The following is a 71570-nucleotide window of genomic DNA, read 5'->3' as shown; positions in this document are numbered from 1 at the left end:
TTTTATTTTCCTTGTCTTGACTTTACTCCTTTTATTTTATTTATGAAGCCCATGCATTCACTATATGCGCCTTTATTCATGCAGGAACCTTGAGCCTTTTAAGCTTAAAAATCTGCCGACGTGTCTGTCGACACGGCTGCCGACGCGTCTGCTAACGACAGTATGAGGCATTAAAGGCTTTCGCCTTAATATCCCAGCTGCCTTAGGATATACCTACCCGTCTTCGTGGTCGTTAATCGATTAAACTGCGCAGTGAGCGCAGCTTCTATAAGCTCGTCTATGGTATTTGATACTCCTAAGGCCTGCAGTTTTTTTTGTCGGAGCTCATTGCTGAAGTCCCAGAGCTACCTTGACACTTTTTCTTATGATTAACTCTAAGCCCTTACGGTCGGAGACGGTGAGTTTTAGATAGGGCACAGAAAACACAATCCTGCTTATTACAAAGGCTTGTAGTAGCCTAAGCAGATTTGGTGGGAAGACAGCGCAAAAAACAACCACAGGGGAGGACAAGACACAAAAGAACGCTACTATCAACTGATTTATTTGTCAAGTCACATATATATAACCGGACAGTCACATCACATGTCACATTTTGCGGTGCTTGGGATATGCCTTCTCTGTCGATGTTGAGGATTTATTTTATTCCATTCCCCAAACTGAACTCCTAGCTGCCGTGAAAGAATCAGTCGAAGTTTCGGGAGAGCTTTCGTTTCGGTCTTCAACAGGTCTATCTCTCGACAACTTTTAGAGCGCAGCTCTTTGGCGTCCGTTCCTGGGTTTCGCGTCGGCGTCGGCGTCGGCCTCGTAACCAGCTCCGGCCCCAATGTCACGCTTTTCAATTGGTCGAAATGCTCGTGACGTCACAGTGCGCGAATTTCAAATGGGGCCAATTGTACTTTGGCTAGTAACCATGCAACCAATCAAAGGGATCGTATAGTGATGCTGCAACTAAGTTAGACTGAGTTCAGTTAATTGCTTAATTAATCAATTAGCCTAATTAGTATAGAGGAGAATGAAGAGGTCAGAAGAAAAGAAAAGAAAGACGCGCGCCGCAGCGACAACAGCGTCCGCGGAAGGAGACGCTGCTGAAAAAAACAGATAAGTACGAAGCTTTCCCTCCACCACCACGCACTTCCCCACTCAGTAAGACGTTGCTCGTTTCATATACGTTGTGTCGAACATCCTAGACAGTTCCAACAATTGACAGGTTAATGACAGAACACGATGGATAGAAATACAATAATATAAATATGAAATAGCCTAATTAACCTTTCTAGTTAGACGGCATAAATCAATAAAACCGAGAACGAAATTGGTCGAGTTGGGGAATCGAACCAGGGTCTCCGGAGTGCGATACGAGCACGCTAGCCACTCCGTAATGCCAGCTGAATGGTTTGGAATGAACAAAGGCGCGTCTAGCTAATACGGCGTCTTCGTTCACTCCAATCTTCCCCCTTTCCCTTACGGCGAGGTGCAGGTGTCCACCCAGATATGTGAGAGAGATACATTTCCTTTCCTCAAAAAATAAATTTACCGTCCAGCAAGGCGTACAGCAGAATTGGCGATGGCGTTCTGTGGACTCCTGGCAGCGTTGCAAGACGCTGTCGCGTTCCACTCTTACAGGCGAAGCTTAATATGTTAACCACACATCAGTAACACACGCAGACAGCCGATGGACGCGTCATTCGCTGGCAGCACTTGATTCATCATTCACAACCACATTCTTAACGTACGCTACCTTGCCGCACATGCCAAGGACGTACACCACGATCACATTCTGCGCCATTCCTCTGTACTTTGCTTTGCTGAAACCTGGATGGATCCCGAAGAGCCTCTCGAAATCATAGATTTCCTATACTGCTGTGGTGCTCGCAGAGACCACAACAGAGCGGCGGGAGTCGCTATCTACTTGCGCACAGGTCTCTCTGCAATACCAGTCGAAATGTCTGGCACGTCACATGAAGTTGGCGAACTGTGCGCCGCAAAGTTGCCCAACGGCTTGCTGGTAGTAGCTGCCTACTTCGCCCCTACCGCACTCACGAAAGACGTCGTGCACTTCCTGCAACTCGCATTAACCGTCCATCGATCCACACCGATGTTAGTAGTGGGGGACTTTAATGTTGACATAAAGACAAACAGCAATTTCCTAACACTTATGCGGGAGAACATCCCGTTCCTCTCGCTCGTAACGCGTCCCACGGCTGTGACAACCTCGCGAGGCACTTGTATAGATCTCGTCTTTGAGAATCAAGCATTGGTGTACCAAGTCGAACATATATCAGTCTATTTCTCCGACCACAAAGCTTCCTTCATGACTAGCCGCCGCGGTGGCTCAGTGGCTATGGTGCTCGGCTGCTGACCCGAAAGACGCGGGTTCGATCCCGGCCGCGGCGGTTGAATTTCTTTGGAGGAGAAAGTTTAGAGGCCCGTGTGCTGTGCGATGTCAGTGCACGTTAAAGAACCCCAGGTGGTCGAAATTTCCGGAGTCCTCCACTACGGCGTCTCTCATAGCCTTAGTCGCTTTGGGACGTTAAACCCCATAAACCAAACCAAACCAAACCAAAGCTTCCTTCATGACTGTCAAGAACTGTTAGTGGAGTCTTTGTTAAAGGAATACGTGTGAAAAATAAAAAAAAAAATCTGTGATAGCGCATACATGTGTTGCTCGATTTCTTTGCCTCAATCTATCGAAAAGGTGAAACAGCTTATTTGCTGCGCTCAAATTTCGCATTAGGAAGTAACGTAATCGTCGGTATTTTTTTTTTCAACGGCCAAAGGTCGGATACTTTTCTAACAGACCTCGTACATTGTAATCTGTTAAGAAGGGACGCAGGGCTGCCTCTGGATCCAGTTCACTTTATATCTTACTCTGTTGAACAGCGACAATGTCTAGCGGACTGCCGAAAGCAATCGTCGCAACTGTAGTACTTCTTTCTGCCTTGACCACAGCCCACAGATGTTCAGTGTTGCGACGATCAACTGCTGGACGTTCGCCATGGTGACCAACTAGCAGTTTATTCAAGCATACGCGACGACAGGCGCCAATTCGGAAGGAATCGTTTCGTTTTTATTTAAAACTGGGCGAACAAAAACGAGGATCGAGCAAGAACACAGTAACACACACAAGCGCAGTTACTTCCAACTTTTATTTCGAAAAGATTGCCGCAGTCTTTTTATACCCTCTGTGGATACCATCAACACACCCCAAGCCATCCGCAAAATTTAAAACACGTGCGCTTATCTCCTCTGAATGTCCCAAACAATCCACGATAATGGCCAGGCGGCTTAGCAGCACAGAAGTGACTCAGAAACACGCGCAAATTTTTAAAGCTTTTAGAATTTTATTTGGGCGTGACTTTTATCCTTTTTGACAAGCAGCCTTTTCTGCAGCGTAATGGCATATGTATAGGTTCTTGTATGGCGCCCATTTTATGCGATATATTTTTAGCTCACGTTCATCGTCTTTTGGATCAATCTTTTATTGTAGATCCGGTTTTAAAGGTTTTTATGTACGTCGACGATTTTTTGATCTTTTTAAAGGATGGCAGTGAAGTTTCTTTTGAAAATACTGTCCAGCAGGTTTTATCCAAGTTTAATGAGCATGGTAAAGGCCTCTCCTTCACTTACGAACTCCCACAGAATGATGCGTTGCGCTTTTTAGACTTGAGGCTGAGGGTCTCTAAGGGACACACTTGTTGGTCGTATTTCCCACGTGCAAAAAAAGAACTGTTGCCCTTTGACTCGTCGCATTCCAAGACTGTAAAAAGAGCTGTTGCTTCACTCTGTTTGGAGTCGGCGCTTCTGAAGTCGTGTCCGCATGAAATGGGCGATAGCTTTGACTATCAGGTACGCAGGCTTTTATCTGCTGGTTTCCCTTGCTCGGTCTTAACGGCTGTGGCTGAAACACTCCTCAAGAAACAAGGTACCCGACAAAGGGCGGCTGCTTCTGAACGCGCGAAAGCCAAACCAGAGGTGACGCCTTACATTCATAAGGTGTCTCACAACCTGAAGAATGTTTCCAGCAGGCACAATGTTCCGCTTGTTTTCTCTGCGCCAAACAAGTTGGCTAAACTGTGCCCCCGCATATGCGCTGAGGGCGAGCGCGGTTGCAAAAAGCAACATGATGAAGCATTTGTTAGATGTGCCATAGGAGTTGTTTACTTGATCCCCTTGTCCTGCGGAAAATGCTATATCGGGCAGACAGGGCGTTGTCTTAACGACCGCTTAAGGGAGCATTCTCTAAATATAATAAGACAAGATAAGCTCGTCAACTTAGTGAAGCATGTTTTGGCATGCAAATGCGTACCCGACTTCAAAGGGGCGAAGGTTCTGGGCCGGAGTTTATCCACAAAAGCAAGACTTCTGCTTGAAGCGTTTCATATTGACAAGAAGGCGGTACACTGCGTTAGCGATCCGTCTATAGGCCTGTACACAGCGGAGCGCGGTTTTTTGGAAGAATTCTTGTAACAATCTTTGTAGCAATCTTTCCTTACTTGCCTGGTCTTTTGTCATGCGTGGTTCTTTCATTTTCTTTTTTTGCAATCTGTATCTAACTATAGCTACTTTTACTGCTGAAGAGGTGATAGCACCTTTGATATCTGTTAGTCCAAGATAGCTGGCACCGCAAAATGTGACATGTGATGTGACTGTCCGGTTATATATGTATATGTGACTTGACGACAAATAAATCAGTTGATAGTAGCGTTCTTTTTTGTCTTGTCCTCCCCTGTGGTTGTCGTTTTTTGCGCTATCTTCCCACCAAGTAAGAATTACCAACTCGCCCAGCACCATGTTTTACTTAAGCAGATTTGCCTCCTTCACGCCTGCCTGCTTGTTGGTGACTCGTCGAATAAGCCTACTGGTGTGCTGTGCGCTACGTTGGATTCTTTCCAGTGCTTGGGAGTTACATCTTGTGGACTGCACGTGTAGCCCCAGTATGCGCATGCAGTCCACCCGTGGGATTGCCTGTCCACCTACCTTAACAGTGATGTTCGGATTTTCCTTCTTTTTCCGGGCTTGTGCCGTCATCACAAGGATTTCTGATTTTTCAGCGGAGCACCGAAGTCCCTCACTTTCCAAGTAGTCTTCTATCGCACGCACCGCCGTCTGCAAAGCTTCCTCTATAAAGCCATCGCTTCCATGGTTCATCCAGAGCGTGATATCGACGGCATAGATACTATGATGGAGTCCCTCTATCTCTACTAGCTTGCTTGGTAAGCCAATCATAGCTATGTTAAATAAGATGGGTGAGAGCACAGATCCCTGTGCTGTCCTACGGGCTCCAAGTCGAATCCCTTTCCGTCTACAATTGCCAATGCTGATGTCAGCTGTTCTGTTCGTTAGAAAATCTTTAATATAACTGTAGGTTCGGCTTCCGACCCCTAGCGAAGTGAGGTTGTCTAGGATAGCGTCGTGGCGGACGTTATCAAAGGCCTTCGCCACATCAAGGCCTACCACTATTCTCGTGTCTTTTGTTTGTGCCTCTATTATCTGATGTTTCAGCTGTAGCATGACATCGGTTACAGGTAGCCCCGCTCGAAATCCTATCATCGTGTCAGAATACAGCTCGTTCTCTTCTAGAAATCTGTTAAGGCGAGTTTGCACCACGTGCTCCATGAGCTTGCCCACGCATGACGTAAGCGAAATGGGCCTTAAATTTTCTAACCTCAATTTCTTCCTGGGTTTGGGTATAAAGACTACATTAGCTAACTTCCATTCATGTGGGATTGTGCCCTTTTCCCAACAGTCCTGCATGTATGCTGCCAGGTTACTTATCGACCTATCATCTAAATTTCGAAGCATTTTGTTGCTGACCCGATCTGGGTCCGCTGCAGACTTCATTTTTAACCTATTAATTTCGGCCCTGACTTCAGCTACGGTAATCGGGGCATCTAGTGTCTCATTTACCCGTCCACGGTATTCCGGGAGCTGGGTTGCATGTGTCGAGGCAATATACCTAGCCTGAACCTCGTCCAGTAGTTGGTCGTCCGTTCCCGAGTAGTTGTGTATCGCTTTGTGAAGCTGTTGTTTTGCCGCCGCTTTTCTGTTGTCTGGGTCTATCAAGTGGCGAAACAACTGCCATGTTCGGGCAGTACCCGTTTTGCGGTCTAAGTTATCGCACACGCTGTGCCAGTTCTGGCGTGTGAGCTCGAGCGCATATTGTTCGATCTCCATACTGAGTCTAGCTATCTGCTTCCGCAGACGTCTATCCCATTTCCTAGTTGCGAGATGGTCCTCCAAGTTTTTAAGGCGAAAGCCTTTAATGCATCATACTGTCGTTAGCAGACGCCTCGGCAGGAGTGTCGACAGACGCGTCGGCAGCCGTGTCGACATACGCGTCGGCAGATTCGTCCGCCTTTCGGCGTCACTGCTTAAAAGGCTCAAGGTTCCAGCATGAATAAAGGCGCGTCTAGTGAATGCATAGGCTTCACAAAATAAAATAAAAGGTGTATAGTCAAGAAAAGGAAAATAAAAAATAAAAATAAGAAAATGTAGAAAAACAATATAAAAGTAAGATGTGAAAATAAAAATAAAAACAATACAATTATAAAAGGAGCAAAAAATAAATAAAAAATAAAATATTAAAAATAAAAAAGTCAATAAAAACAAACAGTGGCCAGGAAACCCTTTCGCCTTGCAGCACTTTAGAGAGCCAAAGTGCCCCCCGAATATTTCTTTTTGCGTCACATGTTTGCCAGCCGACGGTCTACCGCGCATGTGTTTTTGCTCAGCCTCAATCTCATCGGTAGCCGCCTCCACGTCCCGTATTATTTCGCGGCCCCAAGCACTTATATCCTCTTTTCCATCCCCGGGGTCTCGGCATTCCCGGAATCTGTCCCATTTTATGAACTTGACCTTGCTTTTTTTCCATGTGGTTGGTCCTCCATTAACAACAATTTCTATGATGTTGTGATCGCTTCCTAGTTTTTCCTGAGTGTTGCACCACGTAGCATTGGTACCCTCGGTGACCATCGTAAGGTCTGGTGTTGTGTCGTCTGATATACTGTTACCGTGTCTTGTTGGAAGGTATACCTCTAAATTTTCCTTCCTCCAAGGGCGTTAGACACGGCGGGCGGTGAACCTCTCGCTTCTCCCACTAGAGGCGCTGCAGTAGGAGTGACGTCACACCATCTGTGGAAGAGAAGGGCCCCAACTCGTGCCGTCGGCGGAGAGCGGCGGTAGACGCGACGGGCGGTGAGCTTCTCCCGCTAGGAGCGCTGCGGTCGGAGTGACGTCATACCAGTTGTATAAACAGAGCTCCAGCTCGTGCCGTCGGCGCAGGGTGGAGAGGTGGTGGAGTGTTCGCGGCTTCGGCCGCTTATCTGTTTTTTTTTTCAGCAGCGTCCGCTTCGGCGGACGCGGTTGTTGCTGCGGCGCGCGTCTTTTCTTTTCCTCTTTCCTCCGATCTTTTAACTCTCCTCTATCTGCACGCGGCAGCGGTGGTGGCTCGGCTCGAGCCAGTAGGCAGGCCCGTGCAATTTCCTTGTCATACTTCTCCCAGTCACAACAACAACGACAGCCGTCGGCGCAGGAGGAGGTGGAGCGATCGCGGCTTCGTGCTGCTTATCTGTTTTTATGCGAAGCATATTACTAGAGGTAAACTACAGCCCTTCGCCGTGGTTACACGCCGTGCACACCACGTGGTACAGTGACGTCACATCACGTGACATACCACGTGACACATGACGTCACGACAGAGGAAGACGGGGGTCCACCTCGCGCCGTCGCTGTGGTTGCACGCCGTGCAGACCACGTGGTACAGTGACGCCACACCACGTGACACATGACGTCACGACAGACGCCGTCACGCGCTGGGAGAGGGAGAACGATGCCATCGCACAGACGCCGGAATGTCCTCGAGCGGCATTCCCGCGCATTTCGAACAAGCGTTCACACTCGGTGTAGGTGAAACGCTCGCTCCACCGGGCAGGCAGACGCGGCTTCCGTGGCAATCCAGGTGCTCACCCAACGCGCGTCTCGGGGTTAGTCGGCGTTCCGCTGTAGCCATGCCGTTGTCTTCCCCCACGACGAAGGCTTCTAGTGGTTGTATTAAAATGACCAAGTATTCAACCAAGGAAAGCCATGTATTACCAAGCCTAGCCACCAATATGCTTCGCATCTGACTAGGCTTAACCTTAGCTAAGCCTCAGCCATTTTTTTCAGCCAGCGTCCGCTTCGGCGGACGCGGTTGTTGCTGCGACGCTCCCCTCTATCTGCACATGGCAGCGGTGGTGGCTCGGCGCGTGCCAGTTGGCAGGCCCGTGCAATTTCCTTTTCATCCTTCTCTGAGTCCCAACAACGACAGCCGTCGGCGCAGGAGGAGGTGCAGCGAGCGCGGCTTCGTGCTGCTTATCTGTTTTTTCAGCCAGCGTCCGCTTCGGCGGACGCGGTTGTTGCTGCGACGCGCGTCTTTTCTTTTCTTTCACTTTTTCCTCTTATAACTCCCCTCTATCTGAACATGGCAGCGGTGGTGGCTCGGCGCGAGCCAGTTGGCAGGCCCGTGCAATTTCCTTTTCATCCTTCTCTGAGTCACAAAGACAGCCGTCGGCGCAGGAGGAGGTGCAGCGAGCGCGGCTTCGGGCCGTTTATCTGTTTTTTCAGCCAGCGTCCCCTTCGGCGGATGCGGTTGTTGCTGCGACGCGCGTCTTTTCTTTTCTTTGACTCTTTCCTCTTATAACTCCCCTCTATCTGCACGTGGCAGCGGTGGTGGCTCGGCGCGAGCCAGTTGGCAGGCCCGTGCAATTTCCTTTTCATCCTTCTCTGAGTCACAAAGACAGCCGTCGGCGCAGGAGGAGGTTCAGCGAGCGCGGCTTCGGGCCGTTTATCTGTTTTTTCAGCCAGCGTCCCCTTCGGCGGATGCGGTTGTTGCTGCGACGCGCGTCTTTTCTTTTCTTTGACTCTTTCCTCTTATAACTCCCCTCTATCTGCACGTGGCAGCGGTGGTGGCTCGGCGCGAGCCAGTTGGCAGGCCCGTGCAATTTCCTTTTCATCCTTCTCTGAGTCACAAAGACAGCCGTCGGCGCAGGAGGAGGTGCAGCGAGCGCGGCTTCGGGCCGTTTATCTGTTTTTTCAGCCAGCGTCCCCGTCGGTGGATGCGGTTGTTGCTGCGACGCGCGTCTTTTCTTTTCTTTGACTCTTTCCTCTTATAACTCCCCTCTATCTGCACGTGGCAGCGGTGGTGGCTCGGCGCGAGCCAGTTGGCAGGCCCGTGCAATTTCCTTTTCATCCTTCTCTGAGTCACAAAGACAGCCGTCGGCGCAGGAGGAGGTGCAGCGAGCGCGGCTTCGGGCCGTTTATCTGTTTTTTCAGCCAGCGTCCCCTTCGGCGGACGCGGTTGTTGCTGCGACGCGCGTCTTTTCTTTTCTTTGACTCTTTCCTCTTATAACTCCCCTCTATCTGCACGTGGCAGCGGTGGTGGCTCGGCGCGAGCCAGTTGGCAGGCCCGTGCTGAGCCTCTGCCAATTTTTTTAGTATGTGGACGAAAGTGGTGTTGGTTGGTTTGGTTGGTTTATGGGGTTTAACGTCCCAAAGCGACTAAGGCTATGAGAGACGCCGTAGTGGGGGGCTCCGGAAATTTCGACCACCTGGTAACTTCAACAATTCGAAGAATGCGGCAATCGCCTGAAGCTCTCCTGGAATGCCGTACTACACCGACTTCCGGTGAAGGAAGGCTTAGTGTGGTTGCCTACGGAGGTAAGTACAGTACCACGGCCGCTAGATACAAAGCGCAAAGCCTTGCGCTTTGCATCAAGCGGCCGTGACAGTACACTGCTTGGGAATTACTTTTATGCCGGCGGAGCAGGATATATAACATTCTCTCGCGGGAGAGTTGGAGTTATGGTATGACTATTGTGGTGTGGTTAACAGGTGGGTTGAAGCTTGCGCTACGTCTCTCGCCTCTTTGTACTGTTGTGGGCTTCACCAACATGAATACCATTAACAAAGTTGCCAAGCATTCGTGAGGGTATCATGGTCTGTTGAAATATGGCGTAGGCACAATCATTTTGTCAGCAGTCCTGACACTTGTTTTTGCTTGAGTCTAGGGAAAGGAGGGACGAACTTTACTGAAATTCGATACTGCGTGTAACAAGTGGGTTGTACGGCGGGTACCATCGTGAGAAATGCTCAATTTCCTAGCTCTTGGCCTCTTGCAAGCATAGAATACCTTCTAGTGTCAAGGGTGATGACTATGTTAGTGTGTTTCTCACCTAGCTCTCTGTTATTTTGGGCTTCATTAACGTGAATACCAAAAACCGCGTTGGCAAGCATTTTTGAATTTATCATGGTCTACTGAGATTTGGCGTAGGCTCGAGGACTAACCTTTTCTTTTTATTTGCAGAAAACTGTTCGCTTCTGCTTCATCATGGAAGTGGGAAGATGGGTGTGCGCTCGAAGTTTTACGCCATATTGAGGGGTTAGACACTTCACAGTAACTCACTCCTGTGCCGATGTACAACCACATCAGCACAGGACTGCGCCGCAGCCGCGTTGCCGGCGCCTCCTGGCGCATGCAACGGCAGCACCTGCGAGCGAAAGAAGCGCGTCGCCGCCGAGGCCGTGTCCAACGAGGTACAACGCCGTAGGAGCACGCATTGCAACCTGAACGACGACTACGACTTTGTTTGGACGCGCACCCCGCTCACCACTACGACGACACGCCGGTCGCTTCAGTACCGCGCTCGTAATGGCACCGCCTTTCCGTACCCTTTTCGCGATTCCCCCGAGCCGGCCCCCAACGTCTGCCGCGGTGGCCGAAGAACTACCGCTGTCAGAAAAGGAAGCAGCTTGGAACGCAAACCGGCCACCTTCCACGAAGCAGCGGAGGCCAAGCCGGGAGGCGGCAGAAATAATGTCCGCAAGATGGCTACGACGGAGTCGACGACGTACCTCGAAATCATCTTAGGCTTGGCCAGCCTGGAAGCTTCGCGCCAGCGTGAACGTGACGACGTCTAACGACGGCAGGGCCCTTAAAAGTAAACCGGCCCCCAAGTCGGTCCCGCAGGAGGGCACGGTGAGGCCGATCAGGAAACGAGTCGGCCTTCAGGCAAGAGAGCGGCGGTCGGATACGGGGACGCCGAACGAGACGCCTTGTCGCCGGTGAACATTGACCTCTTCAAGTCCAGTTTTAATATGAAGGCGGTGGTCGATAAGACGCATAGTTCGGAGTGCAAAGATGCACGTTGTGCTGCAAATAGCGGGAAGAACTCTTTGTTGGAGCAAATTGTGGTCCATCACGTCAACCCGCCAACTGCAAGCGACGAGTACGAGCACCGAGCAACCAGCGATATCCATCGGCCGGCAGTTCGCCGTCCGTTTCGGATATTCCGGCCGGCCGACGGATGTCCGCGAACAGCCGGTGAACGTCCGTCGGCCGTCCTATAGGCGTTCAAAGAGACATGTTTGTCTGATCAACGGACATCGATTTCGGACGTCCATTCCCGGATCTGTCTCGGATGTTCGCATGTGTGGAACATGCATGATTTTTTCGTGCCCGCGAGGTAATAAAATGGAAAAGCAATTTAAAGTACAGCGAGCATATTTTATTGTGGTTGTACATCAGCTCAAAAGTTAGTTACTGTGAAGTGTCTAACCCCTCAATATGACGTAAAACTTCGAGCGCACACCCATCTTCACACTTCCATGATGAAGCAGAAGCAAACAGTTTTCTGCAAAAAAAAAGAAAAAAATGTTAGTCCTCGAGCTTACGCCAAATCTCAGTAGAGCATGATAAATTCAAAAATCCTTGCCAACTTTGTTGTTGGTATCCACGTTAATGAAGCCCAAAATAACACAGAGGTGAGAAACACACTAACATAGTCATCACCCTTGACACGATAAGGTATTCTATGCTTGTAAGAGGCCAAGAGCTTGGAAACTGAACATTTTTCATGATGGTACCCGCCCTACAACCCACTTGTTACAGGGAGTCTCGAATTTCAGTGAATTTCTGCCCTCCTTTCCCAAGACTCAAGCAAAAACAAGTGTCGGGACTGCTGACAAAAATATTATGCCTACGCCAGATTTCAACAGACCATGATATCTTCATGAATGCTAGGAAACTTTGTCAATGGTATTCATGTTGATGAAGCCCACAACAGCACAAAGAGGCAAGAGACGTAGCGCACGCTTCAACCCCCCACACCACAATATAGTCGTACCATAACTCCAACTCTCCCGCGAGAGAATGTTATATATCCTGCTCCGCTGGCATAAAAGTAATTCCCAAGCAGTGTACTGTACTTACCTCCGTAGGCAATCACACTAAGCCTTCCTTCACCGGAAGTCGGTGTAGTACAGCATTCCAGGAGAGCTTCAGGCGATTGCCGCATTCTTCGAATTGTTGAAGTTACACACCACTTTCGTCCACAGACTAAAAAAAGCCACACACTTTAGTAACAGAGCTCAAAAAGGTCACAGCGCTTTGCACCGAATTGACAACGGCGCCGCACTGGGTGACTGATGGATTGGATTGGTCTGATTACAAGCTGCAGTTATGATGATGAAGATAGCGGTATTCGGCGGGAGTTTTGAATTTACGATTGGTTGCAATCGCGTTTGACCACGGTGGACGCGATGTCGCTACTGATTTTTTAGAAGTTTTCTAGATGCAAATAAGTAATTGATTTACTGTAAAATTGGGCAGCACTCGCTCCTACCCTTAAATAAATTTTGTTCAGCGGTGGCCCTTGCACTGCAAGTATCCCCGTAGCTGATGGAAATAATTTCTCCAAAGCAGATATGCAGATATGAACGCAATTTCAGGCACACTAGCCAATAAAACTGACAGAATTTCTTACGGGAATAAGTCTTTCTCGGTTAAAAAAATCGAAATACACAGTGTACATACTCGAACGGCACAAATTTTCTTTGTGAAAAAATAGAAAAACTCTATACTCATATCCTGGGGATATACTCACCCGTACATCCTTCGGACGCACACCTTGTCTCTCAAGCGGATATGCCAAAGCGGGTACTGTTCGTACGTCCGGCGGATGTACGAATACGGATATCCGAAATCGGATTGTGTTCGTACGTTGGACGGACGCCCGACCTTTTGTATCTAGCAAAGGACTTTTGTATCTAGCTTGTACGTCCGACGGATACGACGAGCCGCCGAGTAAAGGAACACGATGCCGCCTGCGCAGAATGAGAGGCCGAATAAGAAAACGCAAAGTAGGCTACGAAAGTAACCGTTTCGGCGGTCGCACTCATCTACTCCGGGCTTTTCGCGCTGTACGTACATACCCAACATTTCTGCACAAAGGCATTTTTGAACGGGAAAGAGCATATGAACGCATTTTTTATATTGTAAGATTTCACTGTAACAGTCGATATATCCGCAGATTCCCCGTACGCAGACGTGCAGATTTTTTTTTTGGCTATTGACGTTTTTGCCATCGTCAAAAGCGTTCCCCCGTTAGTTTTCTATGGCAGTCTCAACTGTTTGATGCGAGCGGTCCAAAAAAATTAAAACAAAGATATGGCTACTAAGTGTTTCTCGTGGGATATTATAGTTTTCAAAAATAGGCTTTTGAGTCAGAAGAGCAGTCTTTTTCGGCTTACCACTACGAGATGGTGCAGCCCATCCGAATACAGCGATGACATGCTAACACTAGTAGGCTGCTTAACTATTATTGCATAGTTAACTTCTTTACTACTGTTCGACAGCCATGTAGCCCACCGTACGTAATAAAAATTTCAGTTTATAGAATTTCGAAAACCCAGTTACCCTCGGCTGAACAAATTGTGGCCTTCCTGATGTAGGTAAAATATAATCAACCGCTAGTCATTCGCACGACAGCCCTCTTCTAAAACCGTGTTGTGTTATCATTATATATAATTAAATCGATTAATCATGCGTGATGAGACCAGTGCAAGAACAATGATTGAAATCGGTGTATTTTGACGGCGTAGGGTCAAGGGAAGCTCCCCGATGTTCATATCAGTTTTCGCTCGCTGTCGCTGTACTTTCTAGTTTTTGTGGCATGCAAAAAGCTTTGAGTACTCAGAGACATAATATTTGGATCCTGCGCTGTCCTGACTGGTGTAGCTTTGAAGCACGAACGTCACGCCACGCACATGACTCATCGTAGCAAGACGACGAGCAAGAAGGGTGCGGCACACTTCAGTCCAGACAGTGGATCGTCCCTTTCCGACTGGGACGTGCACAAAGCCGCGGAAAGACCCGGCTGCAACAGATTTCTGGAAATTCCAATTTAGGCGAGAATGCTCTGCTGCCAGCTCTCCAGAGACGGGGCCGTGGATTCTTTGGTGGCGACACCAGGGGCACGAAGGACTGCCCTTGAGTCTAGAGTTACTGTATATGCTACACCTTTGGTAGCATATACAGTAACTCTACTTGAGTCAGATGGACATTGTTACTCTGGGTAACCAGATTAGTCAGCGGTCCTTCAATGCCAGGCTTGACCAACATTAGCTTGACTATCTGGCGGGTATTTCTGGGACCGGCGAAGATGTCACCCCCCAGAAGTCTTGTCTATCGAGGAGCGGATTCGTGCTTGAGCTTTGTGAGATAAATAAGTGCAATAGACAGATGTAGAACTAAAGTCCCTATATCAGCTTTAGTAGAACGGCTGTGGTGTCTTGCACCTAACGATTGGACTTCCTCGTCTCTTGCTGGTCTCCAGGGATGACTTGACCCAGTTCGGCGACGGGGGCTATATATTTTTATTTATTCATTCATTCACCCCCAGGGCCTTTACAAGCATTGGAAGGAAAGTGAGTAACACCAAACAAATAAATAATAGAAGTGAACAACACCAAAATATTATAGGAACAGAACATTAATTGTTCCTACTTTTACAAAGAAAAACGTACGAGGGTCGAAGAGGGTAGGCCCAGCCTGCCAGCCGACGTCCGCTAGCGGACGTATTTTGTGCCTTCTTTCTGCTGTGGATCAGTACTTATACAATCTTAAGTTTTGAGGAAATGTAGCGTGCACACAAAGAGTAAATATTAGTACTGCACTTACGGTATACAGTCCTGGGGTTTAGGAAGAAACGACCCCGGAAAAAAGTCCCCGGAACATACATCCCCGGAAAAAAGGTCCTTGTGGAAGCACCGTCTAGGAAAAAATGTCTCCAAGTGAAGAAAAGTGCTTCCTGAATCCACTTAAAGGGACCATGAAAAGAATTAAAAGCCGCTTGTAAATGTTAGAAGTGATGCTCAGAAGCATTGACACCAAGTATGAATCTTCGGAACTGAGCCGGCAATTTATTATGAATTTTTAAAAATCGTGTTTTTTAAAATTCGCGGGCCGCTTGGTGTCTTCGTAGGGAGCAATTCTGAAACCAAAATCGGGAAAACAGACGTCACTAGTCCCATGACGTCGGCAGGCCACCACACGCTGTCATTCGCTAGAGCCGCGGCAGCTTCGACGTCACGGGCACACTTCCGGTAGCGGTGAACATCGTCTGCTCGAGCGGCCGCGCGACCCCCTCGGGCAAGCGCGAGCGAGGGCATTGCCTTCGCGCATATGGTTTTAATTTACCTCTGCCGCCTCTTTATGTCGCGAGTTCGGGAGCCAAGAAAGCGCAGAGACCGGAGAGACGCTGCCGACACACGCTGCTCCTCGGGAGTGGGACAACCGGAAGTCGTAAACCGAGCGTCAGCGAATGACGTGTTCATGGGCGGAGCCCAGTCCCGGAGCTGTTTTCTTTATTTTTTTATGGTACCTCGCGCGTACGAGTTGAGGGGGGAGAGGAGGAGCGTGATTTTTAATCGCCTATAACTTCGTTGTTATTGATGCTAGCTCAAAAATTCTTGCGCTGGAGTGACGAGTGATGGATTGCCTATCTTTACGTAATCTCAATAAATTTGTTTCATAGTCCCTTTAACAGAAAATTGTCCTCTTTATTAGAATCTCCTTTGGATTTGAGAATAGATGTAAATATGAAGTATTTTGTAGTGTCAGACCACGCCATGGTCATGCAAAGGAAAAGGACTTCTGCAGGTGACTTCACACAAGCGCCGAACGATCCAAAGACTGCCTCTGGACCACTTCCCTTTCACCGCCATCATTTTTCGTCATGGACGCCCGTATCTGTTGTTGCTTAGTCGGGCCAAAAAGAAACGCACTGTAAGCCTTGATATCACGGTGAAAAAATGCATCTGGAAGCAAATAAATACACGAAAGACAAAAATACATGAAAGCTAAATCTACAAAAGATGAATCAGTGAAATGCGATGACAGTAAAAGGAACTGAGTCGCTGGGTGAAAACCAGTGCAATAAAGCGTGGAGACTAAAACCATAAAAGATAATGTAAGCTAAACAGTAAAATATGACAAGAGTAAAAGGAAGTTAGAGTCTCGGTGGTAGAAGACCGAGTCACGGAAAAAAAAATTGTAGACATGAAAACAAATGATCACGCAAGCCAACAAAAACGTGGCTGAAGGGTGAAGTAACGTGAGTAAACTGAAGTAAAAAAATAAAACAGCATAGAGTTAAAACCGGATCTTTTACCCAACAGCACGCAAAAAATCTTCAATTTTGGTCGTCTCGGCAGCGTAGTTTGTCGGAGACGAAAAGGGGGGACAAAATGCGGCGCCATTCGACACGCGATTTCCTCGGTCAAGGACGCTTGTACATGTGTGTGCGCGCCTGTGTGTGCGTGTGTGAGTGTGTGCTTGCGAGCCGGCCAGGCGGCAGGCGCCCGAAGGGCGCTGCGTGGCCGTTCCCCCGCGACCGTCCCTGAACCAGGCGGCAGGCGCCCGAAAGGGGCTCCCGTGGCCGTCTCCCCGCGACCGTCCCTGAACCGGGCTGCAGGCTTTCCGGGAATTCTACTATCCAAGGTCGGAGAGGCGGGAGCGCCGGCAGAAGAGGGAGAAAGGAGGACTCGGTCGTCATCGAAGGACAACAGTGCTTTGTGAGACGCTGAACGAACAGGTCGTGCTTCCAATCGTTCTGTAAAGTTTTCTTATTTTACCATTCGGCCAATTAAACCAGTTGTTAAGTTTTACCGGAGTTCCTTCTTTGGGAACGAAACTAACGAACGCGTACGTAGAGCACGTATTCCCTCACGTACAAACAACACATAGTTTGCACATAAGTTCTGAAGACGCACTGGTCACGAAGTGACCTGAACAGCTCTTCGTAGGCTTCTTGATTTTTCCTTGTCATGAAGGCGTAAGCAACTGGTACAACGCCCTCGCCGAGTGGTACGAGAATAAAATATAGCTGCAGGAATCCCTTGGGTGCGAGATCGATGTTCTCACCAATGAACCATGTGCTGCTCTCGGCTTCCAACTTCAAGCTAGTTGTGCCGGCAAATACAAGTAGTCGGCGTGAGCCTTAGCTACGACATGTCCACCATGCGAGCCCTGGGACTGAACGTCGTCTTCGGAGATGGGGCCAACTTCAGCAGAATCAACGCGACCACGCCTACCCACATCTCGGACGCCTTCCACGAAGCGGCTTTTGTGGTCAGTGAAGAAGGAACCGTCTGTGATCACAAGTTCGGCGGATGGACCTCCACCGGATATCATCCCGTTCACCGTGGATCGCCCGTTCCTCTACTACATCAGGGATCCAAGAAACAACCGCATTTTTTTCATCGGTGAGGTCCACAGTCTTTGAGATGGGAGTCGTCGTCCTCCGCTCTCTGCACGAGAAGAATTTCAACTGAAGGAGCGCTTCCACGGCAGGCAAGCGTCTGAAAGGTACAAAGGTACTACTAAGTTGAACACGCGCACGACACAATGCTTCGGGTCCCGGCCTTTCAGCAGCGCAGCAAAGTAAAGACGCAGACAGAAGAAATTACGAGACTAGATAAAGAATATTGAACAATAAACTAGCCGGAACTTCAATACCTTACATAACTTCTCTGTGACTGCTCTCTGCATCCCACAACGGTCTTAACGGCCATAACTCGCTGACTTCAACGGGAACGGCAGGCAGCAGTCTGGCGACAATGCTTCTGTTGTGGAATATGGCGGACGTAGTGCAACCACCGTGACTACGGGGCTTTATCGTGAAATTCTGGTCACCGCAACTGCAGCGAAGACGTCACTGGCAGGAAAAGTGATAAATTGCAAGCATAAGATCTTCACCACACTTCGTAAGGTTCTTCCAAAGATCTTTCGTGCCTACCATCCGGAGGCCAGGCTTGCTACCCGTAGATCGTAGCGTCCCAGCACTGATTATTGCTGCCCCATTTTTAAAGGACGATACTGAGTAGACGCTGTATTCGGTGTTCACATTTCGCAGGGATCGTTAAAAAGGCCTCGCCTTTTGTTACTATCTGGTTGCTCCTAGAGCGCTGTGACTGCCTCGTCGATGTTATGCTGACAGGTCGCCTCGTTACGCTCTTATCCGGTGACAGCGGAACCCGTTTTTGAGGAAAATCGGCTTGTGTGCGTGTGGTGGAATCCCATTATCTCTGATCGGCGGGTATTGGCGATAGCTTTGTTGCATTGTTTTGCGCTGTGGTGCTATGCCAGCTGTCGCGATCGGATGCTGCCGGCAGCTAACTGCTCGCACATAGCTGTTTTGTGATGGACGCTAAAGTGAGATGAAATGAAGAGTGTTGAACTTATTTACATGTGGCGCGCTCAGCAGCTGATTACCAAAGGATGCGTCGTCCAAGGATGAGGACCAGCCAGCGCTGACTGTCCGGTGTTGCTGTTGTGGCTGTGCCAGGGTAAGAGGTGCGTGTTCTCACGTCTGTTCAGCATGCCTTGTCACAAATCAGACAGAATCGTCGCTTATCTACCTCATTACTAAAGGCAGTGTGGCTTTCTGGAAGCAAATGGTGTTGAAAATTTGTGCTTTGTGTGCGTGCGTGTGCGTGCGCGCGCGCGTGTGTGTGTGTTTGTGTGTGCACTAATCCGCATTAATGTGCACGGATTTTTCAGTTTTAAAAACGTTTCGTTCGCAAAGCAGCTGTTTATTAAGGAATGTGCGTGAAACGGGTGAAAAACCGTACTATTTCTTTTTCCCCTTTTTGCTTTGGTGTAAATGGCTGCTTCAGCTTTCTGGTCACCTTCAAGGAGCTGACTTGCCACTTTCTGTCATGGTGAGATCACTAGAGTGTTGCTTACCCAATTACCCGTTTCCAGAGGGCTGGAAACGGGTGGCCTGCAAGGCGGATATGGCGGCCTTGACCGAGAAAGAGGTGTGCCAGGAAATTGAAAGGGACTTGAATCGCCTCCTGTTATCCTCCATCAACCAGGATCGGCCACCAGATGTCGCTGCGCAACACGACGACAGACCGCCACCCGTGCCGCAGCCCTTGGTGCAGGGCTTGCCGCCAGTGAACGTGTTGTGTGGTGTGCCGTTTCCCTTGACTGCTGGCATCGCTGCTCACGACGAAGTGGATTGCCGACCAAAGCCCATGCGGCTCCAGCAGAAGGCGGGGAAGCGCGAGCGGCGGAAAAATGACCCGGCTCCAAAGCCAGACTTCAGGCCGGTTGAAAACAACCTGACAGTGGTGCCCCCAGTGGAAGCAGTTGAGGCATCAGTGCTGACACCTTTTGTGCAAGTGATGGACTGCCACGTCGACGGAGAAGGGTGCAGAGTAGCGCGGGGTGAACTGGGCGCTTGTTCGGGAGTTCCAGCAAAGGACGAAGGCCGTGCTCAGCACAAGGCCAGGAATGTGATGGGAGGACTCATGTCGCCAGTCACAAAGAACAACAGAAAGGGACCACGAAGAACGTCCGAGGAGCCATCACCAGGACAACCTCCCTCCAAGGGAAGCCAGATTCTGTTTTTGCAGGACCTCGAAAGGTACCTGCTTCAAAACCAGGCAATGCCACGTGAGAAACAGCGCCATGGTGCACCCGGCATGCCCTTCGGTGAGACACTTCTCGTTTGTACCATGAAATTTAAATGTCTGTTCATGATTGTCTGCAAGAACATAGGCTCTCTCTGCGGTTAATCAGTGTGGACTGGGCGATATTAGTTTTATTTCTTTTACTAAATGATCAAACTAAATGCGATTAGACCACTGTTGAGGCATATTGAAACACTGAAGGAAAGTGCCCCATTTGCACTTCGTCAGAATGGGGTTTAGGAACCGGTATCAAGTATTACTGCAGTTACTTGAAACCATCGGACAGCTGTTTAAACATCTGAAAGGCCACAACACAGAAGTTTAAAGGAGCATAGGGTGCAAAGTTTGATTGCGTATTTTCTTCTCTGTAATGATATGTAAGACAATAGTATACACACATCACCATGTGGTGTTTGCCTACAACCTCTAATTGATTTATAATTGAAGGTCTTCTCTCATGCTGTTTGAGTTGCATTTTCAATAGCCAAATGATGGCTGGGACATGACAATTTAGTACAGGACACATGAAGCATAAAGAATGCTGTGACATAATTGCTCTTCCTTCATTCGTTATCATTCGTGCTCTTGAAAAAGGCTGGCTTTAGGGTGATAGTGAATTAAAATGGTGAAACAATGGTTAAATCGCATTTTTTTCATGCCTCATTTCACCTATACTAATCTTTGACATCACAGCCTTCACTTAGCTGTTGAAACCAATACCTGAATGTGTAAAATTACTGTCTGGTTTGTGATATTTATAATGGTTTTTTGGTACATCACTTTTGCAGGTATGGAGTCGCCATCATGTTGGCTGACCATGGTTTCCAGAATATGATGTATAAAAATTGGCGCGTGCAGTGATAAAAAAAATTCTCAGTAAATATCTTCCACAGCGTTTAAACAAAACCGTTGCAGAATCGAGCAACTTAGCAAGATTTCTGTTGCAGCAAAAAAAAAATTGGGTACTTAAAAAGTGGTCAGTTCCTTAGAAAAGCACTTCATCCAGCGTGGGATTGTCGGGAAGATAAGGTTTCGTATTTGCTTTGGCTAATGTTGGGCAGAAAATGCGGATTCTGCCGCTGAATCATGGCTGCGCCTCGATACGGTGGCTAGATCTGGACACCATAGAAGCAGCATAGCTGCAATGCTCTTCGCTCTGTGCAGAACGAATTCTTTATCATAGCATGTTTTACTCCTTCAACAAGTTTAGCAGGAGTGACTGTTTGATTTTAGGCTCATATGGAAACTATCAAAGCATTCCTTTGAGGTTGGTCTGAAAAGAAGTGTTATTGTTACAGTTGAATCCACATTTCCATGCCAGCACTAGCCAAGCCGAATATGAAACTGCATCTCCGGCATTTCCTCAGTGTATGAAGTTCCGTGTCGCCAGGTTTCCTTCTAGTATAGGCGTGTGCGGAGGAAAGGGAAAAGGCAATGCCCCCCCCCCCCATCCCCCCACACCCCTAATAGGCATGGGGAAGGGGGTGTACATTTGAAACTGGTTACTACCGAGGAAGGGTCACAGGACATATTCTCTGTTAGCATCTTTGTATTCACCACGCTCCGTTTTTACCCAAAAAAAAACACGTCGAAACGAAGCCTTTTTTTCTTGCCCGTACTGCTTACTGCCCAAATAATGGTGCTGTGCGAGTCTAAACACTGACTGAATGTCTGGTTGTGTGATTCACAGGTCCCTTGCCTACGAACCGGTTTGACGGCTACAATGCGTCCAATGACCAGCTGGAATTGTTCAAGCAGCACAGGATTCTGCCCTTGAAAAGGGTGAGTGTTGCTTGCTGTGCCTGGTGTACTGCCCTTTGGAGATGCGTTAAGGGGGGGACGAGGGTCTGAAAACTAACTTTTTTTATTTATGGCTAGAATCTCGAAATTTTACACACAGATGTGTTTTTCTCTTCTGATTCCAGATGTGTAATCATAATTGAGCTGGTGGTCTTAAATCTTACGAAGTCTAGAATGTAATTTGGTAATTTCTTGCACAACTTTAATGAACTTTCTCATTGCATTTTGTTGCTTTTATTTACATGAATTGATAGCCAGAGAGTTCCCATACCTGATGACATTCTTCGTTTTTCTCTAAAGGCATGTCATCCTGACATACTATGTCGAGAGTAAGAGGTCGCAGTATTTTACACTGCAACTCGTTAAGCTAATTGTAAATTGCTATTTATACGTGGCCTAAACAAAGAAATTAAGAATGTCATTGGGTATGGGAATTGGCTGGCTCTCAATTCATTTAATTAAAAGCAACAAAATGCAATGAGAAAGTTCATTAAAGCTGCATAAGAAATTACCTAATTACTCTCTAGAATTTAAGATAACTTTTGATCTAAGACCACCAGCTCAATTATGACTACATTTTTGAAATCAGAAGAGAAAAACGCATCTCTGTGCAAAATTTCATGACATTCTAGCCACAAATAAACAGGTCAGTTTTAAGACCCTCGTCCCCCCTTAAAGCAGCTAGCACTGAATGAATATGCAAGCTTATAAAACTGGATCTCATTTCTTATGCCAGGTGTTCAGTGTTGAACCAGAATTAGAACTGCATAGCTCTGTGTTCATTGCTATAACCTGCAATAAGCTGAGGTGTTCATAGTGGCACATATTTTTGGGAAGGAGCTGCCATTTTCATTCGGAAAGCTTGGCTATGAGAGCTTCCGCCTGCGACACCATTTCCATATCTGCCAACAATTTTGTGGTGCAGGGCCTTTGGCAATAGTTGGCTCTGTGTAGGCCAGGTCTTCTGTGTGTTTATCCTGCTTGGGGCCAGATATTGTCCTGCAGTATCTGGCAAACAAAAAAATAATAAACGATGCGTATTCGTGGCTTGTCCCTGAAGCAGCGGCATCGTCACCATCTCGTGGTGCTGCTTGGCGTCAGGGGATGTGGTGCCTGTCACCTTACCCGGTGTAGATTGGCATTTACAGTTGCATCTACAGTTGGGAAGAGTGCGGAATGGCTGACTCTGCAGCGCAGGTGCCTTTTGCCGGCCCCTGCAGCGTCATTTCCTGGAACTGTATGATGAATCTCTCGAGAGGTGGTGTAGACGAACCATACCTAACATGCTAGTGGCATTAAGTTGTAAGGCTCTCTCTAGTAGCTGCACTCTTCCATGTGGCTCGCTCCAGCCACTTGCTTCCATCTCTGGAGTTGTGTTGCAGGGCTTTGGTGGTGCAACAACACACCCCTTGGCCGTGAGTGACTTGCACCATATCTACATTTAGCACTTGGTGCCAACAGCCTTAATAGACACTTTTAGTTGGACGTACGCAGTGAGCTTGCGTACGCAACGACACCGCGGGTAACGAATGCGCATGCGCAGAACGCAACGTATCTAGCCGCGCGTTGCGGACGCCCGCCCGCTATAAAGCATAGCGTAGCGTACGCAACGCGGGACGCTACGTGCTGCGTAGAGAACATGGCGGCGACCATCTCGCCCGCTTCGGACTGATTTCACTTCGCCGCTGCTTTCTTCAACGCGATGGCTCGCTCTAAACTCTGCTGTTAGCTTTTATTTTGTCTACTCTCACCCACACGCCAAAAGATTAGGCACAAATGCCCCTTATTTTTCAGATAATGAGGCGATTTTTGACTTTTTAAGCCTAACTAACGTTGTGTACGTTTATCGTCATAGCAACCGCACCTGTCAAATAATTTTTTTAATCATGTGCCTACTTTTGCACTTCATTAAACATTATACATTTTTTTCTCCATTAGAAACAGTAATATACTATTCATATTGTCAGAAACTGAAAAATGTTCAGCCGAGCGCTACAGCGCTTTCAGTGTTTGTCGCTAGATGGCGACACAACACAACGCGCTACGCGACTGCTCTGCGGCGGTACGGCCAACTATAAGTGTGACGGGGGTGTCCTTTACAGCGTACGGAACGTAGTGAGCGTTGCGTACGCAATGTCGCTACGTACGCAGCAACTAAAAGTGTCTAATGTCTCTGTGCAGACATGCATCATATATATGTCTGTGTGGGTGTCAGGCTGGATTTCATTGAAATGCTTGTAACGTAAGCCAGTCAGCGAAGTGTGTCGCCAGCATCGCGCTGCCTGTCCCTTTGCTGAGCTTGTGAACTGACAGCACTTGAAGGCACTCTGTGTACCATATTGTGAAGGGCTGCCGAGTGGATGAAGGGTCCAGGGCATCACCTAAATGAATTGTAGACCCCCTTCAGGGATGCTTGGTGTACAGCAGATTTTGCATGGCCGCAGTGCATATTTACACTGCTTGATGGGTGTTGAAGTTCTTTCAGACTCACCCACTTTCTTCTTTTGTAATGGGCCAGGAGCAGTTCTCAGTTCAGGTGCTACCACGGAAAGCTTTTAGAATCATTTTGCATTGCAAAAGAAGTGCACTTCCCTTGGATAATGTGAAATTTATTCCAGGGATGTGTTGTTTTTGCAGTTGGCTTTGTGATACTCACTCAGCTAGTACATCTGTGCAGCTGTATGTTAATGAACATCTCAAAACAGTAAATGGTAAAGATATATTAAAGGTGCAGTGAAGGGGAATCTGAACTCGTCTTCTTGCCATGGGAACTCAATCTACATGTTCCGAGTATTCTTAGAAACTTCGGTTTATTGCCCTGTGTGGCCGATTTCCCAAATTAAATCGAATTAACGTCTGGCTCCCGCCTTTTTTTTTTTTTTTAATTCTCCCCGTACGATGGGCGGAGTCGACCAACGCATGGAGTACCTTTCACCCAGTCCCATGGCAGCTTGCCGCTCTGCCATCGACGGAGAAATACTTAGTAATCCATAGTAGCAAATAGTCTGTGTGTATTTTTATTTCTGCGGGCTTATTTTGCGGCTATATTATCTGCGAATGAAACTATTTATTCACGGAAACCTAAAAAAAAAAAAGCGAAAGCGAAACCTCCGCAGTGCTGGCTGAAAGGCACTCCAAGGCACTCCACTCATTGATCGACTCTGCCCACCGTACAGGGAGAATTAAAAAAATAAAGGCAGGAGCCGGACGTTAATACGATTTAATTAGTGAAATCGGCTACACAGGGCAATAAGTCGAAGCTTCTAAGAATGCTCGGAACGTATAGATCGAGTTCCCGCGGCAAAAAGACGAGTTAAGATTTCTCTTAGCTGCACCTTTAACACCCAACCATGGTGTCTTGTGCCATTCTCGTGATGCACCTGTTACTGTTTGTTTGGAAGCTTGGCAGAGACTTGTACACACTCTGCTTCCTCCGAATGGCTAAATGCTGGTGACACCGTTCTCACACTTTTCCTCCTCACAGAGATCCAAGCGTTTTCCAAGGGCCCACTTCTACTGTCACCTCTGTCATCGGCACTTCGATGACGTGTGGTACGTCGATAAGCACTTGGACCAAGATCAACACATGAGCAAGAAGATTGTGAGTATCCCCGCGAGTAGCCCAAGCCGCTTTTATTTTTCTCTCAACCCGGCTTTGCTCTGTAACTCTTTCCCTCTCCTGCGGATTGATCGTCACTGAGGAGTGTTTGTTGGCGCAGGTCAGTGACATGCGGGTGGCTATCAAGAACCTCCCCTATCCAGTTGACGTTCAGTGTGACGCGATTGGCGCTGTCATCGAGAAGATTGTCGAGGAGCACAGCCTGAGTGCGGAAGAGGTTGAGCTGCGGAAGAGAACGGCTGCCGATCTGGAGGCGTACATCAGAGAAACACTACCGGGTGAGTATAGCTTACTTAGCTTCCTGCCTGGTGTTGAGTTTTGCTGCAGTTATGGCAGAAACGTGTAAGCTGATGTACACAAAAGTTGAGCACTATCGTAAGTTGTTCTTGTCGTGTTCTGAGTTCTAATGCTTGGAAATGGTGCAAACAGGTCAGAGCATAGAAGAAATATTGTTACTACGGACGCTTTCTATCAGCTGATGTCTATTCAGAGGGCTTTCTTTTTTTTCCTTTTTATTGATGTCCATTTTTACAAAATGGAGGAGGCCGAGGTAAAAGCTGCGTCAGTGCAGCTTGAGAGGCCCTCGACCCCCTTTACATGTGGCAGCGCGGCGAAGCACAACATACAAAACATAACATACACAGGTCACCTGTCCCGGAAGAACAATCACTCAGATATACATAGAAGATAAGATGAAAAAGAGCTCTTACAACACACTACATAATCGGTCAAAACCACATGAACTCAAGAAAGTCTTGAAATTTGAGGGAGTCATTTTTTTCGACAGTGATGCCATTTTCATTAAGGGAATTTAATAGGCGTGGTAAATTGTTCTCAAGCATTTGTTTACTATAAGTTGTCCGGTGTGTTTTAACCTCCCACTTTTCAGAATGACGAGTACTGTAAGCGGGCACGTTTAAACGCAAATTAGCGATGTCAAGTAATATAGAATTGTGTTTCTTTGTACCAGAATAGAATTCCCGCAGGAGTCGATATGTGTAAATATCTCGAATTTTTTTTACGTTATATCTCCGGAAAAGAGGGTCACTGTGTTCAGTGTAGGATGCATTGGCAATAATGCGCAAAGCCCTTTTCTGCATGGTGAAAATATTGTTAAGATTTGATTGAGTCTTAAGATTTTTAGCAGAAAGCTGCTTATGCTTACCTTCTTGTGCTTTTTGTGTCATTTTGCTGTTTGACAGCACACTGGTACGTGTTGCATTATAAAGGGAATGTTTAATTTAATTTCTGATACGTGGATGTAAAGTTGCACTTGCGTCACTTTATTAGACATTTGGTTTGGACTGAAAGCAAGCAGTTAAAATAAACAGCATATGCCTATGCAGCTTCGAGGCAGTGATCTAAAGAAAATGTCTCCTTGACAACTGTACACGCAGATGTCAGGTTCCACCTTCATGGCTCCTCTGTCAACGGGTTTGGCCTGAAGACGAGCAATGTCAATGTGGACTTGTCTCCAGCTGGAAAAGCGGACTGTGCGCAGCTGTTTGTTGGCACGGGCGACCTCCTTCAAGGATGCCGTAAGCCTGCACTTCTCACTCACGGAGTTCTAAATGCACCAGTAACAAATGAACGAAGCCGTTAGGTACTGCAACTATCCGCTAAAAAAAAAAAAAGACACACTAGCATTGTCACTCTGTCTGGACACACTTAAAAAGCAGTGTGGAAGTTAGTGAAGAAGGCAGCAAGCAAAATCTTTTTCATTTCGTATTGTTGTAATGTTGTAATGAGGGCAGGCAAAAGTGATTTTTTCGAGACTAAAAAATTCATAATGCCAAAGGTAAGGACAATGTATTAATTATGAAATTTGTAGCTGTTGTTGGCTACTTAGGAAAACAGGGTGAAGTGTGTTATGGGTTTCATCTTTTGGGGTAATATGTCAGCTAAAATGGCAACTTGAAACTGTGAGCTGGATTTTCGTTCTTTCACTTCTTGAATCGCAGACATTGGACTGGTGAAAATTTGTTGGAGCAAATCATGGCCTTCAGGGCATGTGGAATAACTGTTTGCTTGGAATGTGTCTGAATGTGCTATGATTATAATGGTAGGTGAACGTGTGTTTTTTAAATTGTGTTATCAAAACATAGAGTAGCACTTCGAACATTGTGTTCTTTGTTCTTTGCAATCCCATCAGCAACAATCTTTGGTGGAGAACTTTTATTCTGGCTATTCCCACGGGCAGCAGAAAACTTTTTTGCTCGCTTAAAGTTCGCTTACCATAAAAATGATTCCGTGTTTGGAACCGCTCTGGCCATAGAATGAGAGTGGGGTTAGTGCCTCTAAAACTTGTTCACAGAAACTCGGAAACGGCGTGGAGAGTAAAGTTGATGCTTTCGCCGTTTGCGCGTTTTGGACTGTGCAGCCAAGTACGAACAAGTGACCAAGAACTACTTGTCCAAAGTGCCGCGCATACGCTTCAGGGAGGTCAGCAGCCAGCTCTCTTGTGAGATCAGCCTCAACAACTGCAACTCGCAGAAGACTTCGAGACTGCTTGACGACTATGCCTCGCTGGACCCACGGGTTAAAACTCTGGGCGTTGCCTTCCGACTGTGGGCCAAGGTAATTCTGGGAGCGGCCATGTTTTTTCTGCCCGCTTTTGGGGGTGTGTTCTGTCCACGTCCTGCATTTGAGCTCACGTATCAAGTGCTCACTGGGAGGTGTACTGAATGAAAATTATTGGGTTTCTGTTTACCCTTTGTACTGAGCTGCTCTTGATCCCGTAGAGATTACGCGTGCCGCTTGGTCCATTGATGGCTAAATTCATCCCGACGCACAACAAATAGCTACTAATTGGTACCATTGCCTCATGTGGCCAGCTTCATCTGTGATTTTGGCTAATGTTGAACTCACTTTGAGATGAACACTGGTGTGGGCAAATGTGCCCAGAGTGTATGTGGGCTCAAAGATGCTCAACCTGGCATGCATGTACAGGTGTCGGCCTTTAGCCTCTAAAGGCACATGGAGGACAGATTGAAGGTGGCCTGTGTCAACAGAATACAGCACGGTAATGGCAAAGTGACCACTCTCGCCAAAAACAGAGCTTTCATAAGCTAAAAAAGAGCCTAAGAACAAAATAAAGGTGTCGCCATCACCGGCCGATTTTTCAAGTAAACTGCGTTTAAAAGTAATAGCTGAGCGGTGATGTAATCACAATTAAGACGAGCAGCTGGGGATCTCATAGATAGGTCTCACACCCACAGATACGTTGGCTCCGCATGAAGGTCGACTCCCGCATTTTTCAATGGCTATTTTGGCAGGATGCCGACGCAGTTTCAATGAGTGTGACAAAACTTCACTGCATCCTCTGTATTTTTAATCTAATGGCCTTGCTTATTGGAGAATGCACGGTTTTTAAATGACCTATTGTGCCGTTCACCTTTTTTTTTTTGTATGCCAGAAGTGTTCGAAATATTCGCCGGAAGTATTCGAAATATTTGCTTCGAAATTATTTGAAGAAAATTAGTGTTCGATTCGAACAAAAAAAGAAAAACGCTATTTACACATGCTTAGTTATTTGAGTGTGTCACAGGGACACATATGAAAGAGGAGGTGTAGAATTCTAGGTACAGGTGGAGTTAGCCCCACAAAGCATGCAAGGCTTTGTGGGGTTTCTAGCGCGGTTTGGACCCTGCACTCAGGGCCGAAGCCAGTCAGCTAGCTCGACCACAGCTTTGGCCGCAAAGAACAGCACCACCGAGGAATAGCCCGCAGGCAAAACCGTTTATTGGGATCTCCCAAATTCTGAAGGCCTCCCTCGGTCGCATGCAAGCGGCAACGGCAGGCAGCAGCCACGGGAAACAGGCACAGGAAAGCAGTTCGGGTCACCTGGGCCGCTGAGGTGTTGTGTCCACTGTCCAAGAGCTATTCACGGCTGATCAGGCCGACAATCAACTGTCTTCTTTCGATCTGGAAACTCACGCGCAATCAGCCGAGCACTGACATTATCGCTACTAGCTCGTGTAAGAGTAGGCAGTTCTGCTGACGTCGTGTGTGATGCACGCTGGAAAAGAGGCGAAAAGTCTCAAGCATCACGCCAACAGAGAGTAGTGAGATCGAATGATGGTTTTTATGCTCATGACCATTCTGTGTTTCGGATCTACATCTGGCTGCAAGGTTGCAGCCCGCATTAATTCTTCTTCCTCGAATTTGCAGCACTGTGGCCTGGACCAGCAAGACCGAGGCACTCTACCCGCGCACGCGTTCGCCATCATGACCGTGTTTTTCCTACAACAGTGCAAGCCTGCTGTGCTGCCTGTTCTCCACGAGGTTGGTATCCTCGGCCACCCACAGTCTTTGATGCCTGTTGGTCATTGTATTCTCACAGGTAGCCGGTACTTCCTTATTTTTCACTCCGCCCACCTAAAAGACATGACGGAAAATCAGTCGCAGATTAAGTCTTAAATGCTTACCGTTACTTGCGCACAGGAACTTTACTTTGGAGTGTGGCTGCATCGACATGGGGGAGTGCGCATGTGACGGTGCATTAGAGTTGTCAAACTTCGCATGCGTTTGTACTGTGGATTTACAGAAGCACAGCATCATGGTATGGCAGATCATTCGGAGACAGGTTAGTCTGGTGGCAATTTAATTTCGTTACCCACATGAAAGGTGAGTGCCAGATGAAAGGGAATGCAGCTGTAAACTGGGGAACTGCTACTATGCAGTGTTGTAGGCCACGGCATCTGTGGAAGTTCTACTCCCCTCGTGCATTATATTGGCAACCGTGAGTCAACGCCTGTTCTAACCTGCTTCTCCCCCCGTCTTGCTGAAACTGTGCAGATGAAAGGTGCTAAGGAGTCGGAGTCGTACCTGAAACCTAAAGACCTGGTGAGTTGGCAGCATTGTGTCCACTCGCATGTAGGTTTTTTTTTTTTTTTGCCTTTAGGCTGAAGTTTAATTTCGTGAATTGTTAACTTATTCGGAGTAATTTGTTAGCGAATTTGGAGTAACTGCTTGAAAAGGGCCGTAGTTTCCTGGTACCAGATGCTCCAGATACTGATCACTTTCTCTTGAGAGAGAGGGTAGGCCTCCCCCCCCCCCCATTCCTGTGCCCCTATCAGATTGGGGAACTTCCCGGGCACCCACAGGTAGATATGTATCTCCGACTTACGCTCCTCCATTCATCACCCACAATCCAAAAGGTCTCCACCCGGTCGCCCTCCACCCACCCCCTTCAACCTCTGCTCACCAGAGGCCCTTACAGCAGCGGAAAAAAAAAGCGAAATCAAGTTCAAAGACGTCGTGAGAAGGTGATCAATACAGAAGCGAAGTGTGCACCCAATACTGCGGGTGCAGATTTGGCGCGTTGCATTGTACGATCGCCTGCGCATTTTTCCTGCTTCCAGGAGGGACGGTGGAGCTGCAAGAATGACCGCAGCGTGGGCCAGCTGTGGGTGGAACTCCTGCGCTTCTACGCTGCCGAGTTCAAGCTCAACAAGCGGGTGGTGTGCATCAGGCGGTCTCAGCCCCTTCTCATCGCTGAGAAGAAGTGGAACAGGCGCTACATTGCCATCGAAGGTGGGGACTGTTTCAAGCACTATCTGTCCCCCGGCATTTCCTCTTTCCAACTTCATTTTTGAGACCTGCAGAAAACTGGAATGTTGCAGGGAATGTAGTTGCATCATCACTTTCATTGCATCACCACTTTCATCATCAGTTGCATCATCACTTTCATTGCATCACCACTTTCATCATCAGTTGCATCATCACTTTCATTGCATCACCACTTTCATCATCAGTTGCATCATCACTTTCATTGCATCACCACTTTCATCATCAGTTGCATCGTCACTTTCATTGCATCACCACTTTCATCATCAGTTGCATCGTCACTTTCATTGCATCACCACTTTCATCATCAGTTGCATCGTCACTTTCATTGCATCACCACTTTCATCATCAGTTGCATCGTCACTTTCATTGCATCACCACTTTCATCATCAGTTGCATCGTCACTTTCATTTGCACGCCACTCTCATTCTGCCGTGCATTTTGACTCGAGCTGTCATGAAAGAAATGTGTGGAGTTAAACTTGGACGTAACGAAATTGGGAAAAGTCCTTAAATTTTCTGTTGCAAGCAGGTTTTTCATTTCGTGCAATTTGTATGTGGAGACCTGACTGAAAAATGCAATACGAATTCCCGAATGAAAAGTAAATGCAGTTGAATTTGCCTTGCAAACATTCACAGTAAGCCTAAGTGATAGACACGGAGAAACATTTTGCAGCTGCATTAGTAGCGCGACAGCGGGAGCAGCCACCACAATGTCCCTGCATCTCATACAGTGCCGCGGTGCATGTGACGGGGAGAGTGGGGTAGGTGGGGAAGTTGGGGGAAGCATATGCCTTTTCCTGCATGTCCCTTGTTTTGGTCTGCCCGGCCGCTATTGCACGAGGATACTGACTGAAAAGCCGTACAGTCACCGGCTTTTCATCGCTAGACCGCTGCACCACTGTGCCAGGAGAGGTACGAGGACTCCCAGGGATCTGTGAACTTAGAGAATGACCAATTATACTGAAATGCAAGTCTAAAATGATGCAGTATCACGCAAACTTACATTGTATGATATATAAACTAAGGCAAGCCAGTTCAAATCAAGGAAAACCATAGAAAGTCAAGATTAACCATGCAAAACCAGTACTAACCGTACTAGCACGTGATAATCCATGATTAGCCCCCAAGCTTAAGGGGGACACTGGTCTTAGACCTATTTTCCTTATTTTTAGTCCAATCCTAATGAAACTGTACCACCTTGCTCAGTTTTTTATGCTGATTTCAACAATGAAATTACCTGTGTCATAAATGAGTTGGTTCCCAAGATAATTAATTTTAATTAGTCATTCATTCGTTCCTCGGTGCAAAAAAAAACTGCTCAATAAAAAAAAATTTTAATCCATGGCTACATAGTATGGTGAGTAAAAAGTGCAATAATCAAAACCATTTTTTCATTTTACCGTCGTTAGGGATTTTACTGCACTTTGAATATGAATATTCAAGGCGGGAATGTAATGCATTGATAAACTTTGCAAAATTTAAAATTTTTGAAGTGCGATTGAACAAATCTGCCTCGGTTATTGCACACGTTGTGCCTTCAGCTTCCCTTAGCAAACAGCATGACATCTCTATCTGTCCTAGATGTTGAGATATCGACATACTGAGACAGCCGATGTCCAAAATTTTCATGCCAGTAAATTGTCTGCTCCTGCATAAATTCAGCCCACACGATGACCGGAATTTAATATTATGGTCAAAACGCTGATTTCTTGAAGGGAAAAATTGGTACAGTTGGAGATTCCATAAATGTCACTTTTTGAAAACTTTTGATTTGTTTATTCAATACTGCCAGCTGCCTTTTGGTGGCCAAGGCAGGAGTGGGGATACAATTGCACAGTGCTTTGTCAACTGCAAACAACAAAAAAAAGGGAAAAAAAATAAGGCCTGCAGGTAGGCAACAAAATTTCTGCCGAGCAACTCAAATAATAGACGAGTAAGAAGCACTTTACATAAAAATACAAAACAATACGCGACAAGGGCAACACTCCAGAATCGAACCGAATACCCTAATTTGACTGGCTGGGGTTGATTGCAGATAAAAATGTTTCGGCTGACGATAAGGTGACCAGTTCGTGAGGCAATGCATTCCAATCAGCTGTCGTTCTTGGAAAGAATGACAGCTTGTACGCAGTGGTTCTGCATTTAGTAAATACAATAGGGGATATTCAAAATTCCGCAAGGGCGCTTTCCCGCATCACAATGTTGCCCCTAACAAGATGGCTGACCATGCGTTTCCAGCTGAAACAAAGCAAGAAAGACTGTTTTTTTTTTTTATTCGTCCAAAATACGCTTCTTACATTCTATCCACACCTTTAGCGCCTGTCCTGTAGCCCACGTAGTTTCTTTATAGCGAAGTCGGCCATCTTGTTTGGGGCAACATAGTTATGTGGGAAAGCGCACTTGCGGAATTTTGAATATCCCCTGTTGTTTTATCGTGTTTGTGCCGAGTTTGTTGTGTTCTGTTATACTGCATTTTTTGGTCATTTTTTCGTCTCAAAGACCAGTGTTCCCCCTTAAACCACCCCTGGGTTTTTTTTTCCTCCCAACAGACCCGTACTCATCGAAGCGCAACCTGGCGCGCTCCATCCCCAGCGAGCGGATGTACCTGTTCATCAAGCGCTGCTTCTGCACCTCGGCCATCTACTTCCTGCAGCCGCAACTGCAGACGGGGCCCCTGTTCACCCGCCTGCCGGGTCCCCCCATGTACACGGAGAACTCCGACTCCGACTCGGACTCCGACCGCGAAGAGGCCAGCACCAAGGTGCGCATCGTCCTTTCTGTTTTCGGCTGCCTGCAAGCTAAGCGCCTGAATTGTCTAAAAATGCCAAGCTTCTCCAGCCTATTGCAGGTCATTGAATGACTTAATTAAAGGTGCACTGAAGAGGAATATGAACTCGTCTTTTTGCTGCGGGAACTCGATCTGCATGTTCCCAACATTCTTAGAAACCTCGGTTTATTGCCCTGTGCTGCCGATTTTCCAAATTAAATAGGATTAACGTCCAGCTCCCGCTTTTTTTTTTCACCGTAAAAACCCGCGTACTATAATACGAACCCGAATATAATATGAAGCTAAGTTTTAGAGACGCGAAATGGGAAAAAAAGTTTCACCCGCGTATAATACGAGTTACACAAGCTCATAGAAGACATTTATTCAAATCGCATCCCGCACTTCACTTCAATTACTTTCTTCTTCAGTAGCGCTTTCTTCGGACATTTCTTTGTCCGACAAATCATCCCAAATGTACTTATCTTCCGTGCCATCGAGGGCGTTCGAGATGCCGCACTTCTTAAGCCCGCTTCAGCCGCCCGGTTGGCGTCACTGCAGGCTCACCTGAGCGCATCCACTCTGCGTAGGACCGCTTGACTGCGTCCTTGAACGGTTTGTTTACACAACCATCAAGCGGCCGCGAAAGCTTCGTCGCGTTCCGCTGCACGCGAAAAAGGCTTCTTTCTGTTGTGGCCATCCACGAATGCTTCCTTCGACGACACCAAACTGCCTCCCGGCCGCACCGTAGCCGATGTTCTCCTCAGCTAAAATCGCTAGAAAGTAGCCGAGTACTGTTTTCGAGACCGTGACATCGTGCTCCCTAAAACAATATCCACTTCACGAAGCGTGCCATACATCCGAGCACGTGCGTTGTCAACAGGCGCACGGCACACCGCGACCCCCCGGCGCACCCAACGGATCAACAAAGAAACGACGTCGTGACGTCGTTTGTCGAGAGTAACGAAGCCAAGCCATAGCCATGCGCCAATAGCAAAGCCAAGCCGTAGCCACGCCGCAAAAACGAAACCAAAACTTCGAGCAACTTCGAAAATCTTTGGATCCGCAAATAGTACGAGGCGGAAATTTAGGACGCTAATTATGGGAAAAAAACCTCGTACTATACGCGGGTTTTTACGGTAATTCCCCGCATACGGTTGGAGGAGTCGGCCAGCGCATGGAGTGCCTTTCAGGCAGTCGCATGGCGACTTTGCTTTCGCTTTTGTTTTGTTTCTTTTAGGTTTCTGCGAATAAATAGGTCTAGTCAGAGGCTACATAGCTGCCAATTAGGCCCACGGAAATAAAAGTACGCCTGGACTCTTTTCTTTCGCCGATCACTACGTATCACTCCGCCGATGGCAGAGCAGCAAGCCGCCACGGGACTGGGTGAAAGGTTGGTCGACTCCTCCCACCGTCTACGGGGAATTAAAAAAAAAAAGCGGGAGCTCGAAGTTAATTCAATTTAAATTGGGGAAATAGGCCGCACAGGGCAATAATTCGAAGTTCCCAAGAACGCTCGGAATGTGTAGATTGAGTTCCAGCAGTAAAAATACTAGTTCAGATTCCTCTTTAAAGGGGGACAGTATCCTGAGTGAACTTTTGAATCGGTTGCTCAGTTTCACTGAAACTTGTTGGCCTAGTTTGTATCGCTACTGGGACCACCTCTGCCAAATTTTTTTTATTCTAGAGTAAGTATGAGGCAGGTTATGCAACCTTTATGACAAGGATGACTATGCTTGCTTAGGAAGACCATCGTTTTGGAAAATAAGGGTGGTTTTCCCAGTTTTCTGGGCTATGTGGCCTTGGGAACGCCCAAAGCACACAACTGTGGAATTATTCTGCCCAGGTTTGCTGTATTTTGAAAGACTGCTGCCATATAAAGAATAGCGTTGGTTTTTCATTTGACATCATTTTTTTTATAAATAATTTCTTTAATGTGAAAAAAAAAGAGGCGAAAAATAGACTGAGTGCGCAGTGGTGTTCCTAACAAAATTTCTCTCCAGAAAGCCTGCTACAATACCGGTATTATCAATTAACATTGGAAGGATAATTTTCCTGAGTTGACGGTTTACTGAAGAAACAGGAAATGAGCAAAATGGACTCACAACATTGAAAAGTCTCTACACTTTATTTTCAGCGCTTCATTGCTCAAGGAACTCCCCATCCGAATAATGAAATTTGGCAGAGATGGTCCCAGCAGTGATATAAACCAGGTCCGCAAGTTTTAATGAAATTGAGGAAGCGGTTCAAAAGTTCATTGTTTATAGTGTCCCTCCCCTAACTCAGAAAAGCAGTAAATTGTGTGGAGCTCTTCGCTTGTCCTGGTCAAGAGACTGCCTGCTGAAAGCTTATGCATTTACCATCCTGGTTGCCTTTAAGCCCTGGCTCATAACTTAGGGCATTTTTTTCGTGAAAAAAAAAAGAAAAAGGCGAAATTTTATATCAGATTTTTCTTTCACTCCCTTGTGTTTCTGTGTCAAGTGCTGCAGTTGGTTGTTGGTTTGGTAACAGCCACTTTTAACAACTCTTTTTTTTTTTTCTGGTGCTCTTTAGCTAGTGCTCTTGTGGTGTCATAACAAACACCACGCTTACAGGGGAACAAAAACTGCACAGAAAATATGTCCCAGTGTCAGAATTTGGAAAGCTGCAGACAGTGGGGCCGCGCTCTGAAATGATTGCTTTTGGTGTTAGTGCTTTGTTTTCACTCTGTACGATGTCCACCCTCATGCCTCAGCATATAGCTGCATAGTTGTCAGGGCGGGGGCAAGTGACTGGACAATATTCTGCTCGGAGAAGACAATTTTTAGTGCTAGTAATGTTAAAATGGCTCCTAGTAAACTGTACACCATCGGTTAGCATTGACAAGCATGCCCATAACAAAAAGCCTGTAACCCAGCCGCAGCGGTTGAATTTCTTTGGAGGAGAAATTCTAGAGGCCCCTGTACTGTGCGATGTCAGTGCACGTTAAAGAACCCCAGGGGGTCGAAATTTCCGGAGCCCTCCACTACGGCGTCTCTCATAGCCTTAGTCGCTTTGGGACGTTAAACCCCATCAACCAACCAACCTAAGCATGCATGCATGCATGTTCATGTAGGGAGATGAGATAACCGCTGTCCCTGGGTTGCTTGGTGATGCGGTTGATTCACTGCATCCCGTCTTGCGTTTTCTTCCAGCAGGGGAAGGTGCGGCACGACTCCGAGGATCTGGGCCGAGCGAAGGCGACCGACGATGATGAAGACGAGGATGAAGATGAGGACGACGCCAGCAGCTGCTCGTCGGGCCCAGCCCATGACAGTGACGAGCACGACCCGGAGCTGTCGTTTGCCGAAGTGTCGAGTGTCATAGCCAATCTCGACCTAGGACCAGAGCCCGGCGCGAAGGCCAAAGGCTCCCGGAAGAAGGAGGCACAGCCTCAGGATGCCCCGCCGCCTCCACCAGCACCACCGCCACCTCCATCACCTCCACCTCCACCCCCACAGGCTGCCCAGCAGTTTGTGAAGCCGGGGCCGCCCATACCTCAGAGGTATCTCGATGACCTCGACCTGTGCACCATTGAAGACTTCAGCTACAGCTTCTCGAAGAAGACGCTGGCCAACGGAAAGGTACGACTGCTGGCAAATACGTAGTTGTGACGTCTGACACTTTCTCTTTCTCTCTTGTACGACTGCTGGCAAATACGTAGTTGTGACGTCTGACACTTTCTCTTTCTCTCTTTATTGTTTTTTATTTAAGGCAGAAATTCTTTCCAGGCATTCACCTAGATAACCATCCATATCATGGAAATAACTTGAATAACAATGGGGTGGAGCGCATATGGCAGGTTCTCTCAGGTTATGAATGGCGGTTTACCAATATCTCTCAAAAGAAAAGTATACGACAGATGTGTCTTACCGGTACTCACCTATGGGGCAGAAACGTGGAGACTAACAAGGAAGGTTCAGCTTAAGTTAAGGACAATGCAGCGAGCTATGGAAGGAAAAATGATGGGTGTAACATTAAGAGATTGGAAGAGGGCGGAGTGGGTGAGGGAACAAACACGGATTAATGACATCCTCGTTGAAATCAAGAGGAAGAAATGGGCTTTGGCAGGATAATCAGGATAATCACTGGTCCTTAAGGGTAATGGAGTGGATTCCAAGAGAAGGCAAGTGTATACAGGGGCGGCAGAAAGTTAGCTGGGCAGATGAGATTAAGAAGTTTGCGGGGATATGATGGCCGCAACTGGCAAAGGACAGGGTGAATTGGAGAGACATGTCTCCGAGAGAGGGCTTTTGCCCTGCAGTGGTCATGGTCAGGCTGATGGTGATGATGATCAGAGCTCACCTGGGTAGGCGTGAAGAGCACTTTGCGATATGCATACAATGTGCTTACAGTATGTGTATAACACGCGTATAATATGCGTACAGTGTATACAGTCGCTGACCGTTTTTTCGGGACTCTCAAGGGACTGTGAAAACATCCGAAAAATCAAACAATTTTTGGACTTCTCTTGGCTGGATGACTGGGCCTTATAGAGTACTGTGTATACGTACTCTAGCATGTGAATTTGATGATTTCATGTACAAGTAATATCGTAGTCCATACTTGCAAGGAAGCAGCACAGCTCATAGATGAGTTAGTGGCATGGACAGGTGCAGTATTTGTGTCATGGCATACATCATTAAATCAAGCATAAATAATGGTCACAACTAGCTCCTTAGCTCATTCTTTGTTGTGAAAATACTTAATCTGTCAGCATCAAATGAAATGGGAACTGCAAAACTAGCTGATATTACTCTAGGGAGCCAGAATACTAGAACGTTTGATTTTCAAATTGAAAGCATGGCGACTGCTTTTTGGAAGTGTTAATAGGCGCCACACCTGTATTTTCTCTTAAATTTTTGTTTGTTTGTGCTCTCGTTTCAGTTGTTTTGTTTGCGTTTCATTTGACGCTGATCATACTTCAGCATCCTTGGGCTTCTCAGAGGTCGATGATTGTACCCGAGATGTCCTGATCCAGTTGTGACAGAGACCCACTGATTTAGATACTGGGTTTATTCATAGTATCGCAGAGAGAAAAAAAAAAAAAAGAACTGCTGAGCAAAGTTTTTTTCTTTTCTCAAAAGGAGTGGCATATCAGAAATGGCTGGAGTGGTGATTACTACTGGTAAGATTACCTAGAGGTCAACTCTTGGTGATAAAGTTTCACTGGACTGGAGATAACAGATGACGACTGAGTGCATTAGCTTTTTGCAGTGAAAGCAGTTGCTGCTGCCTGGTCACATGCAGATAAGGTGCATATTTTGTAATTACTGCTGCTAAATACACAAATGACCAAATTATTTTACTAATTACTGCTTACATAGGGCAAGCACAGGTCTTGTTCTGTGAGTTCGTTCTTTGACTTGGGCACTGTTCCTAGGATGTATCTCACATGCATGAACTTTCTGCAACAGCCTGTCTGAGTTTTGTGTCACTCTCTCTTGTCGTGCAGTCGCCTCCTATTATCTGCTCCTTCTGTCAGAAGAGCGGGCATTTACATGAGGTGCGTATCCTTGACCTGGTTTTTTATTAGCTAGTGTACTAGTTAGGGAGCACTGTCTGAGCAGTTAAGTTAACCGGTTGTGGTCAACGGTTTTCTCCGAATGCAGGACTGCCCAGACCAGCGCCTTCCCGAACTGAAGCAGCTGCCGGACATGACGAGGAATTACACCAAAATACTCAACGACGTCTGTCAGGATGTGATGAGTGAGTTTGCTTACTTTTTTTGGCACCCCTCTACTTTTAGCTCAGTTATATTTCTTCAAGGAGGCGAGAGTGTTCGCAGGTAGGCAAGAGAAGTTTGTGTGACTTTAGATACACAGTCCTGTACCTCTTTGGAGGCTTTGAACCAGCCTCCCTAGTCTGGTGCAGTAGGTAATCCAGTGCGCTCGATACTTGGGATTTTATCTTCTTGGCTTTGCACTTGAATACCGCTTCTTAAGGGGGGACATGGGTCTTAGAACATTTTTTTTTATTTACAGACCAAATGTAATGAAACTGCACAGACTTATTCAGTTTTTTCTGCTGATTTCAAATATGCAATTTGTTTATTTTTAGGCCAATTAGTTCCTGAGATATTAACATATATCATGCCATTGTCTGCTCAAACAAAAAAAAAATGGGCCACCAGAAATTTAATTTTAATATGTGGGTAGATACTACGGTGTGTGAGGAATGCAACACTGGAAGCAGTTTTCAGTTTTTTGTCCATGTGGTCAAATGGGCTTAATAGTTAGTTTTCAAGTGAGTTAACCAGACATACAGTGCCAGAAAACACATGACACACATGAAACTAACTATTAAGCCCATTTGTCCACACGGACAAAAAACTGAAAACTGCTTCCAGTGTTGCATTTCTCACACGTTGTAGTATCTACCCACATATTAATATTAAATTTCTGGTGGCCCATTTTTTTTCTATTGTTTCAGCAGACAATGGCATGATATATATTAATATCTCAGGAACTAATTGGCCTAGAAATAAACCAATTGCATATTTGAAATCAGCAGAAAAAACTGAATAAGTCTGTGCAGTTTCATTGCATTTGGTACCTAAATAAAAAAAACGTTTTAAGACCCATGTCCCCCCTTAATTACAATACTATATTAGGGCAGAATAAAGTGTAATGACACGCTGGTACTCGTTAGATGAGCTGTTGTGGGTTAGGAATGAATGGTATATTTTCACAAACTATTACGAGGGTCCAAAAGGGTGCAAACTTTCATAGACAACCTCTAGTAGATTAGTGTCAGGATTGCAATGAAGCAGTTGCATCAAAGTGCGGGTACAGGAAAATTTCAGTGAATGAGGTATTTTTTAATGCAGCAATGTGTTGATGATACAACCCTCGCAGGGTCACGAAAAATGTTCTTAACATCGAAAAACAAACATCCAGATGACAGAGAGCATGGGAAGTGCATTGTCTGCACTTCCCACTTATTTCTTGCTGTGTGCCTCGCGCTACTAGCGGTTGTGGCATCGGCTGTGTGCGGGCAGAAAATTCACTGGATTTTTTCTTTGCATTTTTTTTTACTGCCATTCCACGAGCCCGTCTTTCGGCGCATTGTTTGATATTATGCAGCCCTGCTCAATGGCGAGTGCAAAAACGTTCTTGCTTCCGTCGTACATCTTAGGAGAGAGTTATGGGTATGCGTGGTTCAATTTTTCCCTGCAGATGAGTGTTCCCCGAAACCAGATGAAGAGGCAAATCGTCAGGAGGTGCTCCAGCAACTGGAATCCTTCATCCGAGAGCTGTACAAAGGTGGGGCTCGGATCTCGGAGCCGACAGTCATCGATGTGCTGTGCCTGCAGATCAGTGCATGATCACTGAGGCTTGAAGTGCTTATCATTGGGCTGCCTAACTGCTTTTGGTGGGCCGTCAGTACTCCTGTCAAGCGGGCAGTATGAAGTGCAATTTTAGCTGATGTTTTCAATGTGGATTTCACTTGCGAACTGTCTTGTGGGGACATTTAGTAGCACTTGCTGCAGAGCATTCACTCAGCTCGAGCACACATTACTCACCTGCATGTGTACGTAGCCCTAGTGCCAGTTCTTTGGTTATTACAGGGAAAGTAAAGAGAAAGTTTGTTTTTGCAGTGCCCAGGAGTAAATTTTTAATTGGCGCAAAGCCTGTTCTTTTGTGGCATACAGCAATTTGTTTTTTACCAAATAATGAGTGTTAGAATTTGAGCTACACAAAGCATATGCAGCAACTAAACCACGGTTAGGGCTGTGGTGTTGTGCATTTAGTTGTCCTTGCTTTCAAGGGAAATCCTTTCATTCAATAGAGTTAAGCAGCATGACGTTATTGCCTTTTCTAGGAGTACTTATCAACGCTTGAAGGTTCCTCGCGGGGTGCAGCCGACGTTCATTGATTCAACCTTGGTGTTTGGAAAATTACCGGAACTTGATATTGAAGGGCGCAAACGATCCTGCAGAACCAGCTTGCACTGAAAAGTCTGGTTGACATTTTTATTGGGAAGCATTAGAGGCCTAATTGGGAAGAACACGTGTCGTAGGAAGCTAAATTCGCTTATGGGCTGGAAGGAAATGACATCACCGGTCGAAAGCAGTCCCATTGGCTGGAAGGAAATGACATCACCAGGCGGAAAGTGACATCGCTTCTGGTAATATTATGAACAGCTACTAATGCTGTCTCGTTGCCTTCAGAGAGTAGAATTAGGTGTCGCTGTGAATATCTTTTTTGTGTGTTAGAGGGCCTGTTCTCATTACCTAAGTGCATTTTCACCTAAGTCACAGCGAATTGCAATTGCTGTACATCCTCACCGGTTATTCATGCATGTGATGACGTGCTTGGCATATCTTTTGTGAAATGGATAACATCTGTTGGTGCAAGCGTCTCTACATGTAGAGGAAATTTTTTCCTCAGCTAGATTTCTTCCCACTAGAAATAGATGTGGCTCCTGTGAGTTGAAGGAGGCGAAAAAAGAAGAAGAGATAAATTCATCAGCTTCGCATTCATAGAGGTCGGTTGCGCGTTCAGCATGTGTTCAGCATGAGCAGGCATGACGCAACCTGTCTGCTGCAGTGCGGGGGAATACAGCATGATCATCTTGAGCCAAACTGAAGCTTGCATGGGGATTCACGTGCTCTCTCTGCACGTCCGTAACGCAGATGCCCAGCTGACCCTGTACGGCTCGTCGTGCAATGGCTTTGGCCTGGTACGGAGTGATCTCGACATATGTCTGACTTTTGAAAGCAGCAAGGAGGGCAAGGTGAGGGGTCAGAACGTGCGCTCGCCTCCGAATCAAGCGCGCTGCGAGGGCGCTTCCAACAGGGGTGGAACCGAATGCCCTTGTTGGCCGCAGGAGCTCTGTCATTCCAAGATGATCAAGGCCCTGGCCCGGAAGCTGCACAAGCACCCAGACCTGAACAGGATCATTGCCATCGCCACGGCCAAGGTGCCCATTGTCAAGTTCTACCACATCCCGAGCGGCCTGGAGGGCGACATCAGCCTGTACAACACACTGGTACGCATCATGTGGCATATGATTCTTGAAATGCAGGTTCTGGTTTGGTTTGGTTTACGGGGCTTAACGTCCCAAAGCGACTAAGGCTATGAGAGACGCCGTAGTGGAGGGCTCCGGAAATTTCAACCACCTGGGGTTCTTTCACGTGCACTGACATCGCACAGTACACGGGCCTCTGGAATTTCTCCTCCAAAGAAATTCAACCGCCGTGGCAGGTTCTGTGTTGTCGTTGATGGGATTACGACAGTAGCGTTTATCCACTCCATCCTATTCTATCTTTGGGATTTCCCCTGAATACATTAATCTGTAAGGTTGGGTTGAGCCTTCTGTGTTTTGGTGGCGTACTGATATTCACATTTCTGTAAGCACCAGTGGGTTGAATGAGGTACACACCTGAGTGGGTCACATAGAGGGGCTTGCTAGAGATGGATCTGTTATTAATGTGCGTGTAATTACATTCAAGCCTGGCCATTGCCCCCTTGATGCTATACATTGCTGTGATTGATAGTTGCTTGGCTCAGTAGTGTTGAGCTATGTAAGCATGCTACCATTTTTTGAGCCTAGATGATCTTCCTTGACATGACACCCGACTAACTTTGTTGCTGTTTGGATTGATATAATGAATATCTTTCTGTGTGTGATGTATTTATTTTTCTTTTTGCTTTGTTCGTTGTGGGTTTTCATCGTTGTAATGATGCATAAGACATCACTATACATGCATCACAATGGGGTATTCACCTACGACCACTGCATAGTTTATAGTCCAATTTATTTTTTCTGCAGTTCTGGTTTTGGTTTTAACAACTGAACGGTGGCTGTGACATCAAAGGTCCGTATAGATCATGTGAAGCATGTGAAAAACTCCAATACAGTCACTGTTTCAGCATTTTAATTCATTACAGCGCTAAAGCCAGCCTGCCTCAAGAGCACGAACACTAGTGGAGAACCGGTGATTATAACTAGGGGTGTGCGAATATTCGAAATTTTCGAATATGTTTCGAATATTATATTTTTAGTATTCGTATTCGATTCGAAATCCAAGTATTCGTGTTCTTTCGAATATTCGACACGACGCGAATATTCGTATCTAGCCGAATATTCATTGTCAGCACCGGCGTTCATTTCGGTCCGCAAGCCCTATCGACAGAGACATAACAACATGGCGGCGCCCAGAGCAATGCGCATGGATGAAGGAAAATGTTTCCTTCGAATTTTTCCTTCCTCCATGGGCCATGCCGTAGCTGACTGCGCTGGTGAGTTTTTTTGTGGCTATACCTGCGAAGCTGCTATAGTCAGAGCTGTGCACGAAGTACCTCACAATACGTGCCAGGTCAGTGCCAAGTGAGAGGGCATTTTCTGTGGCTGGAGGAGTCGTTTCAGCTAGAAGGGAACTACTTCTGCCTGACCATGTGGAGCAGCGGGTTTTCCTTCACGACATTCTTTTATGTTCATCCCAGCAACGCGCTTTTCTGCTGAAGGCAAGCTAGCCTTAATCAATGATGTGAACTAGCCATCCTCTCTGATGTTTCCACTCTTCTAAGAATAATGTTCGAGACTTTGATACTTTTTGTGCAGCCACACACACCTTTTGTGTTCATTTAATCATCGATAGTTGAACTGTGATGTTCGTGGGTGCTCAAATAAATGTTTTGTAGTGGTTAAATGCGTCTTTCCTTGATTACTCGATATTCGATTCGATATTCGAAATCAAGTATTCGTATTCGATTCGTATTCGAAAAATTTGATATTCGCACACCCCTAATTATAACGTAATTTTTTTCATACTTCATGTGACCTATATGGACTCTTGACATCAGAGCCATTGCACAGCTCTTGAAAATGAAACCAAGACAGGTGAGAGAATAAATTCAGTTATAAATTATTTAGTGGTCACTGATGAATATCATTATGGTGATCCATGTATAGTAATGTCTTTAAAACTTGGTGTCTATGTTGCCAGGTGACATTGCAAGGCATTGCATTTGGTGCTGAAATGTGCTCTATTCTGATTACTTGGATTGTTTGAGGGACTTGGGTCTGCGTGCAGAAAACCAGGCTTGGACTTTTTTTTTCTGTATGTGAAAGCACTCAGAAGTGTATGTGATGGACTTTCACTTCCTTGCCTTGTCTTTAACTTCTTTTTCTTAATTGCAGGCGCAGCACAACACAAGGCTTCTAAAAGCGTACAGTGAAATCGACCATAGGGTGCGAGTGCTTGGCTACACGTTCAAGCACTTTGCAAAGGTAGGGCTGCTGTTGTCTATTTAGAGCTGTCAGATTCATGCCGTAGGAGCTGCTATTTTAGAACATAATGTGCAAGAGTTACAGATAGCGTCGATAATTATAGATCGGGAATGGTTAGGGCAAGAGACTTGAACCTTATGTGTTTTATGTAGAGCACCTGTACTTACTTGGCAGTAATTTTGTGTTGTAGTACTCTGCGTGCGTGTGGAGCTTGGAATGACCCTCTGTTGCAAAGTACTTTTCAAACTGCAGCTGTGTGGTTAGTTATGTTAATCTTCTCTCGACACAAGCACTAGGTGTGTGATAAAATTGAATGCTATTAGAGTAAAGCAAATATCTTTTTATCCTTGTGGTTAAAGCCTCATATTTCAACTTTATTTCAGACAAGCCACTAAAATCATTGGTATTGGCCTGTCTTTTGTTATTTGCTGTCTTAGCCTGTGCTGCTTTCAGCATTCTTGCTGATGTAACGACTTGGGAAAGACACGAATCCTGGCACTCTTGACAGTTAGCAGCTAATTTTCATTACTGCTAGCTTCTCGCTTTAATTGAAACTTTTTTTTTTTAGTCTAATTAAAGAAAACAACAGACTTCAGAAATATTCAAAGGCATCGAGTAGTCCTGTTTAATTGTCGTGAAGAGTGTATAGTATGTTGTTCTTGTGCTTGTGTCTTTGTTTTTTTTCCATCTTTGAACGGTTCTCCCCTGTACAGTCCTGCTTTGGATATGTTGACTTACATGGCCTGACAAAATTTTCAGACGTGTGACATTGGCGATGCATCTCGAGGGAGCCTGTCCTCGTACGCGTACATCCTCATGACGCTCCACTACCTCCAGCAGTGCAAGCCCCCAGTCATCCCAGTGCTCCAGGAGGTATTATTGCGCATGCCTTTGCTACAGTGGGCGCGGTGCCATTTTTACACCGCCCGCATACTCTGATTTTGCGTACTTGTATGCTTGTAGAGCCTCCGCAGTTGCAGGAAAACTAGGTTTAATAATAATTTTTTTCTTCTGCATTTGTGATATGCACTTGAATGTTTGCTTTACATGTTGAAAGAAATGTAGAATCAGCTTTAATCAGCTCTTGTGATTTTTATGTGTCTTGCCATTGAAGTTATCTTTGTGACGTTCTAGTGTAGCGTTGTTTCGTTTACTACCCCATGGCTTGTGCAGAATAGGATTAAGTTCTGTACATACAGAGATGAATTTCTTTTCTCATGAACGAACCCTCATGTTGGGCATGCTGTCTTGGCGTTTTCCTTTTCATCTTTCAGCCAACTTAGTCTTTCTGAATGAATATACTTGCATCAAGACAGGCATTAAACTCCAGATGGACCAAGTGTGTATCATACCTTGGTAACTTTGCAGTGACATTTGTTCTCGTTCATTGCAGCTCTTCCCAGAGGGGGAAACCAAGCCGGAGGTGATCATTGAAGGCTGGAATGCCTGGTTTTTTGATGACATTGACCGTCTGGTGAGTGATGAGTCCTGCTTTACCTTGCATGCATTTTGCTGATTCTCCGCTTTTCCAGTCGGTGACTAAGAATAGCCGGTACGTATTTCTTGTTTTGTGTGCGCCAACAGACAGTTACAAGCACAGTGACTGCAGGAAATGTTGCCTCAGAACTTGAATGAAAGTTGATAGTTGATATAAGATCAGTGTTAGTGTAATACCCGTGCCACACGGATAGATTTAATGCCATTTAGTGCTTACTGCCCACACGCATAAATTTAATGACATTAGCCTTACTGCCATTCGCGACCTACTGAGTTCACCACAACTCATTCGCCCGTGCAATGCGTACTCTTGTTCCCATTCCACTCTCAGAAAAGCATGCAGCTTTGTTAGTAACAACTTCCTAACCAGTAGGAAATCTGGAAAGCGGCATCACGACTATGTCCCGTTCCGTTCCGTTGCAAGCAAGCCTTTACGACAAATTATTTCAATGACCGGCGCAGCTCGCAGCACTAATGATGCCCTCTCTACAAGTTGCCTGGCCACCATGGCGCACTTCTTGCTGCACCACCTTTGTTGAACTTAATGTGAACTGAACTGTGTCGTCAACCAACTTGTTCAGTAGGTGTCGCGATACCTTTCGCTGCGAAGCAGCCTGAACAGGTGAGGTTACTTGAGAGACTGCGCACCTAATTAAGAGAAAGAGGACGAAATCGACGGGACAGCGGCGCAACTCGCTTAACTTTCAGTCAGATGAGGCTTCTCTGCTGCATTTTCGATGCGAAGAGCGCCATTTTAACCAGCCTTATTGACAGGTACTCTCGACTTGGGTGCTGACATGCGAGTTTATGGCTACTTTTTCGACTAGTAAAGCAGGAACAGCCGTATTTTCTGGAAAATCGTTTTTATATTACATTTGAACAACATTCCCCATAAATTGGGCTCATCAGCAATGTTTATATTCAGATGAAACTTTTGACTACCTTTCAAGCGTTACCGTCATCGTCACTTTCGATAATGGCATTAAATGTGGACGTGTAGCACCAACTCCGAAAATAATGGCATTAACAAACTTAAGGCCTTAAGCATTTACTGCCATTTCTTGTGAGCGTGTGGCACGGGTATAAGTTGCTCGATTTGTTTGAGACAAAATGGTGAGCTGTGTTGTTGTGCGTTTTTCATAACAGCCTCTCACTGCTCGATACATTGGTCTACTACGATGCAGTCTTAAGGAGTGCCAGTCTCAGCTGGTGCATATTACTGAGGAAAATTTCATACTGTTGCTCTGTTTGTCCCCACCCTGCAGCAAGACGTGTGGAGCGAGTTTGGCCAAAACAATGAGTCGGTCGGAGAGCTGTGGCTAGGCATGCTCAAGTTCTACACCGAGCAGTTCAACTTCCAGGAGCACGTTGTGAGCATCCGTCAGAGGGCGCCTGTGACAAGGCTGCAGAAAATGTGGACGTCGCAGTGCATTGCCATTGAAGGTGAGTTCTGGGGCTCATCAGAGAAGTGATGCTGACCGGAGGCTTCATATCTGTAGCAACTCACGCACACAATTGCCTTGCGTAGGCAAGGAGAACTGGGCCTTCGTGTCGAGTCATCTTCGTGTACGAATAGATTTGTCTGGTTGTGATAAATAAAAGTTTATTGGTTGTTTGCAACACACTGCTGACTCCTTCAGTCACGGAACAAACTCTGAAAACAGCGAGCAGTGCACAAAGACGAGGTTCCAGATTGGAAAAAATAAAAACACAAAACAGAAATTAAAACACAGCTCCACAGAACACACAGTCCGCATGATGATGGAAGTGATGGAAGTGCAGCTGAATGGTCGCGGAAGTCAGGACTTCAAACTCTCTGGTGACGCTTGTGCAGGGTTTCCAGCTGACGGTGGCTTGTTAGGGTTACAGTCGTTAGCGTCCATACACTCCGTGAAATTGCTCCTTAACTAAGTAGTTGGTTGGTTTTATGGGGTTTAACGTCCCAAAGCGACTGAGGCTATGAGAGACGCCGTAGTGGAGGGCTCCGGAAATTTCGACCACCTGGGGTTCTTTAACGTACACTGACATCGCACAGTACACGGGCCTCGAATTTCTCCTCCCTTAACTAAGTAAAGCCTCCGACAAGGTGATTACAGTCTGTGAGCAGAATGTGCTACACAAGTAGATGGAGCTTGTCCAAGTAATGGAGCCTTTCGGTGTACGCCCAGCATTCATCTAAAGTAACGAACTGATGTCTCAAAACGTACAACTGTAGCACTTAATTCAGTGATCCCGTTGTCTCACCGCACTTCTAGCTTACACACTTCAAAGATCCTGTCTTGCGACCGACTGTAACTTGGACTCAGTAGCCACCAAGTTATGGCAGACATCTGAAAGATACCACCTTTTCCGTTAGAACTGAATTTCAGAATTTGAATTCAGCATACGTTTATCGGTTCTTTTTTCATTTATACGAAGAACTCCAACCTCTAGTAGTAACAAAGAGCTTCTTCGGGCTCTTACCAACCAGAGGCAGTGCTGTTCAAGTTGTGTGTATGATGAGTGCCAATTGGTGCTGGGATTAAATAATTGTGTTTGTGTGACCAAGATAGCCCTAATTGTGAGCGCTTTAATCAGGGACTTGCTCAAAAGTTCTTGGAAGTGTTCCTGTCCTTGTATCTTGTTCTTGCATTCACTGTGCCAGCGCATATATGGGTAAAGAGCGCCCGCGGCAGCTGCTGTCAGTTCAGACTTATTCTGTGGAAGTCGAGGGATTTGCACATCAGCCGATTAGAGAGATTTAGCATTGTGCAACACAACTACTGCGTATGAGCAGATCATGCTGAGGACGCCACAAGGCGCCAGGTGCCGGTCAGCTGTTTGCTCGCCTGCCCTGTCGGGACCAGTCAATGCGTGCACACAGGCTGTGCACGGGAACGAATCGCGCTATGCTAAATCTCTCTATTGATGCATGCCTCCGTTCCAGTTACAGCGGCTGTGCATGGTGGGTAGCGCAGCCACAGACTCCTGGCAGGTACCAATTTGGGAAACGCGAGCATGCGGAGCGGAGTCGAGGCTTTAGTTGCGTGCGTGCCGGGTTGCCATCCCGGAAGAGGTGTGCTGAACCGAAGCCACACGCAGCAAGAGTTCGAGACACGTCGTTCGCTCAAGACGAATACTTCGAGATTTCGAGTACCAAACATTCAGATAGAATCGATTACTGAATACTTTGATATTCAACCGAATAAGTGCATTTATTGAATACTGTAACGAGCCTACATTTGTGACTCCAAATGGCGTTCAACCTGACCAAAGCTCTATGGTGCTCCACTACAGTTTCCAATGGTAGTTGGAAGCTTCATCATTCACTCCACGATTAGAAGGGGCACTACTGCCGTGAAGTTTCATTTTGGTAATTTGGTAACTTATTTGAATCGGCAAGGGATATAGCTAACAATAACAAAGGTTGTTACGGGCATCCGTGTGGCATTCATAACATTTTATTAGTTCATTTTGATATCTGCTTGCAACAGTAGTAACTTCATGTGCATGTGTGTCGACTAGAAACAAGGCTGTGATATGTGGCTTTTATTTACAGATCCCTTCGACCTGGACCATAACCTGGGCAGTGGAGTGTCTCGAAAGAGTAAGTTTCTGCATTCTTTGTTGCAAGTTTGTTCCTTCGCAGAAGAGCAGATTTGTGTAGCTTTCTAATGCAGATTTAGTCCTTCAGCCATGCCTAGCCTGCGTTTCTTCAGCGGTTGAAGGCACATTTCTCTATTCTGCGGCTTTAGTGTTAGCGGTGTAATACGAAGCAATGTGAGAAGGAAAGTGGAGCAATGCTGCACTTACTGCGTCACGGATCTGTGACATTCTTTCTGTGCAGCGGTGCGGACTAGCGCTTGTAGATTTGTGGCGCCCTCTATAAGCAGCGTTGTGAACTAGTGCTTGCGCCATTCGCACAAGGCATGATTTGAATGGTCGCGCATATTATCTCACCACAACCTGACATCATGGAATTTTCTGGAGCCAGTGAAGTAAAATAAAACCAGCTGAGAATGGCACTTATGTCAGTTCTACTCTTGCTGTGTGCCATGGAAGCCTGCAAACTGCTGCTACAGATTATCATGTTACACAAGCGTGGTAAGAGGCTGCAATTGTTTTCTTTTGCTTTTGCTTGCTCCTCATTTTGTTTTTTGTGACGCCGTTGTGAAAAAATGTGTGAGGGTGACCGTGCTGTGCTCACTTGAGAGGGTGCGTTGGTGGTAGGCTGCGGAGTTGGCTTGCAGTGGTCACTGTGGCAAAGAGAATTGCAAACGGGGATGTGTGGTGCGCTCTAAAGTGCTGCTTACCTCAGTACTTTGTGTCTTTCTCATTAGTTCACTTGCTTATTCTGCTCACTCCCTGCAGTGAACACCTACATTATGAAGGCCTTCATCAAAGGACGGGCCCTGTTTGGAACACCTGTACGCAAATTTCCTCCGGAATATTCGACGGCTATGGTAAGCTATTGGATTTGTTGTGTCACTGATATGCTGGAGCATATTTTCTCTTGTACATTGAAATCTCACTAATTCAAACCTCATTAATTCGAATTTCTGGGTAATTCGAACTGCACGACTTGGTCCAACCATTCTTTATTGGAGTCTATGTAATATATAGCCGGTTAATTTGAACTTGCATGTGTTGTGCCACCAATAATTCGAACTTGCATGTGTTGTGCCACCGATAATTCGAACTGTGTGCTGCCGCACTTGGGCGACATGGGCACATGGCAATGCTCCCCCGAGGCTGTGGAGGAGATGTGGAAAGGGTAAAATTTTCGCGAGGCTGGATAAACGAGGATGGGGGCTCTCTCTGTGTTAGCGGCAGCATGGTGCCGGAAATTAAGCATGGCCTCCGAGATTTGTACTAGGCTTGCTTGTTAACATTGATCTCGAAGGTTTCAGTAGCGTGCTGTGTTAACTTTTGTTGTTGAGCGATGAAGGATGTGACCACAGGTGGAATATAGAAAATCAGGCATGTCGCTGCATCTCCGGCATTCCGATTCCAAAACCACGTGGTTGTGCGCTATGTATGTGTGCTGTTTGTTTTTCTCTTTATTTCCCGGCGCCCTTCACCTCATATTACATGCGATCAGTTGCGGCCATAACAGTCAAACTACGCGATGTGCCACGCTGTATTGATTTAGAAATGTCATCCGTCTGCGGTAATTATTGTGCCAAAACGCTTCAACTGGAGATTGAAGATGTGTATGAAATTTTTGCCAGTGCATTATCGAAACGGAATACAGTTAAACGTGGTTAAAACAGAATTGTAAGAAGTCCGAGATTTTTCGTTACATCGAGGTTTTCGTTACATAAAGTTTTCGCGAGAAGAGTCAAAACGACACTGCAGAACGGAAACCAAATTAAGAAATAAATGTAGGTGAAATCTGAACGAACAAACGTAGCATTTAAAACAGGACACAGAAAGATGAGGACAGCATGGGGCTACAACTTACAACTGAATGAAATCGATAAACGAAAGGCACATCCCTGCTCGAGCAAAGACACGCATGCGCAAACTTGAAAGAATGACAAAACTGTGATAAACTAGAAAAAACCGGTAAAAGAAAAAGAGATGAAAAGGCGTGGCATAGCCACCGGTCATGAAACTGTTTACAAACATTAAGTGCGTCTTAGAAAGTTTCTTTCTTTTTCCATTAGATAAATAGATGGTAGGTGAAATCACCTTGAATATGCTTACAGAAAACAGCGTTACTTGATGTCATAAACGTGGAAATGTGTTTCGTGATAGCGCGGCTGCGGATGTGGGTTCTCGGTCGCCTCGGATAGTGGAGGCGAGGTCTTGCTTCCCTTCGCTGTTGACCCAGGAAACGAACTCCTCACCTTGCGTCGGCGGCGCTCACCACCGTCCCTGCTCCCGACACGCGCCACTATTGGCACTGGAATCATGCAAGCAACCGCACGGTGTCGATGGCCGTGCACTGCTGTTTCATTTCTTTTTTTGCTACGCCCTATTATTTTTCGCTGCATTTGAGCATGAACTGTTGTAATGCCACATGGTATGACGTTCCAAAAGAGAAAGAGCCGGAGATGCGCCGACAGCGCTGGAGCATGGCGCGTTGTGTCATCTAGGTCACCCGTTGCGATCGGCGTTCCTCTTATGTCAGTTCGTGCTTTGTCATCATGAAACTTTCGCATGGTTCTGCCAAATGTCAAGTAACTCAGCACTAGCTAACATATACATGGCGTAGCCACTTCGTTGTATCAAGGTCAACCGCCGCAACACCTTTGTTACATGGAGGTTTCAACTACGAGGTGTTGGAGAATTAAGAAACTTCGTAATATCGAGGAATTCGCTCCATGGAGGTTCATTACATCCAGGCTTAACTGTATCACCAAAAAGTAAACTCATTGGTTTGGCAGTTTGCGACTCAGGGTCGGAAGGCTAGGAAATCGGGCAGTGTTCGTGCGACCGTCCTGGTGACTTTTGTTTTTCGACCTAAATGGTCATGCAACCTCTGCCACTCGTGGAGGTTGCAGAGGTTGCGCTGCCGTTTTGGCCAAAAGGCGGCAGTCACTGGGACAGTCGCGTGCTCCTCGATTTTTTAGCCTTAGGACCATGTTCACAGACGGTCACGTGCATTCACGGCTCCGACAAGCAAGTTGGAACGCTCTGAACACTGCCCGTTTCTTGAACTTAGAAGGTGAAGAGGAGGCCTTCCAGTAAGTTCGGGCTGTAGTGCCGCAGCCTTAGTGCACCCAAGGAAGATGAAGCGATTGGCTCGCGCAGGGCAGAACACTCAAGACATTGTCACTGCACCAATCATCGGCAAGTCCTCTAATAAACGTGGCCGAACAGAATTAAGGTGTTGGCCATTGTCTTCCAGAAAGAAAAGCAACAGGTGATGACTGATTATTTTAGAACAATCAAATAGGGTAATCTTACTACTCGACTGCTTCTTGATCACAGTTGTTCACTTTCATTTGTTCCGGTTAATTTGAACTGCATTGGCATCCCTGTGGAATTTGAATGAATAAGCTTTTGTTGTATAAATCTTTGCTAAATGCATCCTGGCATGTTGATGGCTTACGTCAGAAAATCTTGCAGTGGGTTTGCTTTTTCTCACAGCTTCTGGTGTCTTGTACATTAAGCGGGACTGCTTTTAAATACATTTTTCTAGTTCGCATTAGGCACAGTTCACTAGCATCTACAGTCTTTGTCAAAAGTATACAGCCCAAGGGGTCTGCTACTGAACCCTGCAGCATGGCTCGTCTTTCTTCGGGGCCCCTAACTTCAGGAAGGCGGGAGGAACTGAAGTCCTTGACTCTCCCAAACTTAGGAGGGTCAGATGTGTTCTAATTATATTGACTTGGACTTTGTCCTTTGTTTTTTTTCCTTGGCAGTACATTTTATGCTTTCCATTTGTCCATATTGTTTGCCCTCTTTTCAGGAGTACTTCTTCGACCGGCAGCAGCTGACTGATGGAGACCCACCCAACGACCGAGGGTGCCGCTCGTGTGGCAAGATTGGTCACCGTGCCAAGGACTGCCCGTGCCCCAAGAAGAAGAACGGTGATGGTGAAGACAAGAATGCAGCAACCGCTCTCGATCGTCAGGATCGGAAGAGAGACCGTGGCAATCGCACGCAGTGGCAGACGCCTGATGCTAGGTATGTAGAACTGGGGCTGTGTCATGCAGGCTTGTGGCTTCAAATGGGGACGCGTTTTATTTGCTGTGCATATTGTCACTTTTCGCTGTGCAAGAAAAGTGAGCGAACTGAACTTTTTGGCTTTAGCTAGTACAAAGAGGCATGAAACTTCAAGCCTCTGTAGTTTCACCGCACAGTCACCTTCATGAATTTAACAGGAGCTTTTGAGGCTGCAGCAGCTAAAAAGAATAAAACAGGTGGTTGTCAAATTGTTTGCCTTCCAAAAAGCTTGTGGTGCTTGTGGCAAACTTCACTGAGTGTTAATTTGTGTACCCCTCTCCTCTTGTGCAGGCTTCTTTTTCCTGTCACATATTGTTTGTGTGGTACATAGAAATACAGTAAAAGCTTGTGTATTCAAACTTCAAAGGACCGCAAGAAATGTTCTGTTTATCCAAAGTTCGAATTATTGAATGACCCCGGAAAAAAAACTGACAAGAACCGCTTGCATCACAGCCAATTTATTTGGTGAAAGAGTGGGTAATGGTCGCCTGCTTTTGAGATGAGAAGAGTGCGACAATGAATATTTCTCACATTTCCATCAGTGGTTTATTACATGTACTCTGTCAAAAGTGTCGAGGCAGAACTGCTGCAAAATCATAACGACCTCCCCGGCATCCTTCACGGCGGGATGTGTAGTGGTGTAGCTCCCTTACTAGCAGCTGCGTCCCTTGTAAGGAGGCTTCACCGCACAAAGAGCTAACTGCATGTGACGAGCGTACAGTTTCTGCGTACTGGAAGCACCGCGTTGATGGGAGCGAGCGAGGGAAATGTGCAGCGGTGTAGATCAGTGTCCTAAACGAAACACAGCTGGGCTCATTTGGCTGGCTGATGCGTGCCCGATTGCCACCATCACCGCAGACTGGCGTGAAGCTCAGTAAAGCCAAACCGAAACTATGCGGTCGAACAATTCTCGGAGATGGCGCTGTCTGGTTTCCTTCATGCCCGCCATTGCATGTGTGTCAGAGGTGCGCGGGCAATTCTGCAGCATGCAATCCAGGTTTCAGTAAGGCTATTTGATGTCTACTTGCCGTGCTGGTTATTCCTAGACGCAGCCTTCCTTCGGAAGCCTGTTCAAATTAGCTGGTTTGACGAATTAATGGGGCTCAGATTAACAAGATTTTAATGATAGACTAGTGAGTTGTGCTTCAGAGTCAAAACAGTAATGAACCATATTTATTAAATTAATAGGCTACAGCTGGCGTGGCCAAGTGACTCGGAGGTTGAAACAAGGTTTGCAGAAAGCACTTTTGTCTGTCATTCAGAGTATAGCCTTTCTATTTGTGTTGAAGCCCGTTAAGTGGACTTGTACAGACTGCATCGTTGCTCTGATGCGAGGGGTCCTTTCTCCTACCTTTCTTTCTCATTCATAGCCTGCATGGAAAGAGATGTATACCTCTAATTCTCGGGCATTTTCAACAACAGTTCAGTTGACTGGCAGTTGAACTGAGCAGCTTTTGAATGGTGTTACATAGGAGTGCGAACTACCATTAAGCCCTCAACAGCGCTTCAGTTGAACAGGTCGACTGACAAGATGGCAGTGAGCGGACCTGCCATATTGGGCGAGTTAACGATGTTTTTCACTGCCCTATGTTCTAAAATTGCATGAAAGATTGCTGTCCCAGTTAGGGCAGTCCTTAATTTAGAACATGTGCTCACTGAATGCATATAAACATGCAAGGCCACACGAAGAGGTGTCAGAAAAACTGTGGTCAAGCACCAGAGCCAAGCGCGCTTCTGCCAGATTGTAGATTGTCTGGACTTCATGTGGCATTTGGAACTGCCTTTGTAATTGATACTCTTACAGACAGTTGCTGATCTTTGGACAACCCATTGTGGTGGTTCTTTGGCTTTGGCGTTTGGCTGTTGATTCCGAGATCATAACTTCGATGTTTCTATAGAGACAATATGCGAAAGGTGCCCATGCACTGTGTGTTGCCAGCGCACGTCAGAAAACCCCAGATGGTCTAATTTAATCCTTCAGACATGTATTAGGTTCTATTGATGAAAATTTGTGTGTGTATAGTATTTTGTACATCTTATTCCACGAAAATAACATGAATGGCTCAAAAAAACTTTACGAATTCACACACACCACTCACTTCCACATTCACGGAATGTCAGTCCTATTCTTAAAAAAAAAAAACAGACACACACATTTATGCTCAGTTAATTATTTATTTATTATCCGAAGCAGCTTAAGCAACGAAAAATCAGCTGCTGTGCCGTTTTTGAAGCATTCCACGGCATGAGAGAAGAAAAGAGTTGCAGCACCAGACCGCACTTCCTAGACACACTGTAGAACCTACCGATGTACGTCTTTATTTCTCATTTTTTAAAAGCAATGCTTTCATCTGGGCACGAAATGGCCCTGTCATTCTGTTCAGCAGATATTTAAAATGTAACTAGCATCACTGACTTTGTGAAGACAGCACTAGACTCTTCAAAAGAAAAAAGTTTGAAAGTCACAAGCCGCATGCATAGTCAAAGACGCTCTGCCGCAAAGGGTTAATAACCAAAGTACTCCATTACGGCATCCCTCATAGTCCCATATATCGCTTCAGAATGGTAAACACCACATACTATACCACATGGTTCATGTACAGTAGGGGATTTGTGGGTAACTGGTAGGGCAGGTAGTGACCGCAGATCCGGATCATGAGAGGGAAATAACTAGAAGAATAAGAATGGGGTGGAGTGCGTATGGCACGTTCTCTGAGGTCATGAATAGCAGTTTACCATTATTACTCAAGATAAAAGTATACAACAGCTGGATCTTACCGGTACTCACCTGCGGGGTTTGAACGAAAATGGTTCAAGTTAAGAACAACGCAGATAGCTATGGAAAGGAATATGATAGGTTAAAGTTGAGACAGGAAGAGGGCAAGGTGGTTCAGGGAACAAACGCGGTTTAATGACATCCTGCTCGAAATCACGAGAAAGAAATGGGCTTGGGCAGGACATGTAATGTGAAGGCAAGATAACCGATGGTCCTTTAGGGTAACGGAGTGGATTCCAAGAGAAAGCAAACATAGCAGGGGACGGCAGAAAGTTAGGTGGGTGGATGAGATTAAGAAGTATATGGGGATACAGTGGACACAACTGGCAAAGGACAGGGTTAATCAGAGAGGCATGGGAGAGGCCTTTGCCCTGCAGTGGGCGTAGTCAGGCTGATGATGATGATGACTACCGCATGGTTCGTGTACAGTGGGGGATTTGTGGGTAACCGGATGTTGCCACTGCTGGTTGCAGGGGTGGGCCAAGAAACCGTCAGGCGCAGTTCCAGCAGCTGTCGCAGATGAACCCCCAGCCGAGGAGGGGACGGGGTGGGCCCACGTACCAGCCCAGAGGCCACTTGATGGACGAACAGCAGCACCACGGCAGAGGTCGTGCATCAGATGACCAGCAGCGTCACACCAGAGGTCGCATGCTGGACGATCAGCAGCGCCGTATCGGAGGTCACGCGCTGGACGACCAGCAGCGTCACGTCAGGGGTCACATGGCGGATGATCAACAGCACCACGCCAGAGACTGCGTGTTGGATGATCAGCAGCGTCATTCTAGGAACCGTGCTTCGGATGACCAACTGCAGCTCTCTCATCGCCAGCATCAGCCTCAGCAACAGCAGCAGAGTGCACCGCCCGAAAGTAAGCCCACTGCTTGATGTGGAGCTTTAGATCTGTCTTTAACCGCATGATAAAATTAAAGAAAGACATTTTTAGAAGTTGTGCCACTCGATCCTAGCCGCTGTATTTGCTGAATGTGGTAGTGCTGTATTTTTTCAAGAATTTTGTCTCTTATGTTATAATCGAATACCACAATTCACTTGCCCTAAAGCAGTGCCGCGGTACAACCATTTTGAAGCAGTCACAGCTCAATTTCGGTTTCTGCAGTTTTGCAATGTTATGCTGGCAAATTGAGTACCATCGAAGCCAGATCCCAATTCATCCAAAGTCAAAACATCGCTCTTTGTATTGTTTGGAATTCTGTACCTGTCTCGTCATGGAGTCATGTTCTTTACATATGGCATCGTTCGCGGTGTGAACGTTTTGACTGTTGCTGCAATTCACACGGCGGCAACACATGCTCAGTATGGCGCTCGTTTTAAAGGGAGACTGAAGCACTTTTTCTGAAAATCGGGCTGGCAGCGGCATCCTATAGTTTTTCATGCTGTATACTGGAATATCGCATCCAAATAAGGCAAAAACAAGCGCGAATTGCCTTTTTTAGCCGAAATATGCGGCCTGTGCCGCGGAGCACGCCGCGCGGCGCGGCGCCGCCCGTGATTGGTCAAGAGAGGTCGTGACGTCACTTTGAGGACTGGAGAAGCTGCCGATGCGGATCCGGCGCTGCGTTGAGGGCAGATCGCAGCTTTCCGTGTCGTTGTAAAAGCGAATACGGCGACTATTTTTTTTTTACTGACCACCGAAGAAAAGGATACTACAGTTTGCTCATTCCACGTATCGCCTGAAACCAAAAAAGACACAAGCAAAAAATTCTATGCCTAGCACAAGCATACGCCAGCGTCAAAGACGCGATGCAGACCATGCGTAAAAGGTGCCAGCACAACCTCGGCTCGTATTCTCGGAAAGGAAGGGGTGCGAACAATACTCAAGTCAATTACCACCACCGGACGCCTCCTGGCTCGCCCGGAAGAGCGTCATTTTAAAGAAAAGGCCCAAAGCACTGTGTACAAAAAATCCTGTTCTCAGTACCCGGCGTTGCAGGTTGGGGCAAGAAAGTATTTCAAGGAAGCGATGAAGGAGCACAAAGTTGGTGTCAAAATTAGCGAAGCGCAGTGGCCAAGCACTGCGAGGCATGTGACCACAAGATAGTGACGCCATCATGGTGCGCTGGAAACCAAGCCAAATACGCGCACAAATACGCTTCACTCCTGGCGCATTCAGCAGATGCCAGAAAATATTAATCGAAGCCTCGGAAACGTTCGCCCTTCCTAGATTTGCAGTTTAGGTTCAGTGAAGTAGTTGCCAACTATATGTGTGTTTAAAAGCCAAGCTAGCTGCAACTCGCCCACTGCCACAACTTGATGAAGAAACCGAGTAAGGTTGCGGTGTTTTTTTGCAAAAACTCGGTTGGCATTCATTTCTCTCATAAATTTGCATCCGAAATCAACGTCGAACGCTTTCATTTTAATTGCTTAGCTAGGATTAAACGAGATGCCGCATATGAAGAGCTTCGATGCTTGCTTGCTTTGCTTTATTGTGCTTTGCTCTGCTTGCTTGCTTGCTTGCTTGCTTGCTTGCTTGCTTGCTTGGACACGTCGAACCGAGTATAAAATCACTAACCGAGCCTTGCTGAGCATGTCTCAGGTGGTCTGGCTGCACCTAAGCTGAGGAGAGCGACACATGCTTAAGCCTCTATAAGGTTTCTTCAGGGGCTAAGTGAGCATGTTTCTACTTTTAAAAGAGGCGCTTCTTCGGAATGGTGACACGCCTCTTATGCGCGAGGAAATCGATGGAACTGTGTCATGGTTCAGCCGCGCCTTTTCGACAGAAATCTCCAGAGATCACACTAGGACAAGCTCTGCCTGTAGCCGCTCTTACGAAAGTGTTTCGAGCAGAGTAAGCTTGCTTTAGTCGGCTTGAATTCTTCGTCACAGCAGCGAGCGGTTGCGCTGCGAGCTTGTGATCTTGCGGAAAACAGTGGAAGACGACACAGTCGCGGCCGTAGTTGTTCGTGGACACGAACGCAGAGTAGTACCTGTTGAATCTGATTCTCAAGGTCGGCTGACACGCTTTGTACGTCACAACGCACGCAGTACGAGGAACAACGCATGTAGCACAAGAAACAACGCGCGCTGAAAGTGCGCTCGGGTGCGCCGAAGCATCCCCGGCTCCTCAACATGACGTCACGCTGGCCGACATGGACGAGGTTTCCCTCTCCGCTGTTCCCCTCTCCTGCGCTCGCACGGGGCGCGGGAAATTTAAACATCGCGTTTTTAATTGGTTATTGCGCCACTATTTTAGCCAAAATCGAAAAAATAATTTCACAGACGTGATCAGCAATGACACTACTTCAAAACCCTAGAAGGTTAGCTGATTCGAAAACCGCCTCAGTATCCCTTTAAGGGGGGACACTGGTCTTGAAGAAACAATTTTTATTAATGAAGTCACAGTTACGAAATCTTCAGGGAATATGTATTTTTGTGTGCTGATTCTAAATATGTCATTTAATTTCATGTAAAACAATTCCTTGAGCACTTATGCACTTTTTATGCTAGTATTTTGTGGAGAGTTTTGAAGAAAATTTGCTGCGGGAAACTCGCTGAAATGTACGCCATTGGGTTCTCTTGATGCCAAGGAATACAATAAGGGTGAAATTGTCTTCCTGCCTATCATAGAACTTAATTTATAGAGTTTTGAAGTTGTCGTTTCAGAAATGGAAGAAAAGTGTGTATTCCTGTTTCTGAAGTGGCAGCTTCAGTACCCTAAGTTCTATGATAGCCAGGATGATAATGTTACCCTTATTGTATTCCTTGGCGTCAAGAGAACCCAATGACATACATTTCAGCGAGTTTCCCGCAGCAAATTTTCTTCAAAACTCTCCGCAAAATACTTGCATAAAATGTGCATAAGTGCTCAAGGAATTGTTTTACATGAAATTAAATGACATATCTAGAATCAATGCACAAAAATACATGTGCCCTGAAAATTTCATAACTATGACTAAATTAATAAAATTTTCTTTTCAAGACCAGTGTCCCCCCTTAAGAGGAAGGCAATCCTGATAGCTGAAGAGCTCGGAAATCTTGAGGCAGCTAGACGACTGGGTGTGAATGAGTCAAACACATCCATCGGTGGCATCTGCTGCAGAAGGTTGTTCTTAAATGTGAGCCTGACTACAAAGGCTTTTGTGGGCCTCCCTGTGGTCGTTCCGTCGAACTGGAGCAAAAGGTGGCGGACTTTGCAAGTGAGCAGCGCACCCGCCTCATGGGAAGCAGTGTCGAGCTGATCTGCTGGAATACTAGAGTCTTTCCTCAGCTGATGGGAAAACCCTCGGAAAACTTTAAAGCAGCTCGTGGATGGGCACAGAAGTGCGTGAGACGGAACGGCTTCTCTCTGCTGCGAACAGTTTCTATATGACAGTGGAGACATTGGGGCTAACACCATTTGTCTGGGCGTTAGCTGTAATTGTCTGCTTGTGATGTGACCAGTGGAGGGTTGGATGTAGCCCGGGAGCTGGTTAGGCTGTTGACCCTGGTGCATGCACGTCCAGTGAGTTTTCTAGCTTTGACATTAAGCGAACGCGGGGTACTGGCAGGAGAACCAGGCCAAAGTCGAGAGTCAGTTGTTCACGAATTCTCAGAGGTCTGTGCTGTCTCCTCCGCAATTGCCGTCATTGAATTGGTGGAAACATTTGCACAAGGTCACACATGTAGTGAGGCATTGATACCCTTTGAAGCGTAGTCTTCATGCATGAAAAATGATTGTAGCAGGGAGCACGATGCAAGTGCACTGGAAAAATTGACCTCCTAGAAAGCAAAACATGGTGCATCATTTGGGCTTGAACACTGGAAGTTCATTACGGATGTACGGTATTTGTACACTTTTGGATTTTGTTTTCCCAGAAATGTTAAACTTTTTTTTTTTTTTTCATTCCATGGGCTTGGGCAAGGCATGTAATGCAAAGGCAAGATAACCGGTGGTCCTTAAAGATGCACTGAAGAGGAATCTGAACTTGTCTTTTTGCCGCGGGAACTCGATCTACACGTTTCGAGCTTTCTTAGAAACTGCGATTTACTGCCCTGTGTGGCCGATTTCCCCAATTAAATCGAATTAACGTCCGGCTCCCGCCTTTATTTTTGAATTCTGCCTCGTACGGTGGGCGGAGTCGACCGACGCGTGGAGCGCCTTTCACCCAGTCCCGTGGCGGCTTGCCGCTCTGCCATCGGCGGAGTAATACGTAGTAGTCCGTAGTAGCAAATAGTCCGCGCGTATTTTTATTTCTTCGGGCTTATTTTGCGGCTATATTAGCTGCGATTGAAACTATTTATTCATGGAAACCTAAAAAACAAAATAAAGCGAAAGCAAAGCCTCCACGGGACTGGGTGAAAGGCGCTCCACGCATTGGTCGACTCCGCCCACCGTACGAGGCAGAATTCAAAAAGAAAGGCGGGAGCCGGACGTTAATTCGTTTTAATTAGGGAAATCGGCCACACAGGGCGGCAATAAGTCACTGTTTCTAAGAATGCTAGGAACGTGTGGATCGAGTTCCCGCGGCAAAAAGACATGTTCAGAATCTCTTCAGTGCACCTTTAAGGGTAACGGAGTGGATTCCAAAAGAAAGCAAACGTAGCAGGGGGCGGCAGAAAGTTAGGGGGGTGGATGAGATTAAGAAGTTTGCAGGAATACAGTGGCCACAACTGGCAAAGGACAGGATTAATTGGAGAGCCATGGGAGAGGCCTCTGCCCTGCAGTGGGCGTAGTCAGGCTGATGATGATGACGATGATGGAGGCAAAGAAGTAGCAGTGGCTGTATACCACATGCACAATGCAATAGCTGAGTTGCTGCAGTTGGAATTTAAACAGAGAGGACTGCTTTCTTTACGTCAATCCAGGTCACCCAGGGCTACCCTCGGAAGCCCCGCCACCACCACATGGCGTTGCACCACCTGGGGTTGCACAGGCACAGCTCCAGAGGGCGCTGCAGGACATGATGGGGGCACAGCTTCAGATGGGACCTGCCCCCCGTTGCTTTGCTCCGCCCATGGGTGTGCCACCCACGGCATTCATGGCGCCACCACCCCTGCGGCCGCCCCCGTTTCCCGGTGCCAATGGACAGACGCCTCCCCACCCTGACGTCCAGGCCCTGATGTTCCAGATGCAGCAGCAGCAGCAGCCGGGACAGGCACCACAGGACATGGGGCGCTATGGCCATTGGGTGAGTGTGGAAGCAGCTCTAATGCTGACCCGCAGCAGGCCAGTACTTCAACCGGTATAACAGCCGTCTGATTTTTCGGACTCAGCGGGATGCGAGCAGTCTGAAATATTGGTAAACTTAACAAAAAATCACTGTACTGAGATGAACTCGACTTGAAAATTTGCAGATTTTGCCCTGCATCATGTGCCACTCACAGGTGACGATAATAGCTTGCATTTGAATCAGTCATGCTGTCGTCACACCGCCCCACACTGCACATCACCAAAACCACTTGTAGGGCCCACAGATCATGCCGTGAACCATTCCATGAACTAATGACTAGTTCTGCTGTAGCTCGCCATAGTGCACGTCACTCGTCACGGCTCTCTACAAACGTGTTTCTCTTGGTTCCGAGTGGCATGCAACGTGAGGCAAGTATGACGCGCTTCCCAGAGCATTGAAGGCCATTCAGAGGCAATAATCGCAGGAGGTCCTCAGTGCCATAGGCGCCAGATTTTCAACCTGCCCAGGTGGCTGCTCAGTTAGCATCCTCTCTCATTAGTAGTACAGTCAAGCCCACTTATAACAATACTGGTTATAACAATATATTGGATATAAAAATGGTCAGTCATGGCACCATCAGCTTTGCCATGTGTCTAAAGTAAAATAAACTGCTTATAGCAATGCTGTCAGGGCACATTATTGGTTATAACAATTAAATCTGGTACTTGAGTGTCAACCATTATAGAAAAAAAAAGAAGGAAATGCTACAACCACACCAGCAAAACCATGCTTACAACACAAAAGCGCGCACGTGGGGGGCCGACCAATGGACTAAGCTGGCGCAGCAACACCACGAAAGCAAAAGAGGCAGGCGTCATCGCGTCAGGAGAGCTGCTGCATTGCTGCATTGGCTACGCGCGCCATGCGTACCCCCAATCGGTGCAGTGCGCGCGCATGCAGCCAGCGTGGTTTTTCTCTTGTCAGCTGTCACCGCACCCTTAGTTCTGCATGCTTCTTGAATTTCCCATAAGAATCACTTCCGGGAAGACTGCTTGATTCGTGTGACGTGGAGGTGCGCGAAGCTCCCGGTGGCGCAGTGATGGTGGTGCTTTGGTCATCGGTGAACGGTGAACATTGTTCCAGTTCCCTGAAGTTCGAATTACGAGCTTTTACAGGCATTAGAACAATCAAACCCCTCCGGGTATTTACTGCAAATAAATGCGGGGAAGTTTGTCATCTTTTCTTTTTTTCGGCACAACCCTGTTATAACAATTATTGGATATAACAATGGCATTTCCATGGCACTTGAATATTGTTATAAGTGGGCTTGACTGTAGTGGTAGTGGTTTAGTAGTAGTAGTAGTGGTGTATTAAAATAAAAATTGGCTGTGGTTTAGCTCTGGTTAAACCTGGAGTGACGCGATAGCTACAGCTGGCCGAGTGGAACTCGCTCAGTCAAATTACAAAGTTAGTCTTTCGCCGCTCCGTTTCGCTGGACGTTCCTTCTTCATCTTCATCCCTGGACATGGATTCGCTCTCTCCCCCTCTCCACTCCTCCCCCACTCGGTTTAGACAGCGCACGGTCCTCTTGAGTCGTTTCAGCGCACTGTCTCCTCTTCACTTCATTTCTACGGCGATCCCTGGCCTCCTTCAGGCTGGCCGACTTATCACCATCCATACTGTGGCCTCAACTCTCCCCCTCGAGCTCTCCCCTTCAGTACTCCCAGTTGTCACAGCTGCGGAGCGCGGGGTGTGACATATACAGAGGGCGCAGCGAGCGCCCAACGGCAGAAACAGTGGCCGCGCGGCGACCGCGACCAGCCGAGTTGCTGGAGAATCGAGGCCCGTAGTGTGACGTCACAGTGCGGCCACGGCTCAAAGTGCGGTGACGGTGAAGAGGCGAAAACCTGGTGTAATGTAGCGATCGCTGCAATAATTAAAAGGAAGGAAAAGATTTTTTTCTAGCCCTGGCATCTGCCACCGCTACTGGAAGCACCTGAGCTGGGGCAGCCGAAATAGAAGGATAGCAGGCAGGCTGGAGAAACGAAATGAAAGAGGTGAGGAGACAGCGAGAAAGGATGGGGGGAGAGAAGTGCTACATATATGCAAGTATTCTATTTACATTGGGTAGCACCTAGTACCCCACATTTGTAGTGCAGGCAACAAACCTGGTGTCTTGCTCCTTCAAGTAGGCACGGTCCATTCTGGATTGGTTCACCCTCGGGCAAAGCTTTTCCAGCTTAGTTAGAGTAGAAAAAGCAACCCCGACGCCACATTTTCCTGGGACCTCTTCCGGCAGTGAAAAGCGCAGTGCCAGTAAGGTACCGCCTCATGTCTTTTCTTCACATGGTCTGCACTGCCACCTTTTTCCATTGCCTGACCTGCCTTGACCTCTTTTATAAGACTCTGTCTGACTGTTGTTGAAGTTTCTATTGGGTGGTCTGCTGTTTGTAGGCCTGCCACTTGTTCTTGCCAGCTTTGTTGGATCTTTTGTGGCGAGGACTTCTCTGGTGTTGATGTCTAGCAAAAGTTGTGTCTATTTCTTTTCCGTTGTCCTTCATGGGTGCTAGAAAAATTCATTTCAAGATAACAATGCGGTGAAATTGAAACATAATTGTTGTAGTACACAAACTCTAAAGCCATTCTTCGGCCTGGCCTTTGCTGTACCTCTCTTGGGTGGATTAATCTGTGATGCTAGAAAGGTGGAGTCTTATTTTTTTTTTTTGTAGATCTGCCCACCCACACACATCATCATCATCATCATCATCATCAGCCTGACTACACCCACTGCAGGGCAAAGGCCTCTCCCATGTCTCTCCAATTAACCCTGTCCTTTGTCAATTGCTGCCACTGTATCCCCGCAAACTTCTCAATCTCATCCGCCCACCTAACTTTCTGCCGTCCCCTGCTATGTTTGCTTTCTCTTGGAATCCACTCCGTTACCCTTAAGGACCAGCGGTTATCTTGCCTTCGCATTACATGCCCTGCCCAAGCCCATTTCTTCCTCTTGATTTCAACTAAGATGTCATTAACCCGCATTTGTTCCCTCACCCACTCCGCCCGCTTTCGATCTCTTAACGTTACACCTATCATTTTCCTTTCCATAGCTCGCTGCGTTGTTCTCAACTTAAGCTGAACCCTCTTTGTTAGCCTCCACGTTTCTGCCCCATAGGTGAGTACCGGTAGGATACAGCTGTTGTATACTTTTCTCTTCAGGGATATTGGTAAGCTACTATTCATGATCTGAGAGAACCTGCCATATGTGCTCCACCCCATTCTTATTCTTCTAGTTATTTCCCTCTCATGATCCGGATCTGCGGTCACTACCTGCCCTAAGTAGACATATTCTCTTACTACTTCCCACACACAGGTCCTAGTCTAATCATACTTCAACAAAGGCATCAGCAGTCACCCATGGCAGGACATATCTGGAATTGTGTGCTGTAGGCACAAGGTGAAGTGGGATTGTCACAGTTAGCTCGGAACAAATTATTACTCGGTTAACGCTCGTGATCAGTGCCAACTACTTTCGTTCCCCACAGCAGCCCATTGGCCCCCCACCGAGGCACACCATTCCATCATCGTGGCCTCCCGGCCTGCCTCCTCCGCCTCCGCACGGCCAAGAGCCTGGCAGCTTCCTTGGACCAAGGCCGGTACCACCGCACAGCATGCCGCATCATCCATCGGTGATGCCTCCGCTGCCTCAACAGGCACCGTTCCTCTGCGGCCCACCCCCTTCGAAGCCACCGTTCGCCGCCATGCCACCCCTGGGACAGCCAGTGTTCCCGGGCGCACTGCCCACCGGTGAGGTGCCACCACAGCAGTGGGACGGAGACCAGCCCAGCCACGAGATGAAGCCTGTGCCGTCCCAAGATTAGAATCTCTCAAAGCCTCTCTCGTGCTTTAAGTCGCAAAGAATCATGGTCAGGGAACGCCCCCCCCTTTTTTTTTTTCCTTATTCTCCCGTCCCTCCTTCCGTAGCCATCCTTGTGCCCAAAGACAATGGTGCCACAGGCGCTTGCCAACCGTCTTTGAGGGGCTTAGGTTTTAAGAAAACCCTTTCATTCGCATTTGTGATGAAGAGACTGTACGGTTTTGATTGACGGTACTTCACTGCATGCTGCCTTTATTTTCTCTTAACACTCAACTAGCTTGGACTCTCGGGATAGGCTGCTGAAGGAGAGGCTTCTGCTGCACACATGTAAGATACTGACTTTTAAATTGCTCTCTGCTTGTTTTTTTTTTCCCCTCATGCTCTCTTTTATCTCACCTGCCGGTGAGCATGTCTTACAACTTGAGGCAAACCCAACTACTGAGGGCACTGTTATGGTGCCAGCACAAAGTGTCGGTCTGTACATGATGCTGCTAGTGCGAAGCTGTGGGATTCTCATCACAACTTATTTGGTGTAAAGTTACCGCATGTGCACAGAAGTTTTTCACTGCCTGACCCAAATCCCATTGTCTCTCACACATGAGCATCCTTCTTCACCATTGGACTGACCCGCGTCAAGCTGTGGTTTTAGAATTCTTACATTCTTTCCTTCTCTTTTTCTTACATGCAGCATTGGAATTGAGCATTTCGCATAGCTGCTTCCCTAATGACCTGCCTCTTTCTTTGGCACTTGCGTAATGCTGCTTTGGAGTGGAAATGTCGTGCATGCAAAGACTGTAGTGACATGATGCTGTTTCCTGATGCTGAGCTGGAATTCCGTGGGTGGCGAGGGTGGTTAGCACTGCAACAGTTAACTGTGCAGTTGGGTGTCGTAGTTTGAACTGTGCAGGGACGGCTCTTCCTCATTTCGTGACTCTGTCCTCGAAAGCTAGTGAGTGTTTCTTCAGCCAATAATATCTGGTGGTGGTGGTGGTGACTGCTGCAGAAGTGATTGGTTTAGTGGCTGGGAGATCACATAGTTAAGTCATCAAAGAACTGGTGCATGTAACGTGTCGAGGCTGCCAGTACCTGTTGAGCACTTGTGCAGTTTCGACCGTGGGCAGGGCTTTGTTCTGCCTTTGCCAACTTGTATGCCTTTTGTAATTAGACAACTGTTGTCATCAAAAGCATTCGATCTCAAGTGTCGACACTTTCTTGTGTCATGTACTAAGTACAAGCTTTTGAGAGAAAAGTGTAAGCCAATGTTCACAGTTGAGAAAATGGCACACAAAAGACCATCAGACCATCACATCAGCACAAATTTAACAACGCAAGATGTTGTGCATCACGACCACGCTATGTGGGATATCTTGGTTTTAAAAGTCATCATCAGGAATTTTATGGTGGACACGCTGTATCCAGCCATCTCTTGTAAGTGGTGTCATAAACAGAGATGTGTAACTCCCATTTGTTGTAAATATGTCCAGGATTTCAAAAGTGCACATATATAAGTGGCCTAAAATGGTGTCCCCATCAATGCTGGACGATTGTAGTATGATATGTAAGTAAAGAGAAATTCAGACAAATACAGTGTGTTGTTCTGCTTGCTTTACTGGTCTTGTAGTTGCTGCAATGTGCAGCGATACATACCATATTCACTCGCACATTTTACGCTCCCGGCTGTTCCAGACCACCAGCATTCACGTGGGTGTGCGCAAGGCAGGCTTGGGAAGATTGGCTCTGCCACATCGCTGTGTACAGCTGCAAAAGGTTTGAGTGGTGAGGGGACGCTGCCACACCGTCCATGCTACTCGATCGCCTTAATAAGCCCCCCGTTCTGAGCCACACCTACACATAAGTGGAAACGAGTCAGCACCAGTAGTGATGTGATTGATGCACCAACTGTGCCAAAAGGCAAAGCCTGCCACATACTGACAAAATGAGTAATCTGAGACTAGCCTGCGCCAAAACTCTGTATTTACTACTCAAGAAGAAAATTATCAGCCACCGTGTGTTCTTCATGAATGTACAGTCATGGACAAAAGTTTGCGGGATGCGAATTCGCGGAAAAAAATTTATTGTGGGGAGGTCAAGCATAGCAGACCATGGAAATGCATAGGAGCACGAGGAGACATGCGTGCTACATCTGCTACAAAAATACAACCTGCGTGTCTACTGAGGCTGCGCAGAAATAATTTTTTTCCCGCAAATCCGCATCCCGCAAACTATTGTCCATGACTGGACATGCATGCTGCGTGTCCTGCCGGCCGGGCCCATCGTCACCCTGCGTTACCCATCGTCACCGAGGCTACAGGACATCTGTCTATAGGTGCTCTAGTGAGGCTCAGAGGAATTTCAGGATTCTTGTGTTTTTGTTGTATTACTTCAGATATCAAGTGAAGCAGTACTACCTGCGACCGTTTTTTTTTTTTTAATGGTTTATAGGGGTTTAACGTCCCAAAGCGACTCAGGCTATGAGGGACGCCGTAGTGAAGGGCTCCGGAAATTTAGACCACCTGGGGTTCTTTAACGTCCTCTGACATCGCGCAGTTTACAGCCTGCGTCGTCGCTTCGGCGGACGGTGTTGTCCCGGCGCGCGCCTGTTCTCTCAATCTTTCCTGTCACATTTTCCACCTCTCCTCTGTCTGCACATGCAGTGATTGTGGCGCAGCTCGAGCCAGTGGTTTCTTTTTATCATTCCTTCAGTAGCAACAACATTATCGAAATTCGGCCGCTGCGGACGGGCCGAATTTCGATTACTACCCACAATAATTTAAAACCTTTCTAGCTTTTGTGAAAAGGAAACGCGCATAGCTAGTCCACTTAGTCGATGGACGCGCCAAACGCACAATGAACGCCGACTGAAAGCATCGTTAGCTATGCTCCTCTCCTTTTCTCAAAACCGCATAAGTCTCACTCGCCTACCCGATCTTGCACGAAATAACTGCTTTTTCAATCAGCTGTTTAACCGAACCTTTTTGGCTAGAAACGGATTGGAAACGGATCGACCTGGCTACGTTCCGGATCAGTTACTCGTCTTAACTTTTTTCTTCTGCCAATCTCTTTCACATTGTTATTTTATTGTGCGGACAATGCTTTGCGAACTGTGAGGTACTACTTGCGCATTTCGTTATTGTTTTCTTGCTGTCCTTCGTAGCACAATTTCAAAGGACAGCGGCAGTCATATCAACATTATCATCATCCTGAACTCCATGTATGCGAAAACTCACGCAAACGCGACAGCGGCAAGCGACACCGTGTCGCTTGTCGTGTCGCTGGTGTCGCTCGGATCTGGGGCCGAATCCACGAAAGAGTTCGCTTTGCAACGCGTTCGCTTTGCCGTGACGTCAGTTTGACGTTGACATCGGCGGGAGAACAGTGAGAGGAACACTGCGGGAGGATAAGAGGGCGGGCAACAGCCAATCGGCTTTGTTGGGCGGTCCCATCTCGGTTGCTTGTATTTTTAAGGGGCCATATGCTAACTACTTCGCGTTTTTAACCTCTAAATGAATGCGTTTGGCTACAGTACTGCAAATTTATTACTGAGAACCTATAAAATAAGCATAGAATTTATTTTGACACGGTTTCAAAGCTTCTTGATTGGTTTGTTTTATTTTGCGTTCCCGAGAGGGCGCTTTCAATTGTGCTGTTCTTTTTGTGTTCGCGAGAGGGCGATAGGCATTTTGAACTTGCGCGGGAGACTTTTCACGTGTCGGCACTTGTCAGCTTGTCATTTTCACTAGTCGTCATGTCAAGCACAAAGGTTGTCGCCTGGGCCCGCACGTTTCGATGCGCCAGCGTGAAGTGCTCGTTGAGTTCATGGAGGAACATACCTACATGGTGAAGCCTTCGTGTGAGCTCGACGCACCCGACGACGCCGGGGATGAGACCACGCTCTAAAAACTCAGCCTCGGGAGTCGAACGAAACGACACGCGCGATTGCCTGAGCGACGGCCAAAATCGTCCGGCTCACAGACGACTGCGGGAGCCGTATAGTTGCCTCGCTGCCGACTGCCGCCTGGAAGCCCCCGGTAGCGAAGAACCGTAGGGCGCAGAGTACTTTGCGCTCTGTTGTGAGCGCACTTTTCCTCGTTGGTCCAAGGTGGGTATAGTGAACTAGAATATTCTAGTTCACTATAAAGGTGGGGTTTGAGCTCTTCGCATAGCTGGCGTACAAGTAGCTGAAGTGCCTTCGGAAAGCATCGTCAGGCATGTCGAAAGGATTGTCATGCACGCGCGACCGCCGGGGCCGCCGATCACATTCGCTGAGCACCGCGAACAGCGGGGCGGCGGGAGGTACCGGCATGTCTCTCCTCGCGCTGAAGCAAGCGCTGAAGCGAACGCCACTTTCAGAGTTCCGCACACAGCGACCGAACGCGTTCTCTATGTCTCGTGACGTAAACAAAATCCGTGTTCCCGCCTCCCTGAAGTGACGTCACCGCCAGCGGTGACGACATACGACCAATGGAGCGAGGTGGCAAGAGAGAAAGCGAACGCGTTCCAAAGCGAACTCTTTGGTGGATTCGGCACCTGCACTCACAGAAAACATGACAGAAAATTTCGCTCGTCGCCCGAAAGTTGCCAACGCGATTAGCCAATAGCAGCTAATCTGGCAGCGTACGTCACTACCAAGCCTCTTGCCGGCTCTGGCAAAGATGGCGCTGGCTCTGGCCGGGAATCTTGCTTCGCCACCAATTCGTCGTTGTCGCTACGCTGTGCCCCACGTTCACGGCAAACTAAATGCGCACGAAGCTTTCGCTTTGTCTGAACTTGCCTCAACCACAAAATTTTAGCGATAAAACACCCCAGATTTTCAGATTGCTTGTGTTTACTGTGCTGCTAGGCTTTGGGAGTATGCGTCGTTCG

At 47.0% G+C, this 71570-nt stretch overlaps 1 protein-coding gene across 11 annotated transcripts; it reads left to right on the top strand.

Annotated features, from left to right (window-relative positions):
- Positions 1-17925: 17925 nt before the first annotated feature.
- On the top strand, positions 17926-68294 carry LOC149365858 (terminal uridylyltransferase 7-like). 11 transcript variants are annotated; one of them, XM_089546877.1, is made up of 28 exons: positions 17926-18078; positions 18576-18660; positions 19192-19813; positions 21482-21573; positions 25076-25192; positions 25311-25488; positions 26608-26748; positions 27591-27787; positions 29381-29494; positions 30008-30055; positions 30574-30745; positions 33330-33541; positions 36718-37146; positions 39018-39068; positions 39175-39271; positions 40741-40827; positions 42201-42301; positions 42395-42556; positions 44711-44800; positions 45560-45673; positions 46194-46274; positions 47563-47740; positions 49836-49883; positions 50648-50739; positions 53697-53914; positions 57203-57597; positions 62529-62851; positions 66376-68294. In XM_089546877.1, the coding sequence occupies exons 3-28, from the start codon at positions 19354-19356 to the stop codon at positions 66709-66711; spliced, it is 4533 nt and encodes a 1510-aa protein (XP_089403003.1). In that variant the 5' UTR covers positions 17926-18078; positions 18576-18660; positions 19192-19353; the 3' UTR covers positions 66712-68294. The 11 variants fall into 11 exon arrangements, with proteins under 11 accessions (XP_089403003.1, XP_089402966.1, XP_089402996.1 ...); XM_089546840.1 differs by having other exon boundaries at positions 19079-19813; XM_089546870.1 differs by having other exon boundaries at positions 18576-18667.
- The last annotated feature ends 3276 nt before the right edge of the window (positions 68295-71570 follow it).

Source organism: Amblyomma mixtum, chromosome 1 (assembly GCF_055824585.1).
Source record: "Amblyomma mixtum isolate Tamu chromosome 1, ASM5582458v1, whole genome shotgun sequence".
NCBI classification, from domain to species: Eukaryota; Metazoa; Arthropoda; class Arachnida; order Ixodida; family Ixodidae; genus Amblyomma; species Amblyomma mixtum.
The sequence above is the reverse complement of the archived record's forward strand: the minus strand, read 5'-3'. Positions and strand labels throughout refer to the sequence as shown.

Bases quoted from the DNA above. Each gene is read 5' to 3' on its own strand.
- LOC149365858 (XM_089546840.1), top strand. From the start codon at position 19,111: ATGGCGGCCTTGACCGAGAAAGAGGTGTGCCAGGAAATTGAAAGGGAC. The intron at 39,069-39,174 runs GTGCGTATCCTT...CTCCGAATGCAG, and splicing joins AGAGCGGGCATTTACATGAG to GACTGCCCAGACCAGCGCCT. The intron at 40,828-42,200 runs GTGGGGCTCGGA...TCCGTAACGCAG, and splicing joins CATCCGAGAGCTGTACAAAG to ATGCCCAGCTGACCCTGTAC.